The sequence below is a fragment of the Camelus ferus genome, chromosome X, assembly GCF_009834535.1.
Source record: "Camelus ferus isolate YT-003-E chromosome X, BCGSAC_Cfer_1.0, whole genome shotgun sequence".
Lineage (NCBI taxonomy): Eukaryota > Metazoa > Chordata > Mammalia > Artiodactyla > Camelidae > Camelus > Camelus ferus.
Window position 1 is genome coordinate 40,917,873 of NC_045732.1, and position 66,317 is coordinate 40,984,189.

At 46.7% G+C, this 66,317-nt stretch overlaps 2 protein-coding genes across 2 annotated transcripts; one reads left to right on the top strand and one right to left on the bottom strand.

The window, feature by feature from the left end:
* The first annotated feature begins 15,059 nt into the window (after positions 1-15,059).
* On the top strand, positions 15,060-51,671 carry FGD1 (FYVE, RhoGEF and PH domain containing 1). Its single transcript, XM_032474378.1, has 18 exons — positions 15,060-15,867; positions 31,609-31,782; positions 32,092-32,269; positions 32,396-32,834; positions 34,098-34,187; positions 34,881-35,029; positions 36,342-36,498; positions 36,608-36,746; positions 42,729-42,787; positions 42,931-43,077; positions 43,429-43,521; positions 43,677-43,756; positions 47,502-47,532; positions 48,042-48,143; positions 48,504-48,629; positions 48,808-48,969; positions 50,071-50,214; positions 50,740-51,671. Exons 1-18 carry the CDS (start codon positions 15,561-15,563, stop codon positions 51,043-51,045), a joined length of 2,883 nt encoding a protein of 960 aa, XP_032330269.1. The 5' UTR covers positions 15,060-15,560; the 3' UTR covers positions 51,046-51,671.
* TSR2 (TSR2 ribosome maturation factor) lies at positions 51,631-56,657 on the bottom strand. The gene is made up of 5 exons (XM_006194630.3): positions 56,516-56,657; positions 56,258-56,348; positions 53,632-53,723; positions 52,892-53,068; positions 51,631-52,672 (listed from the first exon to the last, which is right to left on the bottom strand). Exons 1-5 carry the CDS (start codon positions 56,597-56,599, stop codon positions 52,538-52,540), a joined length of 579 nt encoding a protein of 192 aa, XP_006194692.2. The 5' UTR covers positions 56,600-56,657; the 3' UTR covers positions 51,631-52,537.
* Between the last annotated feature and the right edge of the window lie 9,660 nt (positions 56,658-66,317).

Genomic DNA, 66,317 nt, shown 5'->3' on the forward strand with positions numbered 1-66,317 from the left:
GGGGCAATATAGGAGTAGCAGGGGAAAGGGGATTATTATGGGATTATATGAAATTATGTGTGTGAAACTTTAAAAAATTGTTAAGCACTATAGAATTTAAAGAATCATTTAATTTAAAAAGAAAATTGAGGGAGGGTATAGCTCAATGGTAGAGTGCATGCTTAGCATGCAGGAGGTCCTGGGTTCAATCCCACATACCTCCATTAAAAATAAGTAAATAAATAAACCTAATTATCTCCCCCCCAAAAAAACCCAAAATTTAAAAAATTTTAAAAGAAAAGAAAAGAAATGAACCTGGTCCTCCCAGCCAAGGCATCCTGTAGCAGCCAGCCTCCAGCCAAGCCGCCAACTTAGTGCAGACCCATGACCTAGCAGAGTTGAGATCAACAGAGCTTGATCCAGATTATAGAACCTGCCAGCTGACCATAAATTCTGTCTAAGTGTGGGTATCTAAATATTCATTTTGGGTTTTTTACAGAGAATTATTGTGGCAATAGTCTCCCATCTTCATTCTTTCAGAGATATGCTGGGCGCGCTTGCTTGTGATTTTTCCATTTGAACTTTAATTCAGCTTGTCTAGTTTCAGAAAAAGAAAAAATGGTACTTTTAATGAGCTTATACTAAGTGTATAAATTAATTTTACATCTTTATGATTTTGAGTCTTCCTGTTTAAGAAAATGGGGTGCCTTCCTATTTGTTCCTTCAGAGTGTTATAAATGTTTTCTCTGGAAGGTTTTAGACATTTTTTAAGTTCATTTCTAGGTCTTTGCTATAGACTGAATGTTTGTGTCCCCCCTCCTCCCCAGAATTTATATATTGAAACCTAACTCCCAATGTGATAGTGTTTGGAGGTGGGACATTAAGCCGGTGATTAGATCATGAGAGTAGAGTCCTCTTTTTTTTTTTTTTTTTTTTGCAGCAAATGGCATTATTTTAATCAGAAATAGATATTTTTAAAAAGAGAAATACATTTGTAACATGTGTCTCTTTTTTTTTTTTGGTAGAAACTGTATGTTTTTTAAACATTTTTTATTGAGTTACAGTCATTTTACAATGTTGTATCAAATTCCAGTGTAGAGCACAATTTTTCAGTTATACCTGAACATACATATATTCATTGTCACATTTTTTTTCGCTGTGAGCTACCACAGGATCTTGTATATATTTCCCTGTGCTATACAGTATAATCTTGTTTATCAATTCTACATTTTGAAATCCCAATCTGTCCCTTCCCACCCCCGCCCCCTTGGCAACCACAAGTTTGTATTCTATGTTTATGAGTCTGTTTTTGTTTTGTATTTATTTTTTGTTTTGTTTTGTTTTGTTTTTAGATTCCTCATATGAGCGATCTCATATGGTATTTTTCTTTCTCTTTCTGGCTTACTTCACTTAGAATGACATTCTCCAGGAACATCCATGTTGCTGCAAATGGCGTTATGTTGTCAGTTTTTATGGCTGAATAGTATTCCATTGTATAAATATACCACAGCTTCTTTATCCAGTCATCTGTTGATGGACATTTAGGCTGTTTCCATGTCTTGGCTACTGTAAATAGTGCTGCTATGAACATTGGGGTGCAGGTGTCATTTTGAAGTAGGGTTCCTTCTGGATATATGCCCAGGGGTGGGATGACTGGGTCATATGGTAAGTCTATTCCTAGTCTTTTGAGGAATCTCCATACTGTTTTCCACAGTGGCTGCACCAAACTGCATTCCCACCAGCAGTGTAGGAGGGCTCCCTTTTCTGAGTGGAGCCGTCTTGAATGGAAGTAGTACCCTTATAAAAGAGACCCAAGAGAGCTCCCTTGCGCCTCCTGCCATGTAAGGACACAGCAAGAAGATGTTTGTCTTTGAACCAGGAGTGGGCCCTCACCAGACATGAAATCTGTGGGTGCCTTAATCTTGGACTTCCTTGCCTCCAGAACTGTTAAAAATAAATTTCTGTTCTTTATAAGCCACCCAGTCTATGGCATTCTATTATAGCAGCCCAAACAGACTAAGACAGTATTTGTCTTTTTGGGTTCCTGTGATAAATGGAGCCTTCTTTTCCATGTATCTCCTAACTGAATGGTTTCTATATATTAAGTTTATATGCTGCTACCTTACTGAGTTATTTTGTTTGTAATAGTTTTTCTTTTGGTTTGCTTGGGTTTTCTGGCTCTACAGTCTTATCTATAAGTAATGATAGCTTTACCTCCTCCATTCCTATTGTAACTTCTAATTTCTTTCTTTTTTCTAATCACAATGCTTTTGCTATCTCCAATATAATGTTAAATTTTAGCAGAGAGAGTAGGTTCCCTTATGTGATTTGTGATTTTAGCATATGATTGCTGCTAGTGTTTCCTGGTTAAGTGGATTGCTGGATTTGAGGAGTTACATACACACAAACACACACACACACACACACACACACACACACGCACACAATTTTATCAAGGAAGACACCATGTATTTCTTTTATTGAATGTTTTTATAAAGAATGGATATTGAATTTTGTCAAATGATTCTTTGACATCTCTGAAAATGCTGACACGATTTTTCTCCTTAGATTTAATAATATGTTAGATTATGTTAATGGATTTCCTAATATTGGGTGATTCTTGCATTCAGGGAATAAACTCCACACAATCATGGATTCTGTTTGCTAATATTTTATTTAGGATTTTGTGTCAATATTCATATGTGAAGATTGGTCTATATCATGTCCTTTTTCTTCTGGAATCATTGCTAGATCTTGTTATCAGTGTTATACTCACTTCGTGAAAAGAATTTGAAACTGTTCCTTCGTTATCTAGGCTCAAAAAAATAAAAATAGCATTCAAATTATCTGCTTTTCAGTGTTAATAGACTTCCCCTGTGAAAGCATCATGGCATAGTGCTTTGGGGAAAAGTAACTCTTTATTAACTTTTTCTATTTCTTCCATGGAAATTGGTCTGTATGGACTTTTCTCTTTTAGAGTTTTGGTAAATTACATTTTCCTAGGATGTTTTCTACTTCTTCCAGGTCTTTAAAATGATTTGCACAGAGTTTTATGAGGAAGTCCTTTATGGTGTTTAATCTTACTGTGGTTATGTCCAACTCTTCGTTTCCTGGTTTGTGTATTTGTGCTTTCTCCTTTTCTTGATTGTTATTTAATGGCTTATATGTTTCTTTTTTACAGAATCGGCTCATCTGTTTATTCGTTCTACAGTTACCTGTTTTCTAGCTCCTTTATTTAAACTTTTCTCTTTGTTAATTCTTTCCTTCTTTTCCCCTTAAATTTACTTTGTTTCTCTTTCCCTAACTTTTTGAACTGGGTGCTTATTCATTTAATTTTTCCTTGTTTTTAATATAAGTATTTTGAGGCTATGAACTGTCTTCTGACTGCTGCTTTGCCTGTATCCATAGATTCTGATATGTATTGTTTTCATTGTCATTATTGTCTAGAAATTCAGCAGTTTTGGTTTGAGTTTCCCTTTTGACACAAGAGTCGTTTGACAGTTTTTACATACTCAGATGGAAGATCTATTTTACATAGATTTCTAATTTTATCCAGTTGTAATCGGAGAACATTGTATTAGTTCCACTTTGGGGAATTTATTGAGATTTTCTTCTTAGCCTAATATTAATTTTGTTGTTTAGGTTTTCTGTATTCTTACTGGGTTTTTTGTTGTTCATTTATTCTGTCCTGGTATGAGAAAGGGGAGTTAAATTTCCTTGCTTTTGGTCTGTTTCAACCTATTATCTATTTCTCCTTGTACCCTTTAACATTTCAGTTTTGTGAAAGATGCTATGTTATTTGATACATAAATAATTTTATATTTTCATTGTGAATTGTGGCCTTTTTTGTCTCAATTAATGCTTTAAAAATTGTTTTTTAATTTTAGTGGGGAAGTAATTAGATCTATTTATTTATTTTTAGAGGAGATTCCGGGGATTGAACTGAGGACCTCATGCATGCTAAGCATGCACTCTACCACTTGAGCTACACCCTCCCCCCAATTAGTGCTTTTTTTAATAAGCTTTTTTGTTGGTTTTTTGGGGGGGGAGGAGGAAGGGGGAGGTAATTAGGTTTATTCTTATATATTTATTTTTATTTTAATGGAGGTACTAGGAATTGAACCTAGGACCTCATGCATGCTAAGAATGTGCGCTACCATTCTGCTATACCCTCCCCCTAATAATTAGAATAATTTTAGATTTACAGAAGAGTTGCAAAGATACTGCAGAATTTCCATATACCCTTCACCTAGTTGCCCCTCATGTTAATATTTTATATGACTACATTTGTCAAAACTAAGAGATTAGCATTGGTACATTGCTAATAACTAAACTCCAGGCTTTATTCAGATTTCACCAGATTTTCCACTAATACCCTTTTTCTGTTCCAGGCTCCAGTCGAGGATCCCACGTTGCATTTAGTTATCATATTTCCTCCAGTCTGTGACAGTTCCTCAGTCTTTCCTTTTTATGATGCTGACAGCCAATTAATGTCTCTCATTCTGAATTCCCAACTTGTCTGATAATTAAGATTGCAACCTCTGCTTTCTTCATTTGCATTTGACTGGTGTACCTTTGCCCTTCTTGTATTTTTAACCTTTCTGAATCAGTTTGTTTCAGTTGATCCTCTTGAATACAGCAATTGGGTTTTGCTCAGTGATCCAATAGAAAAATGTTTTTCTTTAAATAAGTGAGCTAAGACTGCTTATATTTATTGATACAAAAGGTTTGGTGTTAATATGTCATATTATTTTAAGTTTTGTATTTTTTAGCTATATGTTTATATATTAAAAGCATTTTGCTATGTAGTTTATTTTGTTTGGTTTTTTAAATTATCCTGACATTTAGAAAAGTTTATATTTTTGGTCTAGTGGTTAATTTTTGGTATCGTTTTTATTTCTTTTTTCTAGTTTATTGCTAATATAAAGAAATGCTATTCATTTTTATAAGTTGATTTTGTACCTGGCAACCTTGCTGAACTCTTTTTGATTCTAATTTTTATGTCTGTTGAATCTGTTGGTTTTATTTCTTTTCTTCCAATCCTTACACCCCTCATTTCTTTTTCTCCCTTTACAATATTGACCAAGACTTACAGTTCTATATTAAACAGTAGTTGATGTGGTAGAGTGCATGCTTAGCACGCATGAAATCCTGGGTTCAATCCCCAGTACCTCCATTAAAATAAGTAAATAAAGAAAGAGCCTAGTTACCTCCTCCCCATCAATCAATCAATCAATAGAAACTTTAAAAAAAACAGTAGTTGGTGAGAGTATCTAGTCTTATTTTCAATCTTTAAGAAAATGCATCTTAAGTTTCTCCATTTAGTACAAAATTTCATGTAAGATTTTGGTATGTAACCTTCAGCAAGTTAAGAAATCTGCCTTCTATTCCTAGTTTGGTAAGAATTTTCTTCATAAGTAGGCATGTAACATACATTTTCTACATTAACTGAGATAATCATATGATTATTCTCCTTTAGTCTATTCACATGGTAAATTACATTGATAGATTTTTCTGAGGTTGAATGCAGTCTCCTTGCATTCTTGGAATAAACTCCATTTGATTGTGATGTATTTTTTTTAACATACTGTTAGATTTGATTAGCTAATATTTTATTTAAGATTTGTGCATCTATATTGGTAAGTGAAATGAGCCTGTAATTTTCCTTTCTTTTATTGTCCTTATCTGGTTTTAGAACCAAGATTTCAAGATTGTACTAGACAAATAAAATGAGCTGGGTAGCTTTCTTTCTTTTTCTGTTTTCTGGAATAACTTGTCTTAGAGTTAGAAGTAACTCTTGAGGGTCTGGCACAATATACCTGCAAACCTATCTGGGCCTGGATTTGGGGAAAGGAAGGTCCTTGCCGACCATTTCAATTTCATTACTAGTTACTGGAGTAGTCAAGTTCTCTACTTCTTCCTATGCCATTTTTATCATTTTATGTTTTTTTCTAGGAAAAACTTTACCTAGATATTTCCAATTATTTGTCTAGTTCCTAACAGTCAGGTTTCTGACTTGAGTACCTGGTCGTGTCTGTACAGAGAGCGGGGAATGAGAGGAGCAGCATGTCTGTCATTTGGAGGCCAGAGAAAGTCTGGCTACATCTGCACTTCCAGCAAAGCAATGGCTGTAATTCTGTGTTGCTTTGGATGTTTGTGACTGTGTATGAATGTGCACACTTCTATAAAGGTGTGTGTGTATACATGATGTGCTGGTGTGTTTCTGTTTGTATGAAAATGACAGGCTGAAAAAGAACAATTTTTCAAAGGGAAATTAGCAGGATGATTCTCTGTGTAGTTATTTTTCTGTATCTGTTTGCATGGGTCCCTGAGCTATGATGGGGTGAGTCCATGGATCTCTCAATGTCCCCATGTACATCTGCATCTCTGCCAGCAGGTAATTCATTCTGTGTGCTTTTCCATGTCTCAGAGTATCTGCAACTATGAGGGTTCGTGATTCTATGTGTATCTTTGTCTCTGCACATGTCTGCATCTCTAAGGGCGGGGGAGTCTGTATGCATCTCTGTGTTTTACTGTAGAAATATATGCATGGAGTGCACATGCTACGTGGCAAGTTCAGACTCTCCAAGTCTGGAAGAAACATTACAACAGGAAATGCTCTGGATTCCAGCTTCCGGATGGAATTTCACTCAGAAAAATACCCCTTCCTGGTCCTCCCAATAACTGCAGCATTCTTTGTCTTTCTTGAAGAGGCTGAGTTGAGGGGGGTTATGCTAACCTTGACCTCAGAGGCCATGTCTTTCAGGAGGATTTGGCAGAGCCATGAAATTCCACACCCTGCCACTCGCCTCTTGCCAGGCCTACTTCTTCCTCCTAAACCCTTTTATAGCTCCACATTATCTACCAGACCAGTTCTGATCTACATTGTCCAGAGAGGCCAGAGGAAGACACAGGGAGATGAGGAGAAAGAAGCAGAATAAAATTATTTTAAGGAAATAGATAAACCAACAGATACTTACAGAAATGAGAACAGGAGATAAAGACAAAGAGACAGAGACCAAGAAATAGGGCCTGAATGGTGGGAGCAGATAGTCAGAAATGGTGATAAAGAAACAAACAAGGATGGGGGCAGAAAGATAGATAAATGGAATGGGCAGAGTGGAAAAAGACGGACTGGCAGAAATAAGGTAGGGATGTAGGGAGAGAGAGTTGGGGACAGAGACAGAGAGACTGGGGTCAGAAAGGCAGTCCCATAAAACATGAGGACAGAGAGATACACAGATGATTATAGCCAGGTAGATAGGGAATGAATGGGATTAGACAAAGACAGAGATGGAGATGGTAAGGAGGAGGAGGAGGAGGAGGTTTATGATGTAGAACCTCCATCATCTGAGGGTTTGGTACATCTGAAGCATGGTTCTACAAGCTGTACATGTGTTAGTTCATTTAATGCTCATGGCAGTGCCAGAACAGGTACTGTTAGCAGCCCTATTTTACAGATGAGGACACTGAGGCTCAACAAGTCAGCAGCACAACCAGGATTGGAATACGGACAATCTAGCACCAGCAACCATATGTTTGACTGCTCTGTAAGTGACAGAGGAATAGAGACAGAGGGACAGGGATCTGGGGACAAGGTAGCAAACAAATGAAACACACATGGGAACAGAAAGATGGAGACGAGACACAGGCCCATGAGGAGCCACTCAACAAGAGAGATGGTAACAGGTAGAAAAGGGGTGATAGGGAGATGAGGAGAGAATCAAATAGGGAAATAAAGGCAAGAAGACCAACAGGGGTATGTGTGTGAGAGAGAAACAGAGACAGAGAATGTGAACGTTAGTGGGGGGGAGCAGGTAAAGACAGAGATTGGAACAGAAAGGTGAGAATAGAAATAGAGAAAGATAACACAACGTTGTAAATCAACTATACTTCAGTTAAAAAAAGAAAAATAGAGAAAGACAGGTAGGAAACAGAGACAGATTCATGCAGCAACACAAATAGAAAGATGAGGACTGAGAGACAGCCAGAGATAAGATAAATAGGTACAGAGTGAAGGAAACAGAGAGGCAGACAGAAAAGAGGCCAAGGAGCCGAAGGAAACTGAAAGAGAAACAGACAAGACAGAAAGTTTGGAACACAAATTCAGAAACAGATGAGGTAGAGTGATGTGGTATTATATATGTGAGGATGGAGACACAGACCAAGAGGAGAATCATAAGTTAGATGTGGATGGGGACACAGGGAATAGAGAGAGAGTGAGAGCAAGAGCAAGAAGGAGGGAGAGATTGAGAGAGAATAGAAGTGACAGAAAAGAGAAACCACCAGCAAGATGTAAACAGAAAGACAAGAGAACAAAATAAGAGACAAAGATATGGGACAGCCTGAGAGGTGGTGACATTGATGGTGAACTGGGGAGGAAGAGATAGTAAAAAGTAAAAAGAAATAGAGACAAAGAATGAAGTTATTTTTTTGTTTGTTTGTTTCGGGGGAGAGGGTGATTAGGTTTATTCATTTATTTATTTTTAATGGATGTACTAGGGATTAAACCCAGGACTTTGTGCATGCTAGACAGGCACTCTACCACTGAGCTATACCCTCCCCTCCTTATTTTGGTGCAACAACCATTCACAAGTCTCAGCTATATCAGGGCTGTCACTGGGCTCTGTGGTGCCCACTAAGCTGTGAGCTCAGAAAGGCAGGGCCTGGGCCTTTGTCATCCACTGCTGTATCCTACACCCACAGTATAGTCTCAGTCATGTGGAGGGCTACCATTTATTAAACATTACGTACCAGGGACTATGCATGCATTGCATGGATTATGTCATTGCATCCTCACAACTCTGATGTAGTAGGTATTCTTATCATTCCCACTTTACAGATGGGAAGACAGGCTTAGAGTGATGAGTAACTTACCCAGAGTCACACAGAGGAGCTAGGAGTGAAGCCCCAGCCTGGACTAATAGTGAGAGTATGTTAGGATGAACCCTGTTCTGGATTAGGATTAGGATGAACCCTGTTCTGTCTGTGCACCCAAGGTGCAAAAAAAATTCCACTCTGACTCCAAGGCCACTGTGCCTCACTGCTCCAGTGATGACTTGCCCACAGAATGAAGGAAGACTTCTAAACCAAGGTAAGCATGTCCTGATTCCTTACCCTCTGAAGCCAGCCCCCTTTATCTAGCGAAGGAGGCTGACGTGGCTACCCAGAGAGATTGAGAAAAGTATTATGAGTGGCAGGAATAAAGCCTTGTGGGAGAACCTTGGTCAGGAAAAATCAGAGAATCCTTCCTGGGGGAGGAAGTATTTCAAAGAGGACAGAGGCAGATTTACACAGAAGTCAATGAAGCTTCAGGGCCCCTCATTTGCACAGGTCCCTTCCAAGGCCCTGCTTAACAGTCAGTGAAAAATCAAAGAGTACTGATGATATGTCACTCTACAAGAATATTGAAATGCCCTGACATCTTACAGTTCTTATGTGAAAAAACTAAAGAGAAGATTTCCCAAATTTGACAAGTCCTTAAAATGTCCATTATTGTAAAGCTGAAACTTTTCTAAACTATCATTAGTAAAAAACAAATTTCTATCAACCATGCTATTAAGAAAGACTAATGTTTATGTTCTCTCTACAGAAAATGATTTTATCTCTTGCTTCAGAGATAAAATAAAAGCCATCAGACATGGGAGAATTGTTCCAGGACCCTCATCTTCCCACCGCTGAATCTCTAAACCTGCCAGTATCTGTGTTCATCCTTTGTCTCATTCCTTCCTGTTACAGTGAGGGGCCTGAAGACCTCTCCTCCTCTCTGAGGCCCAGTGCCCCAGACCCCGACCCCTCCTTTTCCTTCCATTCTTCCCTTTCTCTGCTGTGTTCCTGTCCTGTCCTTCTCTATGATCACTGGGTCATTCCCAGCAGCAAACAATTATAGTCTGGTATCTCCCATCTTAAAAAAAAGTCATTCCTTGCCCATCTGCCTACCACCACCTTGGCTCTCTGGGCTCTGTTCTCATTCACAGTCATGTTTCTCAAGGGAATGGCCTACACACCTAGTTCCACTTAAGCAGAGGGTTGCAGGGAGGGGAGGGGGTTCTCTTCCGTCTGACCTCAGGGAAGGTCCTGTAACAATCTACACTCCCACCAGCACTCTATCCAATTATTCTGGTTTTTTTAGTTAATTTTATTTATTTTTCATAATACATAATAAATTTTAGAATAGACATATCTGTATAGTTTGAATAAGTTATAAAACAACTACCAATGTACCCATCACCTAGCTTCAAAAACATCATTTCTGGATGACAACACCCCCTGGGTATTCCTCCCCAGTCACATCTCCTTCCCCTCCCAGAGGTAACCACTGTCATCTTTCATGCCTTGCTTTTCTGTATGATTTTACAGCATATGACTGCATCCATATATTGTATAATTTTGCATGTTCGTCAATTTTGTATAAACATATTCTTTCATGACTTTTTTCAATCAGTATTAGGTTTCCTGAGTTTCATCCAAGTTGATACATGTAGCTAGAGTTCATTCATTTATTTCAGTATAGTATTCATTCCATTGTATAAATGTGTCTCAATTTATTCATCTCATGTTCTTGTTTCTGGTTCTTGATGTTACAAACAGGCTTTGGTGAACACTCTTGTAGTGTCTCCCAGTACGCATGTGGGAGGATTTCTTTAGAGAACAGTTCTTAAACTTTTTGGTCTTAGGACTTCCTTTACGTTCTTAAAAATCATCGCAGACCCTAAAGAGCTTTGGTATATATGGGTTATACCAATTGATATTTGCTATATTAGAAATTAAAACTGAGAAAGCTTAACTATGTTAATTTTAAGATAATAAACCCAGTACATTTAATAAAAACAACATTTTATGAAAAATACTGTATTTTCCAAAACAAAAAGAATGTAGTGAGAAGAGTGGCATTGTTTTACATTTTTGCAAATCTCTTTACTGTATGGCTTAATAGAAGACAGCTGGATTCTCCTATCTGCTTCTGCATTCAATCTGTTGTGCTATCACATGTCATGTAGCCTCTGGAAAACTCCACTCTACATTCTTGAGAGAATGAGAGTAAAAGAAGCAAATAACATCTTTCGAGTATTATGGTTTTGGCTCCCTTACCCCCCACCCCTGCCCCCAGGATCCCGAGACCACACTGTGAGAACCACTGCTCTGGGGTAGACACCTAAAATTGCTGGTCCTAGAGTATGTGCATCATTCAGCTTTTCTAGAAAATGTCCAACTTTTTCTAGGGAGTGATTGTATCCCTTTACACTCCTACCAATGGTGTATTCATTCCCTCATCATCCATTCTAGTTTTCGCTGCTACCACTTCTCCAAAACTACGTCTATCAAGGTCACTACCAATACCATAGCCAATGGACCCTTTTCAATCCTCATCTTAGCTGACTTCTTCAGCACTCTTAAAACATCCCTGACACACCCCTAATTATGTCCCTACCTCTTTACCTCTTTTTCAGTCTCTTTCCCACCTCCTACTCCTACACCCAACCTCTATAAAGTTGAAATTCCTCAGAACTCAGTCACGGATCTTTCTTTCTCTTTGCTCTGTCTCAGACTGACCTCTTCTCTTGTGGTTTTTAATGCTGTCTCTATACTGACAGCTCTCATTTATATATGAAACCAGACCTCTCCCCTGGGATGTACATACCACTATCTGCTTGACTTCTTCATTTGGCTATGTCAAGGGCAAGTAAAACTGAACTCTTGATCTTCCCCTGAAAACCTGTTCCTCTTTCTGTCTTCCTCATCTCAGTGAAAGACCTGGCCCCACATCACCATGTCCCTGGGAAGCATCCTTGATTCCTCCCTCTCCCTCCCACCCCAAAGCCACCATACTAAGCCCTTTCAATTTCTAAATATCTCAAATCTATCTACCTTTCTCCATCTATGCCTCCACAACTATAGTCCACTAACCATCATCTCAGATTACAGTAGCCTCTTAATCTTGTTCATCTCCAATCCAATCTACAGCAGCCAAAGTAATCGTTTTTAACTATAGTTAAACATTAACTATACCTGTGTCAACCCCAAGCTTAAAACTTTACAATGTAGAGTATTTCAGCATTTGGGGAATGTGAAGTATCTACAAAAGAGATACTATTTCATCATGATCATATATGATGCAAACTGAAACAAAACTTTCATGAAACATGCTCTTCCTACCTGATCCTGATACATTCTGCTATTTTCTATTCTTTTCTCAAAGTGATTTCAGTACCTTGTTCAGTTTGACCCACATTTGAAAGCACTGCTTCAGTACATTTTTATTTTTCATAGAATAAGATCCATTCAACTTAGCCATGACCTATAAAGCCCCACATAATCTGGCTCTTGCCTACCTCCTCAACCTCATATCCCACCCCTCTTGCCCTCAGCTCACTGTGCTGCAGCCACACTGGCCTTCCTGCACTTCCTAAGAACACCATTCCCCTTTCTTCCCAGGGTCTTCTCACTTGCCATGGCATCAGGTGGGAACACCATTGCCTCCATTCTTCTAACTCTCCCTCCTTCAGGTCTCAGGTTAAATATCAGGCCCTGCCTGACCCTCAGGCTAAATTGCCCCCACCCTTATTCTCTTTCCTGTCACCCTGTTCTGTCTCTTTATAGCCTTATCACAATTTGTAATTTGTATTTGTTTACCTCCGATCCTCTCCAGCAGCAGACCTAAACTCTTGAGGGCTGAGTTTGTTCACCAAGATCTTGTTCCTGTCTGTCTGATTCACCACTGCATAACTAGTACCTCAACATGGTGCCTGGCCCAAAGTGCATGCTCAAAAGACACATCAAATGAGCAGAGATCTGAAGAACAAATGAAATGGCATTGGGGAGATGTGGAGAGAGTTTCTTGCAGATTCAACAGCATATGCAAAGACTTGGAAGCTAGACAGACTAAGAAACAGCCTAAGAATTTCAGCTTTGACTCAAGCATGGAGTCTGGAAAGGATGGCAGGAGTTAAATCATGAAGGGCCCAGCATAACCTTCCCTGTTGAGGAAGGTAGGTGTCCTTTTGAACCAATGGGGACTCACAGAAGGGTTCTAAACATGACGGTGATATGACTTGATTTGCCTTTTCAAAAGATCACACTGCCTACAGTGAAGAGTCTAGATTCCAGAGAACAAGACAAACAGGGAGGCCGTGACAGTATTCAGGTTAGAAATGGTGCTGGCCTTGATTAGGATAGTGGTGGCAGTCTCTTCATTAAGAGATGACATAATAAAATTTGGGAGATATTCAGAAGATAAAAATGACAGGACTTGGTAATTGCGTGGAGGAGAGAGGAGTCAGGGGAGTAGCTCAGGTTTCAGCTTTAACTGGGGTCATTCACAAAGGTAAGATAGAAAGAAGGACAAAAAGGTTGGGAAGAGAAAAAAAAAAGGTTGGGAGGAGGATGCCTTGAGTTGGAAAGAAGCTGAGGTCTTAGGTGTCTCTGGGGTATTCAGGTAGAGCTGTTGAGTAACCTGTTGAATGCATAGGTCAGGAGAAATACCTGGACTTGAGGTATCAAATTAGCAAAGAGATAATAACTGAAGCCATGGAAGTGACTGTGATAATTTTAGGAAAAAGCAGAGAGACAGAAGACAAGAGAGCTCAGGCCAAACCCTAAAGGGCAACAGCATTTAAGAGTTGGACAAGGAGGAGTCTGGAAAGTAAAAAGGAATTACCAAGGAAGTAGAACACTGAGAGTGTGGTGTCATGGAAGGGGTTTAAGGAGGGAGTAGTCACTAGTGCCAGATGCTACTAAGTCAAGCAGGATAACTTCTGAAAAGATTCCATTGGATTTAGTGACACAGGCCATGGCAGATCTTGATAGGAGCGCAGTATCAGGCAAGTAGTAGAGGCAGATTGGAGTGGGTTGAAAGATACGTGGGAAGTGGGAAAATTAAGACAGTTAAATGTAGGCGACTCTTTTGAGAACATTTATAGAGAGAAGAGAGGGAGGTGGTTGGAGAGGGAGTTTTTTTGGTGATTGCTTGTTTTTAGATGGAAGAGACCTTCGCATGTTTAAATGGTGATGGTAAGGAGCAAGGGACAGATTCTAGGCTTGGTGGAAGAAGTCAAGAACTTCCTTTTTGATGACTTCTGTTTACTCTCTGAAGTAGGAGGTGGGGTCATCTGCTGAGGGCTAGGGGGCAAATGGAGAAGTTAGGGGTTTGAGGAGAAGGGAGGTTAGAAATGGCTGTTGTGGAGCACGGGAGAGAAGGTTGCCTAGAGACCCATAGTAGAATTGTGGGTCAGCACCGAGGGCCTGGTAGAAGCTGGGGACCATGAGTTTACAGTGGCATGAATCTGTGAGGTTGAATAGTTTTCTCCAGTAGTGTTTAGCTGCCTGGGCGCAGATATGGAAAAGGCGGACAGTTGGACTGATCCAAGGTTGGGATGTTGCCAGGCGGATGCGACAATCTTGGGAACTGATGCTACTGGCAAGAGAGTGGCGAAGTAAAGGACCACGATGTCAGGTCTGAGCAGAGTAAAGAGTATCAAAGGCAAGTCCCCTATGAGCCAAGCCCTAGGGAAACTCTGGAACATGAGGAAGGGCTTCTAGAAAAGAGATTGGAGGAGAGCAGAGGGAGGAAGACCTGAGGTGGGACAGAAAGGCAGATTTAGGGGGTTGAGCCCGTAGACTAGGTAGTGTGGGACCAGGGAAAGGAAGGGAGGGCAGGCATAGGGGGAATTTTTAAGGGGAAGAAGGAGGGCCTTGAGGGCGGCCGCTGCGAGAATTGAGGCCGGCCCGACTGAGGGGGCGTGGCCAGGCGCAAATCCCGGGCGAGGGGGCGGGGCCCGGGTAACTGGGTCCCAGCGCCTCTGTGGCTGCGGCTGCCTCAGCGACGGCTCCCGCCTCCCCACCCCCCTTCCTCGGGCTCCTTCCCGCCCGCCGCCGCGGAGACCCAGGCCGAGGCTGGGGAGGACGGTGGAGCCGGGCCCAGGCTGTTCCCCTGCCCCCGCGGCTGGAGCGTCGTCCGGAGGGATTGGCTGAGGGAGAGTCCCGCAGCCCGAGCTCAAGGCGCACACGCGCGCCCCCCGCCACCGCCGTCCTCTCTTCCCTCCCTCCCCTTCCCTCTCCTCCCCTCCTCTCCGCCCCCCAGCCTCCGCTGCGGCGGGAGGAAGAACCCTTTCCGACCAGCCAGGAGAACCCAGATCGATTCCCACTTGGGGAGAAAGAAGAGACCCCGCACTCGGAACAGACCGGCAGCTCGCCCCGGGGCCACGGAAGTGGCTCGTCGCTGAGGAGAGAGCCCTTGCCGAGCGTAGCCCCCCGACCCTCACCCAGCCGCTGCCGCATAGACAGCGCTCCCCAGCGGGCCCCCGGCCCCGCCGAGCCCACACCCCGCGCGGGGCCCGGGCCGGCGATGCCTGGCACCGCAGCGGCGGTGGCCGCGGCTGCTGCTGGTATTGCCACCGCTGCCACGGCTGCTGGTCCGGGCCCGGGCCGGGGGCTCAAGTCTCCGCAGTGGGGCTGAGCCCGCAGCCCCGCCCCCCGAGCCTGAGGCCGCTGCTCCGCCGGGCGCCGGGCCTCCTCCGCCCGCGCCTCCGCCCCAGGAGCTGGAGCCAAGCGGGGAGCCTGGGCCCCGCGCCCAGGCCCGGACCATGCATGGCCACCGAGCCCCGGGGGGCGCCGGGCCTTCCGAACCCGAACACCCAACCGCGAACTCCCCCGGCATCCCTCCACCGGCCTATGTCGACTCGGACCCTGGAGCTTCGGAGCCTGGACTGCCGGTGCCCAGGGGCTCAGGTTTGGCTCTCGGCACCCCCTTGGATTCCCAGTTTGCCGGACCCTCGGACGCCAGCCTGGGCGTTGCTCCAGGCCCCCGGGTCTTGCCCTGCGGCCCCAGTCCTCAGCACCATCGGGCCCTGCGCTTCTCCTACCACCTGGAGGGCTCACAGCCCCGGCCTGGTGAGTGATCGAGAGAGCATGGGAGCCCGGGCCACGGGCCTGGGAGCGGGTTCTTGTTCTCGGGCCCTCTAAGCCCCACCTCGGGGCCGGCCCGTTCATCCCAGCCCTTCGAGTCTCCTCATCCCCCAATCCCTTCCTTCGCTTCTCGGCCTTCGTCCAATTCTTTCAAACCCTGTCCCCTGTCTCCTTTCTGTCCCCTGTGCCCCCTCAACCTTTCTGACCCCCTTCTCTTCTTCTGTCTGCTGAGGCTAATGGGAGAGGGAGCACTCTAAGTAAAGGGAGCAAGATTTCAAGGCAGTAAGGGGGGTTTGGTTGGAGGAACCGGGGTTTGTTTGGAGGAATGGGAGAAAAGGAGTCTCCCATTTGCCAAGCGCCTGCATTGTGCCGGGCACTGGGCTGGGTGCTTTACATGGGTTCTCATTTCATCCTCAGGAGCCTCCTGTGAAGTAGGTATCATTAGCCCCATTTTTTAGGGGAGGAAACTGAGGCTCAGAGAAGTTAAGTAACTTGCCCAAGGTCACACAGCTAGTATGGAGACAGGATTCAAAACCAGATCTATTTGAGTCTAAAGTCTGTGGTCTTTCTGCTTTCCAAACTGAGGTTGGAGACCATGAAAGTAATGCCAAGCCTTCTGCTTATGTGATTTTCTCCTGTACTGTTCAGCAGCTCTGGAGTATGAGTGGAAAAAAAAAAAGAAGGATGGTGGATTGATCCAAGGTTGGGGTTTTGCCAGATGTGTGTGGCAGGAGGACAAGGGAAGGAGGGAGTAGAAGGTGCTGATGAGAGAGAAAGGTAGAAGAGGTGGGCCTTGAGGGCCAAGCCAGAGGGGAGGGCTGGAGGGGCTGGTAGGCAGGGAGACAGCAGAAAGGTGAGGGGGAGGCAGAAGCCAGTTGTAGCAGAGCTGGAGAGCTGCAGGCCTACAAGGTTGTGAGGAGAAGTCAGGATGCTTGAACTTGGATTTGCAGAGATGGGGCAGCTCTAGGTCAGAATGGGGCCACAGACCACTGCCTAGAGAAGCCTTTGTGCTGCACAGACTTGAGTGTCTGAGGAGTCCAGCAGGGCCTCCTCCATCTGGGGACACCCTATGTGGACCTGAGCCCAGGAGCTATGGAGGAAGAGCAGTATCTTCCACTGGGCAGCACTGAAGGAGCTATTGAGCCTCTGGGGCCTCCCAGGGCTCACATCCCAGGCTCCACGGCTTGGGGGGCTGTGGCCCAGCACCAGGTAGCAGCAGTAAAGCATAAAGTATGAGCAAGATGTGTCCCTTGCTGCTCTTATGACCTTGGGCTAGTCATGGAACCTCTGGGAGTTTTCAGGGGCTCCCTGGGTGTGGGGCCAGAGATAACCAGCTGACAAGAGGCCTTTAACACCCTGCCCAGCATGTTGCTCCTGCTGACTTTCCAAACTCCCCTTGACAGACACTGTGTGGAGCAGGCTACTTGCCCACTTTACTGCAGCACCTTCTTTCAGATCCCAAAATAATGCCAGAAGCACTACCACCTCAGGGCGTTTGCATCTGCTTTTCCCTCTGCCTGGCAGCTCTTCCCCCTGCTGTCCACCTGGCTTGTTCCTCATCTTTCAGATCTCAGCTCAGATGTCAGCCTCCTCTGAGAGACCTTCCCTGATCACTTTAGGTAGGGCAACTTGTGGGTCTCCAAGGAAGGCACTTCCATGCTTGCCCTTAGTACATCTGCAATTAGCTTCTCCTATGTGCCTACTTATTTATTGCCTGTCTTTCACAACTAGAACATGAGCTCTGTGAGGGCAAGGGGATTGTTTCTGTTTTGTTCACCGTTGTATTCCCAGCAGTTAGCATAGTGCCTAGCACACAGAAGGTGCTCAACAAACCCTTGTTGAAGAAGTGCCTGAACAGATACAAAGGGAGCACATAGTAGGCCATCAGTAACTACTGTCTAAGAGAAGGACAACTGAACTCTTACCCTCCAGATACTCTTGGTGTGGGAGTCAGTAGCTGGGCAGCATCTAGACCCCAGGTCTCTGGCCTCTGGCCTCTGATCAATACACAGTGGTGATTCTGAGTCGCCTTCCCACTCCCCCAATCCTTCCAAATTGCCAATCACAGTACCTATCCTGAACCACACTCCCCTCCTCCCTGCAAAAAAGCAACACAAAGTTCCTGCAATACTTTTTCCCTGTGAAGTCCCTGCCTCTGTAATTGGTGGGTGTCTTTTTCTTTTTCTATTTGTTTTTTTTTTTTTTCACTTCAAGATGAGGATTGGGAATAAGAAAGGGGTCAGGGAAGGACCTGGCCTTCCATCCAACTGTTCCTAACTGACTCACTGTGGGACCTTGGGTGAGTGACTTCCCTTCTCTGAGCCTCAATTTCCTCATCTAGAGAGTGCCATGAGGAGTCTATGAGATACTGGTTGCAAAGCCTGCAGAATGAAATGAAATTTAAAAAAAAATAAGAGAAAAACCTTCTGAAGAGGAGGCGGAGGAATTACTCAGGCCCTGGCAAGACAAGCACTGGGCCATGTGATTCACAGCAACATGGGGTGTGAGAGGCCCGCCTCCCCCACTGCCCAGCCAGCCCAGGGGTAGGCACAAGTGACTTGCTTCTCTCTCCACAGGACTCGCCTATAATTGGCCCAAAGAGGGCAGGGTTGGCAGTTGTAGGGTGTGTGTGTGTGAGAGAGAGAGAGAGAGTCTTGAGCTACAATTAAAGGGTTGAAACATTTTAGTCCACATGTTAAGATTTCTGTGTGCCTCCCAGCTTCCTCCCTCAGACTGCTGAGGCCTTTATTGAATCACCCTTCTTAAGGGCCAGTGGCCCCATCCTGGGGGGGGGTACTTTTAAAATTAATATATGTTATCCATGTGAAAAGTTTTGAATTGCTTCAAACTGCTTTCTCTTTTAGTTACCCTGATTCCTCATGGGAGGATGGGGGGATTGTTTTTATGCCCATTTCCTGGGATGATAAAACCTAAGGCCTTATTGGGTTACTGAGATAATTCATGAGATACCAGAGAGGGCTCTGAGAGAGTCAGAAAGGAGTTCCCAGATGATGGTTTGCTCATAGAGATTTAGGGGGGAAGGTGTGAGAATATCTTTCCAGGTGCTGGGTGAGGGATAGCTTGGGCCTGTCCTTAGCTTAGTTGAAAGAGTTGCACCTGATGTTAAAGCCTTTTCGTGGGTAGTGGAAAAACTGGTCCAGTTGAAGGGGTAGCAAGAGGGGCTGCTCCTTCTGATTTGGAGCCTGGGGCATCATGAGAGACTCTAAGAGTTAGAATTGGAGCTGGAAAGGCCCCTAGTCATTGTCTGGCTCTGGGTTTCCCAAACTGGATGAACATCAGAATCTCTTGTTGACTTTGAAAAAAGTAAATGTGATTCCCAGACTCTACGTCCAGAATCTTAGGGTTGCAACCCAGGAATTTATTTTCAAAGCTCCCCAGGTGATTCTGATATATAGCCTAGAATGGGAACCATGTTTGAGCTGGGGCATTGGAGGCTCCAAGAGGCAGTTTAGCCTGGTCCTACAGTGAGTCAGCATCATTAGGATGCTACACCAGCCTCCACTCTAAGGCCCTCTCCCCAAAGGCCCTATGTGGGCCTCCCACCATAACTCCCAACCTTGAAGGGAGGCATGGGACCTAAGCTAAAGGGAGTAAGTCAACCTCTCACCCACATACACACAAACACTAGCAGCCTCAGTTTACCCTTTATGCCTAGCTCTCGTGTATGGCTGCCATTTGGCAATTCAAGCTGAAAGGAAGTTGCAGTTCAGGGACTCTAGGCAGAGGAAACCCTGGTATCAGCAGCACCCAGTGCACGGCCTGACCCAAAGGAAGGGCTCTAGAGGGGTGTCGGCAAGGTTTGTAGATTTAGGAGGAACTGGGAGGGCAGTTCAGGTAGGAAGTTTGGTGGGAGCAAAGTCACAGAGACATAGGGCATCCTGGGATGGGGGCTGGTATTGAAAGGGGTGAAGAGATAAGGCTTCGAAAGGGACTTTATCCTGAGGGCAAAGGTAGGGGAATGATGTGCTCAAATGCCGGTGTTTGCGAAATCCCCGTAGCTGCATGTGGAGAGTGGATGGTAGGGGCTCAAGAGTGGGATCAGGGAGACAGGCAGGTGGGGGTTGCAGTCATCCCAGCAAGAGGTGATGGTAGCTTGGGTTAGAGCGATGGCAGGAGAGGAAGGTAAGATCTGAGAGATATTTTGGTGCTCACACAGACAGGTATTGGTGGTGGCTTGTATGTAGAGGCCAAGGAAGAAAGAAAAGTCCAGGATGAGCCTGGGTTGTTTTCTGAAACCAACTACAGTGACCTGGTGGATGATGGTGTGGCCATCTACATGCAAGAGAAGGAGCAGGTTTGGGGGCAGATACTGAGTTATGTTTGAGACTTGTTGCATTTGAGAGGCCTGGGGGGACATCCAAGGTGGATATGGTCAGCAGGCATTTGGATGTAGGGTTGGAAAGCCCAGAAGAGAGGTCTACACCAGAGATGTTTGGGAGTTCTCACCACCAATGTATACCACAGACCACATAGCGGCTCATGGGGAGAGTGTGCGTGGTTCTGGGGGCTGGTCCCATCCTTGAAGACAGAGATAGTGAGGGGAGCAGAGTCACTCTGGGGAGGATCATTCATTACCTGCAAAACTTGTTTGCCTTAGAAGTGGCAAAGCAGTTTTTAAAACATTTGCATAAAGCTGAGACCCGTTTCAAATAAACTGAGGGTAGTTGCTATTGCAAAGAACAGAGGGAGTACTCCCGAAAAGCAAATCAAACACTGGTAAAGTAAATTCCTATGGCTCCCTTGATGTTCTCCCTGTTGAGGGCATCCCGAGAGGCCATAGGGGGAGGTTGCGCATGGAAGGGAGAAGAGGGGACTCATGACAGGAGGGGATGGTGGGCTCTGCTGGAGATTTTTGGAAAGCAGCAGTTTGAGATTCCAGGGTTGTGTCTGGGAAAAGGCCCAGATTTGGTGCCTATTCAGCTGGGGCCTTCCAGATCAATACAACCCAATGTAAAGACTCTGGGTAGCTGTGAAAAGGACTTCCCCAGACAGAACTAAAACAATTGAAGTTTCCAAGTTGCAAATGGTTGGCCTCTTCAGGTGCCTCTGCCCCAGGGGGAGGGCCTGGCTGGGGCTACCTGCTCCTTCAAGGGTGAGTGGCAGCTAACAGTGCCCCAGACAGATACCAACCATGGCTTTCTGGGGGCCAGTTAGCTAAATGTCTTAGGCAGATGTGGAGCTGGCCAGACATTGACTGGGTGGGGCTAGGACCTGTCTGGAACGAGGGCAGGAAGCGCAGTCTGCCATTGGCCAGCCCCGAAGAGTTAAGTGCCCTCATCTGGGGAGAGCAGACATCCTTGGAGCAGTGAGTCCAGTCTCCAGGCTTCAATACCAAGTTCCTTGGAGCTGCAAGAACTCACACCTCCAAAAGGTGCCCCAAGATGCAGGGTAATAGCACTCCTGACTCTGCCCCTGGTTCACTGTGTCCCCAGGCTTCCCTTCCCACCGCAGGGTCTTAGTTTCCCCGTTTGTAACATGGAGGACCTAGTCATCGCATTTGCCTGGCATGTAATAGGGCATCAATAAGTACTTGGTGAGCAAATAGAGCATTTCTCCATTTAACAAGTTCTTATTGAGTACCTACTACGTGCTTGGCCCTGTGTGAGTTGCTGGGTGGCAGCAAGGCAGGCACAATCCCTGTTCTCATGGAGCTCCTTTCTGGCAGGGAAGACACACATTCCTGACAAGTAATTCCAAGCGCAGATGCTGCAGGACCATATGAGGAGGAAGCGGGCGGGGAAAAGAGGACACTTGAGTTGAGATCCGAAGGATAAATAGGAGTCCAGAGGTAAAAGAGAAGCAGAAAAACCGTTCAGGCCCATGGGAATGACATGTGCCAAAGCCCCAGGCAGAGGAGAGCACTTTCGAGGAACAGACAAGAGGCCTTTGTGGCTGGAGGGTGGGGGTGGGGAAGTGCTCACGAGCTGGGCCTTACTTGTCCCCTGCTCAGGAGTTTGGAGTTCACCCCGGAGGCAATGGGAGCCCTTCCCCAGACTGCAGGAATTGAAGGGGACTGTGTTTTCACAAGCCGGTTGTGGTGTGGAGAATAGCTTGTAGAGGGCCCTGAGGATGGGCGGGAAATCAGTTAGGAGGCTGGAGTGGGAGGGGGGAAGTCTATGGATTCCTGAGCTCCTAGGAAGTTGAATCTGCAGGGCTTGGGGTCTGGCTGGATGTGTGAGATGAGCGAGAGGGAGGAGTCGCAGAGAAAGCCCAGCCTCTGGCTTAGGGAGCTGGGTGGATGGAGGTGCCTTTCCTGGGGTGGGGAAGCAGGAGGAGGAGCCACTAGGGGCTGGGGTACGCCTGTGGTTCAGGATGCCCTGAGTCTGAGGAGCCCGAAGAAGGGGAATCTAGGTGGCAGTGCCCAGTAGACATCAACCATGCCCATCTGGGCCCCAGACTGAGGGTAGAAGGGTGAGGGGCACAGGTGTGTTGCTGAGGCCCAGAGAGGGAACTGAAGGCTTTTCTGGGTGCTGGCGCCTTCTCACCCTCCGTGGCACTTCCCCATGGCCCGTGCAGAGAAGGGGTTAAGTCAGGGAGGGAAGGCTCCTGTAGAAAGAGGGAAAAAGGCGGGACTGGCAGGGCTGGCCCCAAGGAGCTGCAGCTGGCATAGAAGCCCTTCCGCCTGGGCCTGCTAGGCCCTCGCCGCCGCCTACGCCGCCTTCAACTTCACCTTCACCTTCCCTGCTCCCCCTCCAGCTTCTTCCTGGCTCCCCTAGGCCGGGCCTCCCTGCCTAATGCATTCCAGGTGTAGACTCAGCCCCCCTCCCCCACCCGGGTAGGCCAGGGAAGGGGGCAGGGAAGGTGCGGGTCTCTTTCACTCTGCATCTCTTAGGGGCTCCCAGTCTCCAGATCTCACTGCTTGTCTCCGGAGAATTCCTTCAGGGCTCTCTGTTTGGGCCCCTTGTCTCTGGCAGGGGCAGGCAATGGTGAGAGGCCCTCACAGCTCTGCCACTTTCTGGCTTCATGTGACCCTGGGTGAATCAGCTCATGCCTCTGAGCCTCGGTTTACTCATCTATAAAATAGGGTTATCGGCCCCACCTCCTGGGGTTGTTAGGATTAAATGCCACAGGTAAAGCACTCAGTATGGTACATTGTAGCCATGTTCAACAAGTGGCCCTGGCCTGCCTTTTTGGTCCCTACCCCTTTGCCTCTCTGGGCCGTCATCCCTCACTGTCTCTGTCTTCTCGCTTCTAACTTGTCCTCCCTTTTTTTCTGTCTCCTCCTCTAGCTGTCTAATTCTCTAGGTCTCTGTAGTTTTCCTGTCTTCTTCCTCATCTTTGTCCCGTCTCTGTCTTTTTCCCTCATAATCTCTGTGTCGCCACCACTCGATTTTGACCAGGCCTCTGGGGAGGGGGGAGGGGGGAATGGGTGGGTGTTGGGGTCCCTGGGGTTACACACAACATGGGTCAGAGGGGCCATCCCCTAGCGGCTTTGTCCTCTAGGGGAGGGAAATCCCGGCCAGCGTGGCAGCCCCAGCACCGGGTAATTACTGCCCCCAGTGCTCCCAGCTGCAGCTCCACTCCCTTCCTTTCCTGTCCTCTGAAGTCCCCAGCCCCTCCCCGGGGGTGGAGCTACCACCCCCAGCCTTCTCTGGCCTCAGGTCCAGAGACGCTTGGGAGGAGGTAGCCAGGCCCTCACAGCAGTCAAGCAACTGGAAGAGGGATGGGCTGCCTCACAGCGGTCAAGCAACTGGAAGAGGGATGGGCTGCCTCTGCTCCCATGTGGCTGTGTGGTTTGTGTGTGTGTGTATATGTGTGTGTGTGGGGGGTGCGCACACGCACACTAATATGCCTGGCTGCCTAGCTGTCTTTGTCGCTGTGGATATCTTAATGTTCTTGTTTCTATATATCCATGTGTATGTTTGAGTATGTGTCATTATATATCCGTGTGTGTCTGTGTGTATCTTTGGGTCTGTATATGTTATATGTTCCTGTATTCCTACTTGTGTGGCACCTTGGCTCAGTCTGAGCCCCTGAGGGCTTTTAGATGTTTCTGCATGTAGGTCTCTGTAGATCGTGTGTGTGTGTGTGTGTGTACGTGTGTGTACGTGTATGTGTGTGTGTTTCTGTGCCAGTGTCTGTCTCTGTACGGCCCCTATGGGTCTGTATCTTGGTACTAGTGGTTGGCGTAGGAGGAGGGTGCCTGTCTGTCTTTTGGCCTTTCTTGCCCCTTCCTCCTGTTCTGGAACTTTCTGGCAAACCCAGGACTCTGTTCAGTGTGCCCTTCAAACACACTCTCACCTCCCCACCCCTAGTATCCACACCTTTTCTCACTTTTTTTCCCTTGCCTGCAGAACTATAACCCGAAAAAATGCACCCCAGCCTGGACAGCTGAACTCAAAAACCATTTCCTTTAGAAAGGCCTCTCCCCTCCCCCTTCAAATATGCCTTCTTTCCCAACTCAGCAAATGTTGACTAAGGATGTGCTCTGTGACTCCTGTCACAGACGCACTTGGGATCCAGTCCCAGCTCAAGCACTTCTAGCTGTGTATCCTCAGGTAAATTATTTTGCTTCTCTGTGCCTCAATTTCGTCATCTGTAAAATGGAGCTAATAACAAACAGGGTTGTTAGGAGGATGCCATACAAGAAAATAGCAATACAATGCCTGGAGCAGAGTAGAAACAACAAACAGTTGACTCCCCCATACCTTATATCCTCCATTAAAAAGTGAACACCTCGAGTTCCAGAGAGTTCTAAAAGTTCTTGCAATCCCCTCCTGTCTTCGCCTGGCATCCTGCACAGGGCAGAACGTAAACTGGACCAGACAGAACAAAAGGCAGATTCCAGTTCAGGAACTGCTGACCAGTATCGCATGAGCCAACTTCCTGAGGCTGCTCAGGCCTAGAAGAGACTGGGCCCTTCACGGGGTGGAGGAGGGGACCTCCAAAGCTGCCGCCCAAGGGCCAGAGCACATCAGATAGAGCAGGAGGTAAATGGCAGAGGTGGAAGGAGCCTTGAGGACCATCTAACTAAGACATTGCAAAGGGGTGGCCCACAAGTTGAATTTGACTCACAAATTTCATTTGGCCTACTCATTGTTTTTAAAATTAGGATATTTCACATAAAAGCCTGGATTTCTGATTCTTTTGAAATATTGGAAGACCTGAAATTTCAGGGCTCCTTTACTGCAAGGTGACAGAGGGGAGAAGCTGCTGTCCCTACTTTAGGTGAGGCTTATGCTCTCCCATTTACCCCTGTCCTCACCATTCCCTATTGCATTATTGTCCCATTTTACAGAATGTCCTCACTTTACACAAGGGGCCACACTTTACAGAAATGTGCTTCACTTTACAGAAGAAGCCTCACTTTACAAAAGAGTTCCTCCCTTTTACAGAACAGCCTTCTATTTTGTCAAAGAGCCCTTCATTTACAGAAGTCACCCATTTTACAAAAAGGTCTTTATAGAACTCTCCTCACTTTACAGAATGTCCGTCCACTTTGAAGAAAGCGCCTCCGTTTTGTAGAAACTTCTTCCCTTTACAGAAGGGGCCTTCTTTTTATCAGAGAGAGCTCCATTTTACAGACTGTTTCTCCATTTTTCAGGAGGGAAGCGCCTTACTTGCCAGAATGAGTCCCACTTTACAGAAGTGCCTTCACTCTACAGAAGGTGCCTCCATTTTTCTGCAGAATCCTTATGTTCACAAGACCAGTCCACTTCAAGAGAGAAACCTTCAGGCTACACACACAAGGTTCCTGTAGACAGCACCCCTTGCACTTCTGATTCTTGACAGAGCTTTGTGTTTAAACTTTCAGAGAGAACATCTGCCAGGCCAAGCAAGGCCTGGGTACAGTCTGACCGCAAAGGAGGAACAGGGCAGCTGGGCTGGACCTCACATTCAAGGGGCAGGTGGGAAGAGGTGGGGCAGCTACGCCTTTACTCCCTGCTTTTTTTCTCAAGCTGAGGAACTCTCCTTCCCCCACGGAGCTGGCTTGCCAAAGGACACTTTCTTATTTGCTGTTGTTCTTTTTTCTCCACTCCCTCTGTTCTTTTTCCCCACCCCACCACACCCCACCCCACCCCCAGGAATTCCAACTGTCCCAGGGGCCTACCTCAGCCTGGAGAGGCAGAGATCTGGGGGCTGCTGGGAGAAACGTGCACTGGGAGTCAGGAGGCCTGAGTGCTGGGGCTGGCTTCTGCCTGCTCTAGCATCTCATCGGTTCCTCATCATGAGAAGCACGCACATATTCTCCCCATTTTGTAGATGGAGAAATTGGGGTCCAGAGTGGTGAAGCACTTCTCCAGGTCACCAGGGAGTTAATGGCTGTGATCCAGCCTGGGGCCCTATTAGCAGTCTTGAGGTTAAGCCAAGTCTACAGCTGGAGAAGGGAGATGGGGTGCTGCTGGCCAAGGGAGGGGGAGAGCTGGGAGCTGAAATCCCCGGGAAGAGGTGAGGGTCCAATTCCAGTGGTAATGGGAAAAAGGAGGAGTCTTTGCCCTCAAAGTCAGCTAGAGGGTACACCTGCTCTGCCAGTAAGCCCAGAAGCACACACTCAGGGCACCTTTCAAGCAGGGGCATGAAGCGACCAGCGACAATTTTTGGAAGGATTTTTGCTATTTCGGTAACAGTAAGTTGTCATGGGAAAATTCCAAAGTCTGCTATACTTCTTGACACTTATTTTGTTTTTGGTTTATATATTTGAATTGAATTGGAATTGGGGAGAGGGGATACCATTGTCTTTTCTCTGCCATCTCGTCTCTAGTAAGAATCCCATCCTGACTTGAAGAGCTGTCAAGGAGAGTGGGGCTGGATTCTGTGTCCGTCTCTAGCTGGGTTTGCTCATGTTTCTTGGTGTGTTGATAGCTCTGTGTTGGGATGCTGCCTGCAGCCTGTGGGTTTATGTATCTGTGTGAAGAGTTTTGTGTCTTTGTAGATGTGCGGTTCTGTTGGCTTTCAAGTTCAACCAACGTTGCTCTGTGGGTGGGTGGGGGGCACTATGCTCTTTCCCTTCTTTGTGTCATGGACTCCCCCAAACCAGGGAGCTGTGATTATTATACTATTTTCCAGACAAGCAAACTGAGGCTCAGATAGATGGCGAGGCTTGCCCAGGGTCACACAGCTAGCGAATGAGGCTACTGGGATTTAACTGGGGTCTGTGTGATTCCTGAACCAGATGTTCCTAGTGAAGGCTCCGCAGCACCTTATCCCGTGTAGTCTGGTCAGTGAGTGTCATCACGCCACTCTTCTTAGGAATAGTCAAGTACCACAGGTGTTTAATTATTGATTTTGTTTTTTAATAAATAAGACCAGATTCAAGGTTGTCCCTGAAATAATGTCACTGTCACAAACATTTAGGTGCCTATTACAGGGAAATTAGGTAGAGCCCACAGCTTGTCTGAGGCTTAAATGGACAAGAGTCTGGGGGGCCCTGGCTGCCAGGTGCCACCTCAGAGGCCTGAGTCTGCCTCATTCATTAGAATCCCTTCCTGACTAGGGTTGCTGGAATTCACCACGAAAAAGTACAGTTAGATTTGAACTTCAGTTACACAGCAAAGGTTTTTTAGTATAGCATAATAAATTTTAGTACAAGTATGCATGAGGCATGCTTATACTAAGAAATTATTCATTGCTTATCTGAAATTCAAACTTAGCTGGGCATCCTGTCCCGGGCCTCTCCCTCCCTTGAGTTTCCCAGTCCCGACCGGCTGACCCCCTTGCACTTCCTTAGCCACACTTAGCCCTTCCTGCATGAGAGTCTCTTGTCTTTGAGATTGGGAGCTCCCTGAGGGTCAGGACCAAGATAGCCCTTCAGCCTGCAGAGAGCTGGTTGGAGCACACACCCTCACGCCCACAGCAGAGACCAGGCAGAGCCCAGGCATCCTGGGATGCCCAGAGTGGGCTTCCTGTCGGCAACAAGAGACCCCTGAGTGTGGTTCTGTGTGCATAAGCTTGTGCTAAGCATGCTGCATGTAGATGTGTGAGCATCTCTGTGGTCCTCACTGGGTCTCTGATTGAAGGCTGTGCACAGTGTATGGCTTGGTACGTTTTCACAAAGTGTCATGGTGTCTGCTCATGTGACTTTCTGTTTGGGGCATGGGTTGGGGCTCTTTGTGGACTCTGCTCTAATGGGCACTGGGGACTCTGGTAAACCCAGTGGTCAAGGGTACAGTGCTAGAGGAGGACCTTGTCAGTATGTAGGTGTGGGTGTGGGTACCTGTGTGAGAGAGAATATCATGGATTATCAACCTTAAATAATGGAATGGAGAAAATCAATGCAGGACCTAACTAGGGGCGGGGAGGTGGAGTATGTGTAGGGGATGGGTCAGTGGGAAGGGCCATGGTACCTAGGGCAGGAGACGGCCTCCCCTGGGAGCTCCTCTAGGAGAGAGGTAGGATTTTCACACACTCCAGCACAGAGTCTACTGGGCTCAGAGCAGGGCTCAGAAATATTGGGGGACCAAACTAAGCCAAGGAGAGCCAGGGTGTAGCATGGTCGTTAAGGGCCAAGAGGCCTAGCTGAGAAATTTCTATTTTCCCTACAGGCAATGGGGAGTCATGGAAGGTTCTGGTGCAGATAAGTGTCATGACCTGAACTGGAGGCCCATCTAGTCACCTGGAGGTGACCTGGAGCCAAGGGGGCCACTAAGGGGAAACATAGGAAGAGACAGGGAAATATAGGCAGAAGGACAGGGACAGGGAACCCTGAAATAGGAGAGGGAGGGATCTTAAATCTTCTTCCCTCAGGGAAGCCCTGCCTGGTTCTTGGCCAGACCTTGTCTCCTGAACTGGAACCCTGTTGCTATAATCTGTGGGCAGGCTTGAGGGTATTGCTCTCACTAGCCACACCAGCTCACAACTTTCTAAAGCACTGGGGCACACCCCTGCCCCTCTGGGTTCCCCTCTTTTCCAGCTTCCTCTTGGAAAGCAGGGTTAAGAAAAGGAGTCCTGTCTAGAATCAGTCTGCTGAAAGTCTGTCACTGATTTGCTGTGTAACCTCGGGCAAGTCACTACCCCTCACACTGCCTTCATCTCCTCATTAGAAAATTGGGTTGACAGTCCATGCCCCTCTCACCTGGGAATCCAGGGTGTCCCTGAATATTCAAATCCCATTCTACAGGGCTGCCTGCAAGGAGGCAGAGAAAGGAGGGACTGTGGGCTCCTGGGTGAGGTGGGTGAGGAGGGAGCAGAGAGTGAGCCAGAGCAGGACCATAGAGGGTGGTATGGTCACCTCATGCTGGGACAAACAGTGGAGAGAGGGAGAGGCCCCAATCAGGGGCCTCGCTGCCCTGTATAGACTGGCTTGCCCAGGGAGGCCCGCCTGCTTTGAGCTGTGGAGACAGGGCCAGCAGGGCACCTCCAGGCCCAACGAGGCAGGCAAGGAGCACCTGGGATCCGGGCACCTATATGTGTATCCCTGAGAGGGGTCTCTGCACAGTGAGGTGCCTGGCTTTGCTCTCTGTCTCTGGCCCTGTCAGCAGCTCTCCGCGTCTCTCACTTTCTCTGGCCATGTGTCTCTCGAACTATGTCTCAGCTTGTGCCACCCTCCAAGGTGATTCATCCTCCTCAACCCCACGCCCAGGGGGAGGGCAGGGCAGGACCAGACCAGGATGTGCTGAGCAGGGCAGGGTGAGCAGCCCAGCTGAGCTGAGAGGAGCACCTCCTCCCAGCCAGGGCCCTGCCTGCTCAGGTGGGAAAGGAAGTGAGGAAACTACACCCAAAGCCAGGTAGAGGGGTCGGGGAGGGGGGCTCAGCCTGGGACCTGAGGCACCATGTTCCCTCAGGGCTGGGAGGGGACCTTTAGCCTGAGTCCCCTGGGGCCTATGTGAGTAGATTATGGCCTGGATGGAGTCAAGGACCCAGGGAAGCTGCTGGAGCCCTGTGGGTTGGGCTACTCCTTCCCTCCAGGACTGGGAGATTTAAAATTCCTTGCTGCTTTCTTTTTTTTTTTTTTTTTGCCTATGTGACCTGGTCTCTGTGTGTGTTGTAGCTGTGTGTTTTTGCTCCAGAGACCACATGTGACACCATGACTGTTTAGACTAGGAGGCAAGTGTCATGTGTATGTATACTTGAGCCCCTGGGACACTGTGGACATGTTTGTTTCATTAGTATAACATAGTAAAATTATACCACGTGTCTGCGATTGTGTGTCTGTTTCTGGATACATGGCATGTGACTTTGTGCTGTTTTGACATTGTGTAAGGTTGTGTCTGACGTGGCATAATGACCGTGTAGCTGTAGTCCTGTAACTGTGAACCATTTGCAGGTGTGTGAACCTGCAATACCATATTATCGTGTGTATGACACTCCAATTGTGAGTGGCCTTGCAGTTGTGAGAAACAGTGTAAATGACACTGTATTTCTTTGTGACTCAGTGGATCCCTATTTGAAGACTGTATAAGTGGGTATGTGATGGTAAGTGATTAGGGGATTGTATGAGGCCGTGTGTAAACGGTAGGTTTGCCACTGTGTGACTTACGTCTTTGTGACTGTGCATGACCATGTTTGCCAGTATGAGGCTGTGTGATAATATGTGGAGTTGTGACTGTGGGTCTCTGTGACTATGTGTGATGAGGCTTTCAGGAGAATGATGGCATGTGATTGGATGTTTGAATTTGTGTGGCCCCACAGTTATGCAAAACAGTGTAAATACCACCACATGTTTATGTGACTGAATGGACCCATTTGTGATTGGTCATGTAGGACACTGTATGACATGGGGTGAGAGACCCTCTGCAGCTGTGCTGGGGCACAACAAAACCGATACCACACATGGGTGGGAGCTCTGGGGGCTCTTGGCTGCCACTCACCCTCTCGTCCTCACACCGGTTTGCTTTCATCCCTCCCTACACGGCAGCCTTGCATGGCTCCCTTCTGCTCACAGGATGGTCGCCCAGCTCCTCAGACTGCCATCCAGAGCCTGCCCTCTCTGCTCTGCCCTGCTGTCCCCCTACCTCCACCCCAACTCCCTGACCTCTCTATTATCTGAAACCCGCCAAAGCTCCCTGCCCAGCCAAGCCCACACTCCTTCCCTCAGGATGTGTCATCCCTGTGGGGCAGGTCCCTCACACCTCCCAGTCTGAAACTTCTCTCCCAAGTGTGACCATCTCCCTCAGGACCAAAGACCCCCAGGTGGGTTTAGGGAGCCCACAGTGAAGGAAGAGGGACAGTGCAGAAAGGCTTCCCTTTTCCTCAATTTTTTGCCTTGTGTTTCAAAGCTGTTCCTGTGACCTGAATTCTGGGTGCTGGCTGTGTATGGGTGTGGAAATAGAGGAGGGTAGGACAGATTAATAAGAAGCTGGGATTTTAAAAAGCAAAACTTTTGTTCATGAAATAAAATTTCATCATTTTCAGCTATATAAAATTGTAGAAAAGGAAGTCCAGATATCCTTAGAATCTTAAGAAAAACAGTGAAGAATGGTTTAGGCTTAGCAAACTCACTGGGGGTATATAAACTTGTACACAAACTGTAGGATGCTTGCGCCCACCTCCAGCCTAATTAAATTCCCCAATAATAATTCCTGCTGACATACAAGGCATCAATGTACTAATCACAAAGAACTCTTGTCTGTTACTGAAAACAGCCAGCTACAACTCTGGGCCTGCTCTCCATCAGAGGGCTGGAATAGGGGCTTCCCAGAAAGGCAGTGTGGCCAGGAAAAGGGCTCAGTAACCCCGATATTGCAGATACCTGCTAAGACATACAAGTCCCTCGTCTCCTTTAGGGTAATGTCAGTTGCTTCATACCCAGTTTCTCCCTTTCTGCAGGGCTGCACCAGGGGAACCGGATCCTGGTTAAAAGTTTGTCCCTCGACCCTGGCCAGAGCCTTGAGCCTCATCCAGAAGGTCCCCAGCGGCTTCGCTCAGACCCAGGTCCCCCCACTGAAACCCCCAGCCAGCGTCCTTCGCCACTGAAGCGGGCACCAGGCCCAAAGCCACAGGGTAAGTGGTTCCAGAGCAGGGCAGAGAAATGGCCCAGGAGAGGGGACAGAGGAGGGGAAAGGTTGGCCAGTGGCAGAGGAGAGGGCTTGTTAGAAGGATAGGAAGCATCATGGTCTAGAGGCAGAGGGCTGTGGCCTGGGGCTAGTGTGCACATACTGGCATCTCATCTCAGGCCGGCTCTGTGTGTCCCTCAGGACAGAGGTGCACACTGGGGTTTTGTGGAGGGGCCTGTGGCCTGGCTATGACAGCAAACTCCAAACTCAGCTCTTTAGGATCTCTCCTCTCTCTTTTTCCCGCCCATCTCTCTAGTTCCGCCGAAGCCCAGCTACCTGCAGATGCCCCGGATGCCCCCCCCACCTGAGCCCATCCCACCTCCGCCATCTCGCCCACTGCCTGCAGACCCCCGAGTGGCCAAGGGCCTGGCCCCCAGGGCAGAGGCCAGCCCCAGTTCCGCAGCAGTATCCTCACTGATTGAGAAATTTGAAAGGTAAGTCTGGCCCCTGGGGGACTTTGTGGAGGGGAGGGTGGGCTTGGGCTAGGAAGGACAGTTCTAAGACAGGCCTCTCAGCCAAGCTCATACCCTGCCTCCATGTGTGTCCACCACCCACCTCAGAGAGCCTGTGATTGTCGCCTCGGATAGGCCAGTCCCTGGCCCCAGCCCAGGTCCCACAGAGCCAGCCATGTTGCCACAGCCACCCCCGCAGCCATCAGTGTCCCAGCTCCCCGAGGGCGAGGCCTCCCGCTGCCTGTTCCTGTTGGCTCCTGGGCCCCGGGACGGCGAGAAGGTGCCCAATCGGGACAGCGGCATTGACAGCATCAGCTCACCATCCAACAGCGAGGAGACCTGCTTCGTCAGTGATGACGGGCCTCCCAGCCACGGCCTCTGCCCCGGGCCCCCTGCCCTGGCCAGTGTCCCTGTTGCTTTGGCTGACCCCCACCGGCCCGGCTCCCAGGAGGTTGATAGTGACCTGGAGGAGGAGGACGACGAGGAGGAGGATGAGAAGGACAGAGAAATCCCAGTTCCCCCGATGGAGAGACAGGAGTCTGTGGAGGTACTGATCCATGTTCACTGAGAGGCAGGACCGTATGGAGAAACCAGGAGCCTGGCTTTCACACTTGGTCCTTCCCCCAGCTCAGTATTTCTCGAAATAGGGCATTGTTTCCACTTGGAATCTTTGGCTTCCCTGGTCTCTTGGTAACTAAATATCAGTAGCAAACCTGTACCCTGCCCCCCATCACTGTAACTACAAAAAAATGACCATGCATAGTTCCAAATGCCCACTGGGAAAGTTGTTGTACCCTCATCAGAGAACCACTAGCTGGACCTCAGTTTTTCCATCTTGGAGATGGGCATCCTGGTTGGGGATCTTTAAAGTCCTGTTCCAGACAGAAAATCCCCAGATTCAGTAGCTAGGTGGCATTGGGCAAATCTCTACTGCCCCACCACAAGCCTTCTTTGTAAAATGGAAAGTCTCTCACATCCAGAGAGACTTCCAGACAGCTGGCCTCTGGAGAGGCACAAGAGCTTAGAGCCCCCCCCAGGAACCTGAGGCTGTGGGGATGAAGGCTCTCAGCAGCAGGAACCCCTTTCTATGCCCCAGCAGCCTAACACTGCTTCCCAAGGCATCCTTGCACTTTAATTAAGTCACAGCCAGAATACCTGCTTCATCAGAACCCAACTCAAAATTGGGGGCTGAGGTCAGGGACACAAATATGTGTCCAGCAAATAGGCAACTGGGCCAACAGGCAATGAGTTTTCTACATTTTTATACTTTTGTGTTTTCCTTATACCCCAGGCACTCAGCAAGCCTTTGCTGACAGTGAACTGAGTGGCTGAATAAATAACTAACATTTACAGTCTACTTAATCTGTAGTCTGCTATGTTTTCTTTATATTGAATCATCTAGTTGTCACAATTACAAATGGACTTGGGTCCTATTATTATCTGTATATGTAGATGAAGAGACTTAAATACAGAGCGGTTACAGAACTTATGCAAGCTAACAAATGGCAGAGCTAGGATTTGAACCCAGGAAGTCTGACTTCCTAGCCCACACACTTAACCACTACACTATGCTAAATGAATAGAGAGAGCAGATGGCTGGGTGAATGAGTGCATGGCATCAGAATTGAGGGGTGGCCTTTACAATACACTGGAAAGTTAGGGATGAAGCTGTGGGGCTTATGCATCTAGGGATGGGAGGTAGGGTTATCTCGAAGTGGCATCAGGCTTAGGGTAGTATTTGAGCTGTTCTAAGAATTCTGGGGGCTTGGGTACAGGAATATGGACCAATGATTGCCTCTTCTCTTTCCAGTTGACTGTGCAGCAGAAGGTATTCCACATTGCCAATGAGCTCCTACAAACAGAGAAGGCCTACGTTTCCAGGCTCCATCTCCTGGATCAGGTGAATGGCCCCTCAGGGATGCTGGGGCACCAGGACCTGGTAGGTGGGTGCCAAGGAGGAAGTGATACGGCTTGAGCCCAACTCTATCACTGGGGCCAGAATCTAGAGGTGGTAAAGCTCCTCTCTCACCTTGACCCTCATCCTGTCCCTGAAGCCAACCCTGATGAATGACCCCAAACTTGATCTTTGTACCAACCCTCATTCCTAACCCTGAGCAGGTATACCAGCCCTGACTGCAACTCTGACCCAGATCCTCAATTAACCCCTGGCTGTGAACCAGACCCTGACCCTCATTCTAACCCTGGCCCTATTCCTGACCCCCAAATCCACTAGAATCCCTAAGGGTAGGAATTTTTCTCTGCTGTGTTCACTGCCTGGCACACAGTAGGCATTCAAAAAGATTTGTTAAATGAATGGATCTAATTCTCTCTGACCCTGAGTTGAATTCTGACCTTGACCCTAATCTTGACTTCTCCTTGTTCCAATGCCTACCTCCAGATCCTAACCTTGACAACTTGAAATCCAACCCCACATATAAGCCTAACTCCATTCCCTCTCTCCTCAGTCTCAAAACCAGTGCTGATCCCAAAGCTCCACAGAGTTGCCCACAAACACTGCCCTCACCTGCAAACTGCCCCTTTGCCAGCCAAGCCCAGACCCCTCTGGGCTGAGCACCACTGCCCTGCCCCACAGGTGTTTTGTGCCCGGCTGCTGGAAGAAGCTCGGAACCGCAGTTCCTTCCCGGCCGATGTTGTCCACGGCATCTTCTCTAATATCTGCTCCATCTATTGCTTCCACCAGCAGTTCCTGCTGCCTGAGCTAGAGAAGCGCATGGAGGAATGGTGAGGGACCCCTGACCTAAGCCGTCTACCCTCCTGTCCACTTGCCTGCCAAGCCCAGGCCAGATGTGTGCTCCAGAGTTCATTCTTGCCTGCCCTCTCCCCTCACTGCCTTTCACAGAAAGAATCAGGCCCAAGCTCTGCCTTCTAGGCCCTCCCAATCTAATATGAAATGCTGATCAGGACTCAGAAAATTACAACAGAAATAGCAAAGCCCTAAAGAGTACGAGGTTAGGAGCCAAATCAGCTGGGTTCAAATTCCAGCTCCACCAATTGCTAGCTTTATGATGTTGAGCAAGTTTCTTAAATTACTGTGCTTCAGTTTCTTCAGCTGTGAAATGAGGGTAATAGTAAGGTTTATTTTAAGTATTAGATACATGTAGAGAGCTTAGAACAGTATCCAGTATAAAATAATTGCTCAATGAATGTGAGCTATTGTTATTTTATCAGTGCTATGATAGACCTGAGAATGGGAGGCTATGGGAATCCAGATAAAGGCACCAAACCTAACATGGGGCTTAAAGAAGGATTCAGGAAGGAGGTGATGTCTGAGCTGAGTCCTGAGGTTGAAGGGCAAGGTTTATCCACAGTCTCCCAGCCTCCAGGCTCTCCTCTTTCAATTCATCCTTTAGAGTCTACACCACCTAAACAATAATCAGACCATGTCACTTCCTGCTTAAGTCATCTCCACATGCTCCCCACACCCACAGGATAAAGTGTGTCCGCCTTACCAGACTGACCACAGACAGCTGGCATGAAGTCACTTCCTACATCTCCCCAACTACTGTGACCACTGAGGGCTGAACCAGGGCTGGTTCTTGTGGCTCCTCCAGCAGACTGACCAATGAGGGCTGAGACCAGGTTTGGTCCCATGTGTCCTCCAGGAGACCTCGACTCCTGAGGAGTGTGACTAGGCCTGGTTACTTTGCCTCCCCTACCTGACAGTGACCCTCTCAGGGCTCAACTAAGTGTGACTCATTTGTGTTCCCCAGAATCACCCAGCACAAAGCTAGGCACAGCATCAATAATCAGTATAGAAAGTGGCCCTTGCAGTGAGGTCAGAGCGGGTGTTCTAGGATATGTCATTCCTTGTAGTCAAGCAGCACAGAGTTGGGGTGAGTGGCAGCCCAGGCCAAGGTCTCAAGTCAAGCTGAGCCTTTTGGTCTAGTTAGTCTATAACATAGGCAGCATTTCCAAAAGAGCAGGCTGGCTGAGAAGTAGATTTCCAGGACTGAGATGAGAATGGCCTATAGGGTGGGGACACTCTGGGGGACAGGGGTCAGCAGGACCATGTTAGCCTCTGCTTCCACTCCAGGGACCGCTACCCACGCATCGGAGACATCCTGCAGAAACTGGCACCCTTCCTCAAGATGTATGGCGAGTATGTGAAGAACTTTGACCGGGCCGTGGAACTGGTCAACACCTGGACAGAGCGCTCCACCCAGTTTAAAGTGATCATCCATGAGGTGCAGGTAAGCAGTGAAGCTAGATCGGGCCAACTGGGGAGGAGAGATCTGCAAGGACCTGGTGGGGGGGTGGTCTTTGACCAGACCTGAGCTCCCCTGCTTCTGTCTGTTCCAGAAGGAGGAAGCCTGTGGCAACCTGACGTTGCAGCACCACATGCTGGAACCCGTGCAGCGCATCCCCCGTTACGAGCTGCTTCTCAAGGACTATCTGTTAAAGCTGCCCCATGGCTCCCCAGACAGCAAGGATGCCCAAAGTGAGTACACACAACTGGGACCTGCCCCAACCCCCTACCCCAAGACTTAACTCACAGTATCAGCCTTCCATTGCCACGTAATTGTGATCTCAATAGATCTGTAAACTGAAAGGCCTACATTGAGGGTCTAGAATAAGACCCCAGGATGATCCTCCAGGTTAAGATCTGCCTTAGCACCCAGACAGAACATTCAGGAGTCCCCCAGTCTAAAGTTTCCTGCTGGAACCCCAGAGTTTGAGGGGCATATCCAGAATGGTCCCCTGAAGGGAGCCATCTGTTTCTTAGACTGAGAGACCTAGACTTGTCCTCAAATGAAATTGTTCCAAGTCCAAAATGAAACTGAGTCTAAACACCCAGGGACTGAGCCCTGTTTACTGAATCTCCACAGCTGAGCTCCCCAGAAAGAGACTTGTCTCATCAAGCCCCTGACTTTCCAATCTCTACATTTAGAGCTCTCCTCCATGTCCACCAACCACTACCTGGAACGATCCTTCCCGAAGAACCTCCAAGTCTGATCAGAACCCCACTGAATTACCTTTCCAGAACTGAGCTCCCCAGACCAGACCTCATATTTTCTGCCTCCCAGATTTGGATCTCTAGGCTGAGATACCACCTCCCTAGATGAGTCCTCACACACTGAACCACTAGAAAAGTGTTTCATTCTGATTCCTTCAGTATGAGACGCACCCCTCGGGGTCACACCCCAAGAGTGCTCCCCAGAGTCTCCCCAACTTTCTCTCCCCAGACTGTAATTTTCATTCATTCCTTTATTAACATAACAGCTATTTACTGAGCACTTCAGTGTTCTGTGCATTGTCCTAGGCACAGGGTATAATGGAGATGAACAAGACAGACAAGGTCCATGATCTCAGGGGTGTATTCTAGTTGGGGAGACTGACAATAAACAAAAGTCATAAATAAACAGGAGAACATTAGATAGGTGTTATGCATCATTCAGAGAATAAGAGAGTGATGTGACTGACCAGGGGGTCTACTTTAGACTGAGTGACCTCTCTGAATAGAAGATATTTGAGTCAAACTCAAATATGAAGAAGGGAGCCACGTGCTGAGTAGGGAGAAGCACATTCCAGGCAGAGGCAATAGCAGGGGCAGGGTTCCTAAGCGGAGGAGAGCAGCTTGCAAATCTCTGGACCAACAGGAGGACCAGTGTGATCATGACCAGTGAAAGTAGAATGGTGGAAGAAATAGGGTTGGAGAGAGGAACAAAACTTTGAAGGCCAAGATAAGGAGATGGATTTTATTCTGAGTGCAGTGAGTAGCCACTGGAAGGTTTTGATTAGGATCACTTGGGGAGCAAGAAAGGGAGCCAGGAGACCAGTTAGAAGCATTTAACAGTAATCTAAGTGAGAAAAGTTGGCTTGGATGAGGTTGGTAGCCATGGAAGTAGTGAGTTGTGGTTGGATTCAGAATATATTGTATTTGAAAGTCGCACTAAAAGAACTGGGGTGAATGGGGGTGGGGCTTGGGAGAAAGAGTAAAGAATGACTAACAAGATTTTTGGCTGGTGGTGATGGTTCCTGAGATGAGGTTAGGAGTTTGATTTGGGGCATGTTCAAAGAGAGCTGCCGGTTAGGCAGTTAGATGGGTCTAGAATCCCAGGGAGAGAGATTTGGATGTCAGTAGCACATAGACAGGATGCAAAGCCGTGAGGCTAGCCACAATTACCAACGGATTAAGTGTAAATGGAGAAGAAAAGGGGCCAAGGACAAAACTGAGGAATGTAGAATCAGCAAAGGAAACTTAGAAGGAGCAGCCCTAAAGGTAGGAGGAAGACCAGGAAAGTGTGGGGTCATGGAAGCCACAAGAGTCGGGAGCAGACAGTTGTGTTCACTGCTATGTCCACTACACAAACAGCCCCTTCCACCCCACAAGACGGGGCACTTTGCTACCAAGACCGGACTTCTAGAAAGCTAGGACCCTAGAAAGTCTGATAGCTGAACTCTATAGACATCTGCAGACTAAGTGCCTCCTTCCTCTCCCCAAGAGAGTCCCCACTGTGGTACTAGGATGAGCTACACAACGTAAACCTCTAGAAAAAGCCTTCCAGAGTGATTTCCCTGGGATCAGCGCCATGGACTGACATCCCCAACTTGAGCCCTCAGGCTGAACCCAGTCTGAGGTCCCAGTTATAGATCCTCCACATTGGTTTCCCCAAACCAAGATCCCCAGATTGGGCCTCCAAAATGCTCTCCCCACCCTGGGCTCTGAGAATCGGTTCCCAGTCAGAGCCCTCAGTCTGAGGTCCCAGAGGGAGATGCCCCCCAAAAGAGCTTCCCAGTCTGATCTTGGCCATTCTCCAGATGGGGATTGCCAAACTGAGGACCCTAGATTAACTGCCCCCCAGTTTATTATTGTCCCTCACACTGAGACTTCTAGCCTGAGCCCCAAAGACTGACTCTCAAGATCCATCCCGCAGACTGACAGCACTGAGCCCTCAGACTGAATTCCTAGAGTTCCTTAGTGTGAATGCCAGAGGGAACCCTGAGATTCAGCTGCCTAGTTTGAGCTCCAGAGATGTCAGATTGTGTCCTCCCTAGCCCAAGTCCCACAGAATGAAGGACCCTATTTTCCACCCTGACCCCCCACTGAGTCCTTAGACTAATGCCCTAGATTGTCCTCTAAATTAAGCTACCCACTCCAGGTCTGATCTTCCCAGTCTCAACTTCCAGACTGATTTCTCCCAGACCGAGGCCCCCATTTCCTACCTCCCACACTTGGATTCATGGATTGAGATTCCCAGGCTGAGCTCAGCAGAATGAAGTCTCCAGACTGAGCCCCCTACTGCGACCTGAGAAGGACACCTCACTGCTACATTGAGTGTCCACATTTTATGTCCTCTGACTGTGGTCCCCAGAAAAAGCCTCCCATCTCATTTCTCCACTCAGAGCCCATGAAGTCTAGAATCACATGTCCACCTTAAGCTTCCAGGACTGAGTTCTGCAGTTTTACTTCCACACTGGATTCCTACCGTGACATTCCCAAACTGAAATTCCCCAACTGAGTTCCCTGAACTGGACCCCCAAAGTGAGCCGCCAGTGTAATCTCCATAGACTAGGCCTCAGATAGTCCCTTTTACCAACTGTGTATCTCTGGCAAGCTGCTCAGCCTCTTGGCCTCAGTTTTCTCAGGTGTAGAGTGGGAATGATGATACCTACCTCATAAAATGGTTTTAAGGATAAATGAGATAATCCAGGTAAAGCTACTAGCACAGTGCCTGGCATGTGGTAAAAGCTCAATAAATGTTCGCTGTTTTTATTACTGAATGGCTGATCCCCTCCATATGGAATGCCCCCAAAGTCACCCCCCAGATGGAATTCACCTAAGTCCCTGTTTTATACCAATCTCAGTCCTACCTGCATCCCTAAAGTGAACCTCAGAGCTTGAGCTTGGCTGATGGAGCTCCCCACACAGAGCACAAAGATGAACCCCCAGAAAGAACTTCTCAGTCCAGTTTCCTGAGCTGCTCAGAATGAGAATCTCTGAATGAGAGCCAGCCCGAGATGTGCTCACTAAACTCCCCAGCCCACGATCTATTTTTTTTTCTTTTGCCCCTCAGACTAAAATCCCCAGGGAGAGCCCCAGAAAGTGCCTCAGGTCTGAGCCCCACTGAATCATATCTCTGGTTCCTCAGACTGACTCCCTTACTCTACTGAACTCTGAACTCTGAACTCTGGATCCTAGCCTGGGCTCCCCTAACCAGGCCACCTGAAACTCCTGGCCTGAGCTGCCTACCCTGAGCCCAAGATTGAACTCCAAACCAAGATCCCAGACTGCCAAGCCCAGACTAGGCCCCACCAGAGCTTCCAGGCTAAGTTCCTACATAAAGCTCCCCAAACTGTACTCCCTCACCTAAACCCCTAAATGAAATCCTAGACTGACATCCCCACACTGAATCTCTAGGAAGAGCCTGCACACACTGGACCCCTGGAAATGCCAGTCTGTACCCCACTCAAAACATCTCCAGACAGAGTTTCTGATAGCAAAGCTTCTAGTCCGAGGCCAGTGGCCTCCACAGGCCTGAACTTGTCTGCCCACAGCTTGCCAGAGTTTTCATCCTGTCCCCTTCCCTGGGCAACTCCTACCTCCACGGCCCAGCAGGCTCCTTGCCCTGGGGTCGGGAAGATGCAGAATACTTAGGAGAAAGGGTGGCTGGGAGGTCAGTCCCAGCTGATGTCAGCTCTGCTGCCTCCCAGGCATAGGGCCTAGGGCCACCACCACTTCTCTCTGGGTCTGTTTCCTCATTGGACAAACAGGGCACAATCACACCTATCTTGCAGGGTTGTTGTGAGAATTGGAGGAGTTAATCTATGCAAAGCCTCTGTTCTGGAGCCCTGGAGAGGGTGGTGGGACCTTGGCCCCATCCTAGGGAGCTCCTAGTCTACTGAGGGATGCAGATGTATAAATACACAATGAACACACCATGTGACTGGAGGGACAGAGGGGAGCAAAGGGGAATGTGGGAACCCAGACAGGATCCTAAGCAAGCCTGGGGACTCAGGACTGGCTTATTGGAGGAGGTGAGCTGAGTCCAGAAGACTGAGTTGGCCAGATGCAGCAAGACAGGATATGTTTAGGGAGCTGCAAGTGAAGAAAGCTGGAGAGGTCAATGGAAGCCAGATCATCAAGGGCTTTGAATGCCAGGCTAAAGGGCCAGGTTTTTACCCCGCAGGCATAGGGGAACCATTGACAGATGTGGACAGAAGAATGACAGCAAGCTGTGTGTGAGAAAGCTCCCGCTGGCAGCTAGGGTGGAAGAGGGCTTGGAGATTGGAGACTGGCACCTGATAGGCCTCAGCTAGGTTTGGGGCCACAGATCTTGAGCACCAAGACTTGGTCATGGAGAGAGAGGCTCCCAGGAAAATAACACTTGGTTTGCCAACCAAATGGACCTTCTTCAGAAGCACCTGTGCTCCCCCATTACAGGCATATTTTCTGAGTGGGAAAAGCCAGCACCATACAGACAAGAGTGGGGTGCAGAGCAGCTGGGCCTCAAGCATGGGCAAAATTTGTTAGTGTGTGGAGAAGTATAGGGATTTATTTCAGGATTTTTTTTCCTGCTGATACCTGGTCACAGTAGGAAATATGGAAATACAGGAAAGCTTAAAGAGGTAGGAACGAAAATCACCTATGATATGAGCCCCCAGAAAATAAGCACAGAGAACACTTTGACATATTTTCTTCCTGGTGTTTTTTTATACATGTATATTTGCAAAATTGAGGTCATTCGGTACATACAAGATTGTATTGCTTTCTTTTCTTAAAAATATCCTGAGCATTTCATAGATTATGAAAAAAGAACATAAGCATCATTTGTAAAGGTAGTTTAGGTTGCTTAGTATTCCATTATATGAATGCACATTAATTTATCTAACTGAACCCCTACAGTTAGACATTTCTGTTTCTGGCTTGACACTGTTCTAAACACTACTGCAATGAAAGTGTATTTGTACATAGAATGTGTATTTTTTTAGTGTAAACTCCTATAATCAGAATTATTGAGACAAAGAATAGGATCATCTCTTTGTTTCTTTATATGACTTTTTTTTCTGATTACAAAAGTAATACATGTTCTTTGTCAAAAATGTGGAAAATACAAAAAAATCTAAAGACAATAAAAAACCACCCATAGTCCCACCATCCAGAGACAACTGTTAAACATGGGTGTGTTTCTTTCTAGTTACATATGTGACCATTGTTGTTTTTCAAATGGTAATAATAATCTTGTTAAGCTTGTGTTTTATTGGCTACCAGGTATTCCATACATTTTGATTCTGCTGCTGTGACATTAATTGAGTCAGTTTCTGGTTTAAAGTGATATTGCTCTAAGAACATCTTTGAGGCTGGCACTTTCTGGGATGGGGAGGGTATGGTCAGGCCAGGAGGAGGTATTCAAGGAGCATAGAAGCTCCCAAGAGCCCTTTCTCTGCTAGTCCCCCATCTGACCTCTCACTCTGCCCACAGAGTCTCTGGAGCTGATAGCCACAGCAGCAGAGCACTCTAATGCTGCCATCCGCAAAATGGTGAGTGGCCCTTCTAGCCCCTGCCCTTTCTTGGCCAGCCACCTATCTCTGGCTCTGTCCTAGATGTGGGGCTTATGACTTGTGGACATCTGAGGGGAGGCCAGCACCCCAAACCCTGCCTTTGACTCACTGTCTCCCGCCAGGAGCGAATGCACAAGTTGCTGAAGGTATATGAGCTGCTGGGGGGTGAAGAAGACATTGTCAGCCCCACCAAAGAGCTCATAAAAGAAGGCCACATCCTTAAGCTGTCAGCAAAGAACGGGACCACTCAAGACCGATACCTCATACTAGTAAGTGCCATGGGTAGGGTTGCAGGTGGGCCCCCCCGGCCCCCGACATTGACCTGGTACTTGCTCAAGGCTCTACTTCCTGCTAGCCAGTCTTTCCTCTAGTAACTTATTGTATTTTCACTACCTATACTGGGAATGTTTTCTTCTACTTTATAGATATGTAACTAAGACTTAGAGAGATGTGACTTGGCTCTTTCCTTGCAAACTTTGTGCCTGATCTGAACTGTGTTTTCTCCAGCTATTGTCTTGAGTCCCCAGCAGTAAAGCCTCAGGAGTCCTCCAGGGGAAGGGAGCTGGGCCACACCCCTCCTGGATCCTCCACACATACATTGTAAACCTTTTCCTTCCTAGTTCAACGACCGCCTCCTTTACTGTGTGCCCAGGCTGCGGCTCCTTGGCCAGAAGTTTAGCGTGCGGGCACGCATCGATGTAGATGGCATGGAGGTGAGCACCAGGAGGTGGAAAATGGGGACCTGGAGTGGGGCCTTGGCTCTGGGAGGAACAAAGACATTCGTCCCCAAGCGTGTGCATGTGTGCAGAGGGAGGGGGCGCTGTGGAGCTCGGTAGGCCTCACAGAGCCCCTTTCTCCCTCCACTCAGCTAAAAGAAAGCTCCAACCTCAATCTGCCTCGGACCTTCCTGGTGTCAGGAAAGCAGCGCTCCCTGGAGCTCCAGGCCAGGTACTTGCCCTTGCCTGAACCTTCCCTCCAGCCCCCTCCTCTCTTCAGATATGCTGAGGCATCCTAGGCCCAGCACCAGGAGACAGGCTACCTCCCTAGAGGAGAGGCTATTCTAGAGAACAGGTGGGCACCTTGCCCCAAAGATGCTTGCTCTTCTGATGGGTTTTGTTAGAGGAGGGGGAAGAATAAGATAGTAATCCAAACATGAATAACAACAACACAAATAATTTATTGTAGACTCAGAGATTTAAGAGAAATAATGGCCAAATGCAACACGTGGTGTGAAAGGAACCTGGTTTGAGAAAAACAGCCATAAAAGACATTTGTAAGACAATAGGGAAAATCCTAAGTGTGAACTGGGCATTAGCTATTGGGGCATTATTGCTAACTTTCTCAGGTGTGATAATGGTATAGACAGATAACAAGAGAATGGCCCTTTTTTTTTTTGGTGATATATGCTGAGGATTTAGTATCATGATATCAATAATTTATTTTTACATGGTTTATCAAGCAAAAAATATATACATATATACATATACACAAACATATATACCTACATATATAAATATATTCATATATTCATATATATGAAGTAAATATAGCAAAATATTTTAAGGTTTGCATCTATATAGTCGGTGTATGTTTAATGTACTTGTGCTATCCTGTCTACTTTCTGTATGCTTGAAATTTTTCATAATAAAAAATTTTTAAATAATAACAAATCTTAAAATAATGCCCAACCACTTAACAAAGGGACTTTCATATCCATCCTCTACTTGGATGATTATTATAATAGCTCACATGTAATGAAGACTTGCTCTTATGCCAGGCAGTTTTAAGTTAATTTTAATTTAAAACAATTTAAGTTTAAATTGACTAACTGAATTCTTAAAACAACCTTTGAAGTAGCCACTGTTACCATCAACCCCATTTTACAGATGAGGAAACTGAGGCACAGAAGTGTTTCATACTCTGCCCCAAATCCCACAGCTGGAAAGGAGCAGAGCTGGAATGGGAGTTCATGTTGCCTTCTGAGGGCCCAGGTGGTAGGGTATCAAGGTCGTGGTCAGGGCCAGAGAATGGATGCACATGGGTAGATGATCTGCTTCTGACAGGCTACAAGAAAGTGAGAAATGAGAGTCAGAACCCTCATTGCTGGGACTGTGGAGGCAGGAGACAAAAATGAATGTGGACTAGAGGGTGTCCTGGAAGAATAGAGAGGGAGTTGGGTTTGATGCTCCAGGAGACTGAGAGAGCATCACAGAGGCCTGTGGCCAGGAAAGTGAGAACAAAGCCAACAACGGGCACATCCAGGGAAGGTAGGTGTGGGTCCCAGTCAGGCCTCAGTAGAACCTAAATGACAAGCCCTGTGACTGAGACAGGTCATCTGCTGGGAGGAAGAGAAGGTGGGGGCTGCAGAAGGATGCTGGACCCAGAAGGCTGCACCAAGCAGTGCAGGGTTTCCTCCTAGTGGCAGAGGGAAGGAATGGACAGTTTGCTCTGCCTATGCTTCTGCTGCCCTTTAAAAAGTTTTTTTTTTTTTAATGAAAAATTCCAAATATTCAGAAAAGTACAAATACAACAAACACTCGTATGCCCACCACTTAAACAACTGATTCTCACCTTTGGTGACACATAGGAATCAGCTGAGGAGCTTTTAAAAATACTGATTTCTGGGACCTACCCCTGGAGACTGATTTAACTTATCTGGGGTGTAGCCTGAACATGGTGGGGGTTTAAAAACTCCCCAGATGATTTTAATGTGTGTACCAGGGTTTAGAACCACTGACTTAGGAGTCAGTATATATTTTGCTATGTGTATGTATATGTGTATGTGTATGTGGGTGTGTATATATATATATATATATCTGAACTATTTTAAAGTAAGTTACAGACATAACACTTCACCCCTGTATATTTCAGCATGCATTGCCAAAAACACTACTGTGGCTCTTAAAAATCAAAAGCAATATTGTTCAGTGCAAAGTTAGAAGTTAGAAAATACAGATAAATTAAAAAAAGAATTTTTTAAAATGAATACAAAAGGATTAAAGTAAAATCCCCTAGAGTTGTACCACCCAGAGATAATCAGCGCTGATGTGTTGGCAGAACCCCTTTCAGGCTTCTCCTCTGTTTGCATATGTAAACACACATATAAACACACAATGTTTTCTTTCCATATTTTATTATGAATATTTTCCAAAATACAGAAAGGTTTAAAGGATTTTACGGTGAACACCCATAATCACACCATATAGATTCAACAAGTGTTAACATTGTGCTGTATTGACTTTATCACAAATCCATTCTTTCACCCATTCACCAGTCCATCTGATTTTTTTAATGCATTTCAAAGTAAGTTGCAGACAGCACTACTCCTCACCCCTGAAGACTTTGGCATGCATCTCATTAACTGGAGTCCAGTATTTGTTTCAGGTCTCCTCCTTTTTCTCAAGGCAAAATTTTCATAGAGTAAAATGCACAGGTCTTAAGTATACTATGGATGAATTTTGACAATTGTAAAAACTCATGTCACACAAATTTTTAAACAAAAAGGGAATGTTGTGTGTATTTTTTATATGTTGTTTTAAGTTAACATATTAGATACAGCTTTCTCGATTAGAAAATCTTTACATCATGTAAGTTGTCTGGCAGTAGTGATACACTATTTTTTTTTAACCTGATCCCTTGTTGTTGGACACATAGATTGCTTCTAATTTTTCTCTACAACAAATAGCATTGCAATAGACATTCTTGTAGCTATATATTGACTCATATCCTTAATTTTTCATGAAGTGGTTCTAAGGATATAGTCAAACTTTCATATTAGAAAAATACTTTTGATGTCTGTACTGTAGATGTGGAAGGAGATGAGCAGAGGCCAGGCAAGAGTCAGCCAAGAGGCTGGATCTTATTCCTAGCAAGCAGCTGATGGGGCTGCACTGGGGTGGAGGCCTTGGAGACTGTAGGGCAGACAGGAGAGTTGGGGAAGGCAGGCAGAGGGAAGGGCTGACACACTGACTGAGTGCCTAGTATACCAAGGATTGTGCTGGGCACTTTACACATCACCTCAGTTACTGCTCAGAACAACCCAGACTGATAATTATCGTATCCATTTTATTATTATTATTATTATTATTATTATTATTATTATTATTATTATTATTATTATTATTTTATTATTATTATTATTTTGTATCCATTTTACAAGTGAAGAAAAAAATAAACTGCCCTCCTTTCTCAAACTTGACATTCCAGCACCAGGGAACTATTTATGGTTTCTTGTATGTTTCATACTCTTACTCATACACCTCACGCTTACCCCTCTACCTGAGGGCTATTACCTCCTTGAGAAAACCTTTCTTAGTAGCCCCCATCCAAACTCCAGCCTGGGACAACTCTCTTCTGGATTCCTCAGCCCTATTTTCCTTCTGTCACAGCACTGATCCCCTGAATTGTCCCTGCTTGTCTCCCCCTAGACCATGAGCTCCTTGATGGTAGGGTCCTGACACCCAAGTTCTTAGCGCACGGTTTGAAAAATATTAATAACTATTGAATAAATAAACTCAGACATGTGAAATGACTTGCCTAAGGTCACACAAGTAATAAGTGAAGAAGCAGAGAGTCAAACCCAGGTCTTTCTGACTCCAAAACACTTGCTCTTTACCACTCCAGTTGCTTTTGATTGGCCTGCCTAACCCAACATCTTTCTTTCCCTCCCTGACCCCCAACCTCCCCACCCAAGGACTGAGGAGGAGAAGAAAGACTGGGTCCAGGTAACATCCAAGAAGGCTCTGTGGTAGGGGGCTGGAAAAGCAATAACAGGTCTCCTAGGGGGTGGTGGATTCTCCCCTAAAATTCACATCTGACCAGAATGGGCCTGAACACCTGCCTTCCAATGAACGTTACCATGCCCATTTTACAGATAAGCAAACTGAGGTCCAGAAAGTAAGCAGAAACTCACCAATTCGTCCTTTAGAAAGCTGGCTCCTCTGAGGGTGTAACCCCATTGAGTTAAGCCCTGTAAAACCTTAATCCCAAATAGAAGCCAGGAAGCCCTTCTGAGGTTTTTTTCAGCCACTGATCCCCCTTCCCCATTTCATAAAGAGAACTGAGACCTGGATTTGGAGAGACTTGCCCAAGGTCATAGGCCTAACAAGGGGAAGAGGTACACCTAGAACCCAACTTTTCTGACTCCAGGCTAGGTTATAGGATGGTGTGATGAGGGTGGAAATGGGTGGATTTTGAGGTGTTCTGACCTCTTATTTCTTACACCTCTGCCCAGGCCATCAACTCCACCCTCCTGAAGCATGAACAGACGCTGGAGACCTTTAAACTGTTGAACTCGACAAACAGGGAAGATGAAGACACCCCCCCCAACTCTCCGGTAAGAGTCCCTACCACCTCCTCCTGCACTGGGACCCCTTCTAGGCCTCCAAGTCCTCACCTTACCTCGAGATGCTCCTCTCCACTTCCCAGAAAGTAAAGACCAGAAAGGCAGTGCATGACCTCAGAAGCAAAGTTGGTAGGGCCACAGGGAAATAAATCACTGGGGAAACAAAGGCCCAGAAAGTACTGACTTGTCTTCAGTAGCAATGAGGTAGAGCAGAGCCAGGACTCAAAGGCAGGTCTTCTGAATATTATCTGCTGCCTCCCAGTGATGATCCAAGCCTTGGGGCAGGGGTAAGGGCTGAATGAACTGGACTGGGGAGTAGCTGTCTCTGACCTGGGACCTGGCTCTCTCCAGAACGTGGATCTTGGGAAGCGGGCACCTACGCCCATCCGAGAAAAGGAAGTCACCATGTGCATGCGCTGCCAGGAGCCCTTCAATTCCATCACCAAACGCAGGCACCACTGCAAGGCCTGCGGGCATGTGAGTGTTGGGAGGCAGGGGCCGAGCTAGGGAGTGGACAGGCTGGCAGCCTGAAGGCCCACTTGTGAGTGGGCACCCTCTAAGTGGGGGGAGGCTGCGAGTCTGCTGTGGGAGTTGGCATACCGAAGCAGGAAAGGCTCGCTGGAATCAGGCTGTTCTTGCCCACTTGCCACCCCAGGTGGTTTGTGGGAAGTGCTCCGAGTTCCGGGCCCGCCTTGTGTATGACAACAACCGCTCCAACCGTGTGTGCACTGACTGCTACGTGGCCTTGCATGGGGTGCCCGGGAGCAGCCCTGCCTGCAGCCAGCATACACCCCAGCGCCGGAGGTCCATCCTGGAGGTAAGAACCAGGTCCCCAACTAACCCGTCCACATCGTCCAGATGGGCCCCACCCAGTGTGACTGAAGCCTGGGCATCTCTGAAACCTTAGGAGTCCATGTGCATCCATTGAATAAGTGACCCAGGCTTGGAGTGAGTAAAATGAGTCCAAGGATGAATAAAAGAGTAATTTTTATTTAAGTGCTTTAGACATTTCATCTTCACCATAATTTATCAGAGTCCAGAGTGCTACCCTTCACAGTAATTTATCAATGCTATTACTATCCCTATTTTACAAACAAAACTGAGGCCCAGGGAGGTTATCTGCCCAAGTTACATAGCCAGTTAACTGGCAGAGCTGGGATTTTTTTTTTAACAAGTTACCCTTTTTTATTACAAAGTAGGATATGTGCACTGAAGGAAATTAGACAATATAAACAAAAATAATAAAAATACCATATTCTTTCAACCTAGAGGTTACCACTATTAACACTTGTGCTTCCTATCTTTCTAGGTGTGTGCACATATGTACATTTTTGGGTTTTTTTAACTAAATTAAGGTTTTTAATACTTAAAGAATGTTTACTCTGTGTCAGACTCTTCTAAGCACTTTGCATATATTAATTCATTTAATCCTTACAATAGCCCCCAAATGCTCTTCCAAGTAAGTGTATTTCCATCTAGGGCTGTGATCGCTACCCACCCACCCATCCCTTTAACTACAATGCTAGTTTGCCTCTCACTGAGTGTAGGGAATGGATGTGATGAAAGAAGGAAAAAAGATCAAGTGTAAATGCGTAAATGACTTGTGGAATAAATGGACTGGTGGAAGAAAGAATGCCTGACTGGCATTTAGGTGTCTCTGCTGAGAGCTATACACCATCCCACCAACCCTTAGAGGCAGCAGCCGTGGCCTGAGTCCAGCAGACAAGCCTGGCTTTGAATCTCGACTCTGACTCACTGGGTGACAATGGGCAAATCACTCCTGCCACCTGAGCTTCAGCGTCCTCTGAATATTGAACATGGGAATAGCAATCCCTAAGCTAGGGGGGTGTTGAAGCCAAAAGGAGCCAGGCTAGGCCTCCTATCAACATTGATGCCCTCTCCATGTCTCTGGCCACAGAAACAGGCCTCAGTGGCTGCGGAGAACAGCGTCATCTGCAGCTTCCTGCACTACATGGAGAAGGGCGGGAAAGGCTGGCACAAGGCGTGGTTTGTGGTCCCTGAGAACGAACCCTTGGTGCTGTACATCTATGGAGCCCCTCAGGTGTGCATCCTATTCCTTCGGGTCCTTTCAGCCACCTGGAAAAACCAGGCTGTTCTCTTTCCCCTGGTCCTTGAGATCTCCTTGGCCTTGGAGGATAAGGTGAACCTAAGGGGAAATCAGAACCCCTACCCTTGGGAGACAAAGACCAGCTAGAGACAAGGAATGATTGCAGGTCAACATTTGTAGAGAAAAGTGGGGTGAGTTGGGGGGGTGGCTAGCTTCCTAGAGGAAGCTGTAATGGAGACAGGGCACTGCTTGGTCCAATTTGGTGTGGGGAAGAATATGCAGATGGGGGCAACAGCCCAAAGGCCTGAAAGCATTATATGCTAGAGACTAGCCCAGCTGGTTTTGGGTGTGGAAGGCAACAGGTATTTGAACCAGCCTGCATTCTAGTGCAGCTTCCTGTAGCTCAGTGAAGCCACGGAAGGTTCTCAAGCAGGGGAAGGAAAAGAGGGGTTTAGCAGATGCAAAACCAGTGAGAAGCCCAGCCCCAAGGTGACCCCTGGCTCTGTACCTGTTCCCCAGGATGTAAAAGCCCAGCGCAGCCTGCCCCTCATTGGCTTTGAGGTGGGGCCTCCTGAGGCTGGAGAGCGGCCTGACAGACGGCATGTCTTCAAGATCACCCAGAGTCACCTGAGCTGGTACTTCAGTCCTGAGACAGAGGAGCTGCAGCGGCGCTGGATGGCTGTGCTTGGCCGGGCAGGCCGTGGGGACACGTTCTGCCCAGGGCCCACACTGTCTGAGGACAGGGAGATGGAGGAGGCACCGGTGGCAGCTTCAGGAGCCACTGCTGAACCCTCTGAAGCCCCCCAGACCCGAGATAAGACCTAGAGGGTTTGTGGGGAACTGGGGCCCCCTGCCCCACACTCTAGCTGCCCATGTCCAGTTGGGGGCCCCAGCCCCCTCCCTCCCAGCTCAGTCAATACTTGAACTCCCATCATGGGCACTTTCAATCCTGAATGCTGGGTCTTGGGTTTTTTAATTCATCTTTTCACAAAACCTGGGCTTTTAAAAAAATATTCCTACAGTGATGTTAATTTTTTTTAAATCCTTTCCCTAGGGAGGGTGGGAGCTGTTGCTAGACCTGCCTGAATTAGGCCGTTTTTCCCCATCCCCTCAATACCCTACAGATCCTGCCTCCACCCAATTCCCCCCAAAGCACCGGAGGCAGCATATCTGGATTCAAGTGCCAGCTCTGCCACTGACCCCATGGCCCTGGCCCACCCCTGCCCCCTCAACCAGTGTTTTCACACGTATGATGCTATGTGGGGTGGTGACCAGACCCCTCCTGCCTCTCCCACGGCTTACAGCTTCTACCTGGCCCCAAGGCTACCCAGTATTTTATCGTCCAGACCCATGGCAGGGCCACCGGGCAGGACAGGGGAACGGGGGGAGGACAATGAATACTCTGTTTTGTTTTTTAAAGAAAAATACAGTTTATTTCAGGCTTATGGAAACTTTCAGAGCGCTGCTGTGCTCCGTTCGTCCTTCTGTCTGTTTGTCCAAAGTACCAGGCTGCTGGGGTGGGCCCAGAAGCCATACCCTTGCTGAGCTCTGAAGCTCAGCTCCCAGAAGGCTGACTCCAAGGCTATTCACAGGTCAAGCCACAAATTGAACAATAAGGTATTATTTATTGAGGTCTTAAACTGCATCCCAGAACTTGGATGGGATGAGAAGTTTGGAAGGAGGTTAGAAGAGACAGAAAACAAAGCCCAGGTCCCCCAAGCTCACCACCTAGCCAAGGTCTTAGACTTCAAGAAGGAACCCAGGGCTGGAGGCTAGACTGCAGGAAGAGAGCATTCCTGGGGGGTTCCAATTTCTGGGCAAGGGTACAGAGCTGCTCTGGGAGGGGGGGACAGGGGGTAGGGAAAAGAGGGAGAGGAACCACAACTACCTTCATTCACATCTTCATCTGATCTCTCCATTTGCATGTTCATCTCACCATTCCTGACCCAGCAGGAATATTGTTTCTCCTGCTGGTCCTCTCCCTTCACAAATCCACCTGCCTACTATCAATCAGCATTTAGCTTCTCCTTCAGTCACTCCCACACCCACTCATCCCTCCCTCTTCACAATGACTGCACCCAAGAGGCACTTTACTGGGAAACCCAGCCTTATCACTCGGACAGTAACTTCAGGCCCTGGTGAACCAGGTTCCACCACCCCAAGACCAAGGACCCCAGGGCTCTTCTTCCCCTGGAGGGAACTACACAGGGGAACAGGGAGAGGGTAGAGATGGGGCAACCAGTCCAGAGGTCCACGACCCTCCAAAAAAGTCCCCAGTCAACTAGCAAGCAAGGGCCCAAACCGTTTCCAGCCCCACTCATTTCTTTCTCCGGACAATGGTCCAGCCATCCTCCACTATATCCTCTTCCTTAATAGTCTGGGAGCCTGGTCCAGAGGGTTCAGGCTGGGGGCAGATACCATCTGTAGCTGCCCCATCATTCGTAGCTGTGACCTGGAGAAGAAATAAAGCAAAATACAACACCTTCCAGCTGTGGCCAGTGGAGACCCAGGCTCTCCTCCCAGCTTTCCCAGGATTGGCTATGTGACCTTAACGAAAGTTTCTTGCCCTCTGTGGATAATATAACCCCCCATCACTTCCCTGTGAAATTAGCTGATCTCCCAGGAAACTGAAAACATCTACATCTCCCCACCCAAGAGGCACCTCCTTTACCTCCATCTCCTCCACGCTGTTTGCATCATCCTCACCCTCATCAGTCTCTTTGGCTGCTGCAAGTGCAGTGGCTCTGACTCTGCACTTTCTTTGGGTGATGAGAGAGGCCATCTCCTTCAGAGCATCCTTATCACCCCTCTGGAAGTGGTGGAACATGGTCTGCAGCTGCTGGCTCACCTATCAAGAAAACAGTCAACCAGCCTGGATTTTCTAGACAACCTACAATACAACCAGCCCATGTTTGCAGGAAGAGTGGGGGAGGAGTATGGAATTTTCCAGAAGAGAATGGGGCTCTTTCCTTCCCAAGGAGTTCACTAATGAAGCAACCACATATGAAGGGTTCAGTAAGGGCCTGAAGCATTGAAGGAGGGCCTCCTAGCAGGGAAGACATTAGACTAGGTTTAAAAGACAGAAGATGTAAAAAGGGAAGGCAATCCCAGCAGAGGAATTGATGTTAACCAGAGCAGGGTGGAAATGTACCTGGCTTGACATGCCCTTGAGATGGGGGTTAGGAACAGACCTAGCTGAGAAAGATGTATGGAGAGAAAAGAGAAGAGGTGGTGTTTGGAAAGGTCAGGGAGACTAGACTTTTTCCTTTAGGCAACAAGAAGTCATAGAAGTTCTTGCACAGGACTCAAGGAAAGAGTGGTTATAGCCAAGAGTGTTGGTCTAAAACAGATAGTTGGGGAGAAGAAAGACTGCAGGCAGGGAGATGGCAGCTGTATCCGCGATATGCTCACCTGGGGCAGACTCCCATCCTCCACAACCGTATCAAACTCGTTTGTCATGAGCTCCCCGAGGAAGTCCTCCACCTCATCTAGCTCCAAGTCAGCTGAGTAGGAAAGGAAGGGGCTCTCTGGTCAAAGACCAGCCAACTTCATCACTTCTGACTGTTATTCTTCCATACCTACTTGGTAGAGCCACATCTGGTTGGTGGGTAAAGGTTCACACGGTGAGCCTTTTATTTGCTGAAATGCTCTACACTCCAGGTTTTAACATGATTTAAAAAAAAAAACACTAAATAAAATTCCTAATTTCCAATACTTGCATCCTACCAAGCCCTCTATTCCTGCAGCATCCCATCCACACTTGCCATCTATCATCTGGCCGATTTTTAACCAGCCTCCTCTCTATGTGACCTTGAGCACATTACTTATTCATTGCCAAGCCTCAGTTTTCTTATCTGCTAAGTGAGGCTAATAGTAACCTCCTTGAAGGTCTACTACAATGAGTCATCCAAACAATGCCTAGCACAGGGAAGACCCATAATCATGTTAATTTCCAACAATCAAAGGCTGAAGTTTTGTGAATGTAAAGACTCTTCACAACCATGGCTCCAACAATACAGAAGGCCATAGACCAATGGGATAGGTTAGAAGAAATGGATGTAAGCATCTGCAACAATGAAATCATCACAGCCTTGACATCAACATCCCAGGGTATGACTTTGGTGGAGCCCTCCTCTGTAGGCTTCAGTTACCTTATGGGCCCATGCTCTATTTTTTTCTGAATTAGGAAGTCTTCCACAAAGCTCCTTGCTCTCTCTTGCCTGTGGCAGAGCTCATTCACCCCCTTGGCTCTCCCTACCACTCTAATATCTCCCAGATCTGTCTCCAACCCAGGCTACTCTCCACCTGTGCCACAGGTACCTCAGACCCTCTATATCCAAAGTCAGACCCACTACTTTACCCTTCAAACTTACTTCTCCTTCTCCAATGTTCTATTCCATGAAAGGTACCTAATCCACCCAGAAACCTGCCTCCTTTTCCTTCCCCCTCTGCAGCCAAACAATTTCCAAGGCCCTAATCCACCCATTCTTTCCCATGACTATTGCCATTGCCCTAGTTCTGGCCTCATCATTTTCTAGACAGAAACAGTCTTCCCCTCTCCAGTCTATGCTCCATAACGACTACTTCCTGAACTTTCTAGCCAGCAAACCTCATACTATCAGAACCTGCTCATGAATTTTTTATCACCTACTGCAGTATTTCATATTTTGCTTTTGAAAAATGACTGTCCTGCTGGGTTTTAAGGGAAGCTACTCAGAAAAAAACCAATGAAACAAAGGTAAACAGGTTTCTTTCCGGTGACTCTTATCCTTGTCCAAGGCTTTATTATGTTAATGGTTACTGTGACTTACGTAGGAGCTGAAGAAAAGAGCTTTTCTTATATAATTTGAAGAAGCTTTTTCTTCACTGAACAGCTAACAAAACTAGTCTTCTATAGCATGCACTGTGGCAAACGCTGGCCTAGAGGACAAAATCAAAGGCACATAAGGCCTTCTATGTCTCACCCTTTTCCAGGGGCCTCCCCCAACCCCCAGCTTCATTCTCCACCACTCCTCCCTCCCACACACACACAAGCACACACACCCTTACTCCAACACTGAGCTCCCTCCCACTTTCCAAATATAACATCTAATCTCCTCATAGCACAGAACTTATTTCTGAGTGTTGCTCTCTCTGCCTCCCCCACCCAGTTAACCCCTTTTCATCCCTTAAGACTCAGCCCAATCACCACCTCCCCCTAACAATCTCCAAAAGAAGCCTCCTCCCCAGTCTCATATTAACCAAGAACCCTGAGCTCCTCTTTATTAGAACACCTCTCACCCTGTGTATAAACGCCAATTTACTAATCTGGATCCCTCACTAGATGGTAAACTTCCTTGAGAGGAAGGACTCTCTACCTTATGTCATCTCCAAGGCTAAAAAACTAATTAAAGAATTCTGTAAAATTCATACCCAGCTGAAGACCCCCTGCAGGGCCCGTATTTTTATACGACCCTCAAGGCACATCAAAGGCATAGATCTCTGCTGTCCAAATAGTCAAATGTGGTTACTGAGCACTTAAAGTGTGGTTACGCCAAATTGAAATGTACTAAAACTGCAAAATACCCACTTTTGAACACAATACCAAAAAAAAGGATGTAAAACATCTCACTAATAATGTTTTATACTGATTACATGCTGAAATATTTTGAATATACTGAGTTGAATAACATTAACTTCATTTGCTTTATCAAAGTGCCTGCTGAAAAATTTTAATTTACTTGATATGACTGGCATTATATTTCTATTGGACAGCTCTGGAGGGGGAGATACTTTTACATCCATTTTACAAATGAGGACACCGAGTCTCAGGGGGTAAAATGACTTGTCCAACGTGATACCATGAGTCAACGGCATTCGAACTCAGGATTCTGATTTCAAAGTCTGTGTTCATTCCACCTCGCCCTCAGGTACCAACCGACAATTGCTCAAAAGTAAGTGAGGACTCGCCAGGACCGGCTTCCTCCCCCCGCCCACCCCCTAAACCTCCCCCGCCCCACAACACACAGACAAGTTCTAGCGCCTCACATTCACTCACCATTGCGGAAGAAGTACTCCTCCACTGCACCCCCCAGCCACTCAGCTTTCTCCTGGCTGTGCACACCCCCGAAGCCGTTCTCCACAGCGATCTGCGAACACAGGCCCAAGCCCACCACGTCAACCCGGGAGCCGACCTGTGGTGGCGCAGGAATCCCCTGCTTACACCGGCCAACTAACTAAGCCTCAGGTGGCTCGCCCGGCCAACTTCTGTTCTATCTCAGTCCCTAACCTCTCTTTCAGCCCTGGCCCCACTCACCTGCAAGGCGGGCCAAGCCTCCAAGGCCGCGCGGACTCCAGCTCCGAAAAGCGCTCGGGAATCTTCAGCAGCACCCGCCATCATCCGGCCGCCCACCACGTGATGCCCAGGCAGACCAATCCCTGCGCAGCACCGCCCAGGCAGAAAGAGCCGGCAGCCGAGCCTGAGAACGCAGATTCGCCTTTCCGCTGATCTGGCAGCAAGACTAAAGCAATAGAAAAGTCTGTAGAGCAATCGATGACACCATCGCTGTTACTCACAAGTAATAATCAAATCTAAGGAAGCCAGAAGTGGAGGACATGTGGGACCATGAGTTCCGGACCCGTGAGTACTGCACAGAAAAGATGTGGCGAACTTATTAAAGATACAGATTCCAGGCCCTGGGACAGAATAAGCAACCTCAGGGAGCGTACTCTATAAATCTGCCTTTAAAAATGCATCTTAAAATCTACAGAACATTCCACCCAGCAACAGTACAATACACATTTTTCTAAAGTGCACAAGGAACATTCTCCAGGACAAACCATATATTAAATCATAAAGCAGACCTCGGTAGATTTAAAAGGGTTGAAATCATACAAAGTATGTTCTCTGACCACAATGGAGTGAAATTAGAAATCAGTAACAGAAAGAAATTTGTGAAATTCACAAGTATGTGGAAATTAACACACTTATAAATAACAAATGGGTCAAAGAAAAAAATCACAAGGGAAATCAGAAAACATCTTGAAATGACTTGAAAACTGAATCACAGCATACAAAAAGTATGAGATGTGGTGGAGGGTATAGCTCAATTGATAGAGTGCCTGGTTAGCATGCACAAGGTCCTGGGTTCAATCCCCAGTACCTCCAGCAATAAGTAAATAAACCTAATCAACCCCCCAAACAACAACAACAAACAAAGATAAAATTATGAGGTGCAGCTAAAGCAATGCTGAAAGGAAATTTTATAGCTGTAAATGTTCATATTAAAAAAAGAAGAAAGATTTCAGATGAATAACCTGAGCTTCCACCTTAGGAAATGAGAAAGAAGAACAAACTAATCCTAAAGCAAACAGGAGGAAGGAAATAATAGGGAGAAAAGAAATGTAACAGAAAATAGAAAAATAATAGAGAATATCGGTGAAACCAAAAGTCAGGTTTTTTTTAAAAGATCAACAAAATTGAGAAACGTTTAGTAGATTGACTAAAAAAGAGAGAAGACGCAAATTACTGAAATCAGGAATGAAAGCGGTGACATTGCTACCAACTAGTCAAAAAAGCCCATATATTGTATGATATCATTTATATGAAATGTACAGAGTAGGCAACTCTGTGGAGATAGAAAACAGATTAATGGTTGCCCAGGGCTAGGGGAGGGTGAAAATAGGGCATGACTCCTAATGAATATGGGCTTTCTTTTAGGGGTGATGAAAATGTTCTAAAATTAGATGTGGTGATGGTTGCTGTTAGGGGCTGAGTTGTGTCCCCGCCCCCAAATTCATATGTTGAAATGCTAACTCCCAATACCTCAGAATGTGACTGTATTTTGAGGCAGAGGCTTTAAAGAGGTAATTAAGGTAAAATGAGGCCATATTGGTGCACCTTAATCCAATGTGATTGCTGTCCTTATAAGAGGAGTTTAGGGCACAGAGACATAAAATGTATGCATACACAGAGAGATGGCCATAACACAGAGAGAAGATGGACGTCTGCAAGCCACAGAGAAAGGCCTCAGAAGAAACCAAACTTGCTGACACCTTGGTCTCAAACTTCTAGAATTTTGAGAAAATAAATTTTTGTTGATAAAGCCAGCAGTCTGTGGTATTTTGTTATGGCAGCCCCAGCAAACTAACATAGTTGCATAACTCTGTAAATATACTAAAAACTATTTAGTTGTACACTTTAAATGGGTGAAGTTTATAGATATAAATAATATCTCAATAAAACTGTTTTTAGAAAAGTATTGTAGGTGCTTCCCTCTTACAGCAAAGGTTGCAAATTTTGGACTAGACCATGTTAACAAACAGTACTGATACACTTGCCCTGTGCCTGGCCCTCTGCTGAGTGTTGCTGGGTCATGGGGTTTGGTCAGATGCTCAAGGAGCTTACCGTCTGGCCTGCAAGATTGTCCAAGGACCATAGGATATGATCAGTGCTCAGAGTAAATCCAGATTTTGAAGGGTCTGAAGCAGATAGAATTTTGCAATCCCTCTTTAAGCAAAATAGTACAAATTCAGATGTAAAAGTGAGTATTGCTTTAGATTTATAAAAGAAATTTTAAAATTTACAAATTCCAATTTTTAAAAAAGCTTACAGATGCCACAAACATCCTTAAAACTAGAAAAATAAAATATTTTTATATAGTCTGACTCACTTCTCTAACTTTTCCTTTTTTTTTTTTTTGGCTGCAAACTCTTTAAAATGCTCTTGTAAATAAATATAACAATTATTTTATAATAACATTTTCCAGAGAGAATAAAAAGAACTCAGTTGAATTTAATTCCATTCAGCTGATCAATTTTTTTTATTATTGGTAGTGTAGAAAAGTTTCAACTTCACAGCTTATTATTAGTAAATATAAATTTTAAGATTGTTGTCAAATTTTGGAAAAATTCTACTAGTTTCTTTTACATGTGAGCTATAAAATTTCATGTATTTTAACTGTTCTTGTGCAGTGACAAATCTTAAATACTTCTCAAATTGACAAGGCTCAATAACCAGGCACTTTGGAAGTGGCTTGTTTAAGTGTGAGGTGCAGAGGCTTAAGCTTTATTAGTTCTATGACAAATCCAAATCCATCTCTGTGCAATGCTAGAGAAAGGAGCACAGGGGCCCATGGGAGTCCAGCAGAGGGGATGCCTAATCCCAGCCTTGGGATTATGACCAGTATCTCAGAGATGATGCCTCAGACAAAGTTTGAGTGGAATATTGTCAGGTGATGGGGAGTTTGTGTACATGAAGGGTAGGGGTGTGTTTCTAAAAGAAAGAAAGGGCTTTTCATGCTGAGGAAACAATGTATACAAAGACACAGAAGCAGGAAACCACATGGTGTGTGGTGATGATCAAGAGTATTCCCAGACTGATAATCTCAGGAGACATAAACTCCTACAGAGCTCCCGAGACTCTTTCCTGCAGACTCAGACTTAAATTGAGTTCAAAGAAGCCCAAAGCAAGAAACCGAGATTAAGCACTTCTGCGTGAATTCCCAGGGCCTGAGGCCTCAAACGTACATGAAAGAGCAGGTTAGCTTCTGGTCATGGGTAGCCATGTGTGTATGTTGGGATTTCCTGCATCACCAACATCAGTTGGCTGTCCTACAATTCAATTCAGTTCTGGTAGGATCTGCGTGGAGATTGTGCCAGATCCCACAGGTTAAGGGCTCAGTCACACGAGACTGCCCTCCTCAGCAAGAAATGACAATCACCAAGTCCAGGTTGTCACCTGTGCTTCTGACCCATGGGCCCACATATCAGAGGTTCCAATGACCCTCATCGCCTCAAATTTGATTAATTTGCTAGAGTGGCTCACAGAACTCAAAGGAACATTTTACTTACTAGGTTATTGGTTTATTGTAAAAGGACACAACTCAGGAACAGCCAGATGGAAGAGATTTATAGGGCAAGATATGTAGGAAGGGGCAAGGAGCTTCCATGCTTTCTGAGCATGCTACTCTCCCTGCGTCTCCATGAGTTCATCAGTCCAAATACTCTCAGAACCTGTTCTTCTGGGGTTTTATGGAGGTGTTGTTACATAGGCACAATTGCTAAAATTACTGGCCACTGGTAATTGAACTCAGTTGAACTCAACCAGCCCCCATCCTTAAGTTACCTAGAGGCTTTCCAAAGGCCACTTCATTAACGTGACAAAAGACACCTTTTGTCACTCCCCATCTCATGGGAAATTCCAACGGAGCTCTGTGCCAGGAAAGAGTGAGAGACCAAATATATATTTATTAAAAATCACAGTATCACAGTAGGGCTGCTAAATGTCCCACACGTGGAGCCTCACCAAGGCTTCTGAATGAACCCTGAGAGTTAGGCTTGAAACTGAAGCCCGAGGCTGGTTATACTAAATGACAGACTTTGCTTTTTCTGTGCCTTGAACCCATCTGGCAATCTGGTGAAGCCAGTATATCTCTTCCCAGAATAATGTTTTTAAAGTCATAAAATAAAAGATAGAATTACAAAGAAACCAATTATATGAAAATACAGTTAACAAAATTAAACTATTTTAAGAGACCTGCTATGAAAAATATCTGTGTATTGGTGATAAAGTTATATGTACATTACTACTACTGTTGGTTGCCCACTTCATTATTGAAAGAAATGCCAAGTTTCATTGGAGGTTAGTGAAAATAAGACGTTATTTTTTTTAGCATCCAAATACACAGACACTCCAAATTCTACGTATGATACTTTATAAGTCGATGAATCCCAGGTTAAGTACTCTTATTCTAGACCCTATTGTAGAGGAAACATTTCAGGTTAGGTTAAGACTTCAGGTGAAGATGACCAGATTGAGCTGTTGAAGACTGAACTCCCCAACCTCACTCCCCAAGATGAGACCTCAGACTGAGCTGCAAGATTGAAATGCAAATTGAAACGCCAAACTGAACTGCTAGGGTTTAAATGCAGAGGGTGCTTCCAGATGAAAATTTTCGGACTAGGACCCAGCTTGGGATTCCAAGACAGAGCCCACCAGATAGAGATCCCCAGGTAAGGTCATCACATCAAGATACCCTAAGGCATGACTACCCCAGATTGAGCTCCCAATATCTGAGCCTCCCAAAGCCAGCCTGACCAAGCCACGCAGACTGAGCCCTGAGCCTGGCGTTCATTTGGTGAGAGGTTCAGTCCTATCTTAAACCAAAAATCAGGCTCCCATATTGAATCCTCAGGTGTCTCAAGAGTGAACTGTTAACATCTAAACTCTCAAAGTCATGTCCCCATCATGAGCCTCTAAGCACAGCCATAGGACTGAGATCGCAAACTTAGCTCCTTGAAGCAGAATGGGGATGATATCTTGGGCTTGGGCTGAGTTCCCACTGAAGCTACAGCTACAATCCCCCACTGAAGAAAGTACCACCTGAGCCCATGTTCTGAAACAGGTTCCCTCAGACTGAAAACTTAATGTCTGAGCCCCCAAATAACATGCCCAGAATGAGCCCTAGAGGGAATCCCCAGAGAGAGCCACCAGTATGCACTCCATGGTAGCCGTGAGAATGCATCTCATAGGCTTTAAGTTTCATGGAGCATAATTGATCAAGAGCTCCAGTTGCTGTCTTACAAAATCCATCCCTTCTTCCCACAACCTACTCCCAGCCAATGACTATGTGTTGCAGGGATACTTTGATGACTTTGGTTCAAGGAATCCCCAACAGCCTTGCCAAACCTTCCTTGCACTGCACAGCAGTAGCACTTTCGCTCAACCTTCCCTCCTTCTCTCCTGAGTTTGGGACGGACTGCATTATTTTCTGATAGTTCTCCCAGCCTTCTATGGCACCCACCCCATTTTCTCATATGGGCACTTCCCCTGATAAAATCATTACTCACTTGATCTCATCTTGGTGTCTGCTTCTCAGAACTAACAGAAGCTCCCAGGCATGAGACTCTGAGGTTAATTGCTCCAGACTGAGCTGCCAATGTCTGAGACCCAAAACTCCCATTTTCAGAATAAGCCTAGAGATTGTGATCAGGAGCCAGAGTGTTCCCAGATGAGCTTTCAAGGTCTCAGCCTCAAACTAATACCTCAGTCTGAGTCCTCAGGCTTGTATGGAAGAGGGAGCAACCCAGGTAATCTCCAGAGGCTGCCAGATGGAACTCCCACTCTGAAAACCTTAGGCTTCTGTTCCCAGAATTAGCTGCCAAGACTGAGCCTCCAGTATAAGTGCCCCCAGAATGAGGTCCTCTTAACTGATACCCCTGAGGAAGCTCCCACACTGAGCCTCTAGACTGAGCTACCAGTGTCTGGGCTCCCAAGACACATGCTAGAAATGAATCCCCAGACAAGCATCCAGAGAGAGGGGGTTCCCTGACAATCCAGACTGAGGACTCCACACTGAATCACAAAAGTGATGACTGAAGTATAATCCACAAAATTGAGCTGGTTTTCTCCGATTGAGCCTCCAAAATCTGGGTTCACAAACTCAAAGCCCAGAATGAGGCACCAGACTGGCAATACAGAGGCTCAGACAGGCCCTGGACTGAAACCCCAGGTCAAAACCCAAGAATCAGGCTCCCAGGTTGAATCCTCACATTAAAATACTAGAATGATTTTATAGTCTGAGCACCCCCAGAATTCCAAGAATGGGAATCTGTAGACTGAATCTACCAGATGGTCCACAGACTCAGAAATTGAACTGAATCCTTCAAAGTAAGTTTTGAGACCAAGGTCCCCAACCTGTGATCATGAAACCGATTCCCCAGAATGAACTTCCAATCTGTATGATCCTAAATTCATACTCCCAGAATCAGTACCCAAAATTGTATCCACAGAATCAGAGGCTCAGACTGAGAATCTCAGGCTGAGACACCTGTGTAGCAAGGCTGTTAGCTTCACACTCCAACTTACATTCTTCATTTCCTCCTTTGGAACAGAACCCATATTTTTAGCTGGGTGGGCATAAGTCCAGAACCCATATTTTTAGCTGGGTGGGCATATGTCTAGCTAAAAGACTACATTTCCCGGTCTTCCTTGCACCTGGGTACAGCCATGAGTTAGATGCTTTGGCCAATGAGATTTAAATGGAAGAAAGGGGCAGTTCCTTGGGACTGCTTTTATATATGAGAAATCAAGGCTTCTGTCTTATTTAAACCATCCTTATATGGTGGCTTTCTGTTACATGCAATTGCATCTCTGATGAGATGCTGAGCCCTCTTGAGTGGGCTGATGTTTGAGCCACAGTGACTCAGCACTCTAAACCCAAATCCTGATGCTGAGCACCCAACAATGAGTGATGTAGGTAGAGCTCTTGCTGACCAATACAGTGAGATTGATCCCTGGTGCTAAGCTAGCAGTGCCTCAGACCCTAGACAGTCAACCTTCAGATAGGTAGCCAAAACAGTTTCTAGACCAAACCCCTAGAATGATGTCCCCAGAACAAATATCCTGCATAAGCCCCCCAGAAAAGTTCCCCAGGGTGTGTACAAGAGATTCCGTTTGCAGAATGAAGTTTCAGATCCCCCTCCTGAAGCCACACTGAGCACCCTCTCCCCAAAATTAAACTCATAGTACCAACATTAGAATGAATCACTGGATGGAATACCAGTCTGTTGCGTCCAGAGTGAGCCCTTTGACTGTGCCTGGTAGACAGAGTACTCCAGTTGGTGCCTCCAAACTGAGTTCTCCAGAGTAGAATTCCCAAATAGAGCTCTCTGAAACTGATCTGCCAAACTGAGGTTCCAGGATTGAGTCCCTTAGGCTAAGACTCCAGAGTGACTTATCTGCAGTGATTTATAGTGCTAGGTGGTCCACTCAGGGAATTCAGATGGGACCCAAATATAGGCCCCCAGAGTGAATGCCTGGACTAGGACCCTGAACTGATTTTTCAGACTGAAATTTTCAGACTAAGCCCCTATACTGAAACTGAGATCACCAATGACAAGATTGAAGCTTATATGAGTCCTGTGTTCCTAGAAAGTCCAAAAATTCTCCAACCCTTTTGTGCTCTGAGAAAGGGCTGACTGCAAAGGACTTCCCTGCTCCCACATATTCCAAGACAGCTCTACCTTTCTTCAGTGACTCTTCAATGACAGCTAAGACCTGTCTCTGTCCTTCTTCATCACTCCAAGTTTCCCAGATTGTCTACCCTTGACTACTTGCCTCCCTAGAATCCCAGTCTCCGTTTCTTTTCTTTGAGACATTTCTCTTTAGTGTAGAGACTATTGTAAGATCCTGAATAAAAGCAGTCCCTTAATTGTGCATTTTGTCTTTCACACCAATCTCAGCCCCTTCATTGAGTACTCAGATCCTCAGAGAAATTGCCTCTCTCATTCCTTCATTCACTCATTAACCAAATATTTATTGAGTGCTGAATACGTGCCTGGCAATGCACTAAGCACTGGGGAGCCAACAAGACAAAGGTTGTGCTTTCACAGGGTTTGCAATGTGAGTGAGGATAACAGGGGAGGGAAGAACAGTTTTTAATAGGGTGGAAAGGGAAAACACTACCAGGGATGTAACATTTAAGCTGTGCTCATAAGGAGGTGATGGAGGACAAGGAAGATGGTTCCAAGAAACGGGAACAAGCACAAAAGTCAGGGTAATGTTGGGCCCACTGACATCCTTCAGAGTCCAATGACCCCCATTTCTGGACTCTCAGATAAAGTACATTCTCTACTGGGTGTGTTTCTCCTAACAAACTAATAGCCCCAGGTAATGCCTACCTTATCAGAGTCAAATGCCACCACCCTTCGTGGACCCTAAACCTCTTACAATCTTACCTACAACCAATCAGAGACTTGTGCACAAGCCAGTCAGGCACCTTGTGATCTGACCTTATAAAAGACCCCAACAACCGGCCCTCAGCGCTCACACAGGCACCCCTTGCCTATGTGGCCCACTGTTGTCTATAGCAGCGTAACTGTTGAAACTTTCCCTGTTCTTCACCCCAGTGCTCATGCAGGCACCCCTCACCTGTGTGGCCCGCTGTTGCTTATGACAGTGTACCCTAATAGACTCCTGTCTATTCTTGTACTTAACCGCTGGTAAATTCTTTTACCAACCCACGTTACCAGCCCATCCCATTGTGCACACAACAAGTAACAGAATTTAATATGATAGGAAAAGAGCTATAGGACATCAGATGTGTGACACCAGCAAGGACCTTGTGAGTCATGGCAAGACATTTCAAAGTTATAGGAAATGCAATGGAAAGTAATCTATGCAGGGGAATCAAATGATGTAATATACTTTTTTGAAAGACTTCTTGTGTGAAGAAGGAATTATAAAGGGCCAAAAGTAGAAGCAGAGACACCCTTGAGAAGCTATTATGATAATTCAAGCAAGACACAATGGTGGTTTGGTGTGGGTTCATGGTAGTGGAGACAGAGAGATGTGGACAAATTCAAGATAAATTTTAGGGATAAAACCAATAGTACTCCATAATAAGTACTATTGAGTGTGGAGGAGGTGAAGGAAAGGGACAATTCTCAGCTTTCTAGTTCAGTAACTTGTAGTTGTGATACAGGAAAAAGTGGTGCATGGGGCGTGAAAGGATGGCTGTGATGGCTGTGTCCCAGGTCTCACTTGAGTCCCTGGGACACACCTCACAAAGTAAGGATCCTTGGCTTTGCACAGGAAAGAATTCAAGAGTGAGCCATAGTTGAGTAAAAGTAGATTTATTTAGAGAGATGTACAGGGTGGGAGGGTGGTTAAGTAAAGAAGTAAAGGTAAATACACACTCCATACATAGATTGCTGGCCATCTTGGAAGGCAAGAGAGAAAGAGAACATCTGTGAGGTGCAGTGTTGCTATTTTTTGTATGCTAACAAGTGACAGGATTATTCCAACTACTTTGGGGAAAGGGCGGGGATTCCCAGGAATTGGGCCACTGCTTTCTCCTTGACCTTCCATGGTTAGCGTTGGAACTGTCAAGGTGCTAGTGGGTGTGTCATTCACCATGCTAGTACATTACAATGTGTATAATGAAGCTCAAGGTCCACTGGAGGTCAAATGTCCCATCATCTTGGGCCTCCAGGTCTATTGGGAGTTGACTTTTCTGCCATCTTGGTGCTAATTGCTGTGTCATTCCTTCAATGGCTGTGTCCCGCCTCCTTTCCTCCTGTCTCAGTTGTACTAGGATAGGAAAGGTGGCAGGCAG

Bases quoted from the DNA above. Each gene is read 5' to 3' on its own strand.
- TSR2 (XM_006194630.3), bottom strand. From the start codon at position 56,599: ATGATGGCGGGTGCTGCTGAAGATTCCCGAGCGCTTTTCGGAGCTGGA. The intron at 56,349-56,515 runs GTGAGTGGGGCC...CTGTGTTCGCAG, and splicing joins AGGCTTGGCCCGCCTTGCAG to ATCGCTGTGGAGAACGGCTT. The intron at 53,069-53,631 runs GTGAGCATATCG...TTTTCTTGATAG, and splicing joins AGGATGGGAGTCTGCCCCAG to GTGAGCCAGCAGCTGCAGAC.
- FGD1 (XM_032474378.1), top strand. From the start codon at position 15,561: ATGCATGGCCACCGAGCCCCGGGGGGCGCCGGGCCTTCCGAACCCGAA. The intron at 35,030-36,341 runs GTGAGGGACCCC...CTTCCACTCCAG, and splicing joins GAGAAGCGCATGGAGGAATG to GGACCGCTACCCACGCATCG. The intron at 48,630-48,807 runs GTGAGTGTTGGG...TTGCCACCCCAG, and splicing joins ACTGCAAGGCCTGCGGGCAT to GTGGTTTGTGGGAAGTGCTC.